The sequence below is a fragment of the Arachis hypogaea genome, chromosome 17 (assembly GCF_003086295.3).
Source record: "Arachis hypogaea cultivar Tifrunner chromosome 17, arahy.Tifrunner.gnm2.J5K5, whole genome shotgun sequence".
Taxonomy (NCBI): Eukaryota; Viridiplantae; Streptophyta; class Magnoliopsida; order Fabales; family Fabaceae; genus Arachis; species Arachis hypogaea.
Window position 1 is genome coordinate 38,535,652 of NC_092052.1, and position 72,089 is coordinate 38,607,740.

The 72,089-nt window shown below is 35.5% G+C and overlaps 1 long non-coding RNA gene and 1 other non-coding gene across 2 annotated transcripts; one reads left to right on the forward strand and one right to left on the reverse strand.

The window, feature by feature from the left end:
* Positions 1-32,987: 32,987 nt before the first annotated feature.
* LOC112765431 (uncharacterized) lies at positions 32,988-36,906 on the forward strand. The gene is made up of 4 exons (XR_003183775.3): positions 32,988-33,879; positions 33,953-34,063; positions 34,176-34,290; positions 36,706-36,906. It is a non-coding gene; the product is annotated as an uncharacterized lncRNA (long non-coding RNA).
* A 24,743-nt stretch (positions 36,907-61,649) lies between these two features.
* Positions 61,650-61,757, reverse strand: LOC112768563 (small nucleolar RNA R71). Its single transcript, XR_003185974.1, has one exon. It is a non-coding gene; the product is annotated as a small nucleolar RNA R71 (small nucleolar RNA).
* Positions 61,758-72,089: the final 10,332 nt, after the last annotated feature.

The window sequence follows — 72,089 nt, forward strand, 5'->3', positions numbered from 1 at the left end:
TTAGGAGCTCTGCTGATTCTTATGGATTAATAATATCACTATTCTATTTCAATCTATGCTTGATTCCATTCTAAGATGTATCTTCGTTCTTCATCTTAATGAATTGGGAGTGTAACTTGACCGTCATCCCTATTTCACATGGGTTCGTGCTAGTCCTTGATGGGATAGTACTGAACCACAAGCTTGATTATACATCTCTTAGACGGCTAATTCACGACCTCGTTGGGTACTTGGAGACATTAGTGCAGCCGAGGTACGGGGCAATTAAGGCCTTTGTAGTATAGGTTAGAACCAGGACGCAACATTCTCTGATTCGGAAGATCTGACCTTGTCTGTGGCGCTTTGAGTAGGATCACCAAGGGAATGGACTGCTGGAGCTTCAACCCTGTTCAGATTGGATGACCGCTGACCCAACGTTAATCATTTACAGCCTGCCATGGAATGAATCATCAGAAGTTGGAGTAGATGGTGAGAAAATTTGATCCAGAAGGAAGAAGCATCTCTAAAGCCTCAACCGTTTTATCATCATTGATTTCACATCTATCTAGTAACCTTTTATTTATTTATCTGTTTTATGCGTTTTTCACAATAACTATCATCTTTTCTAATCGCCTGAGTAAGATTTACAAGGTAACCATTGCTTGTTCAAACCAACAATCTCCGTGGGATCGACTGTCACTCACCTGAGGTATTACTTGGACGACTCGGTGGACTTGCCAGTCTATCTGTGTGAATATTGTGGAGTCAACTTGATGCATCAATGCCTCTCTCTCTCTCTCTCTCTCTAGCTCATTCTCACTCCTCCGTGAAGTCTTGTCTCTTATCCCATCTCCTTCTCAGCTAAGCGATGACGACGGCGACTCTGTAGTGGCAGTATGACGACGACATGGTGTGCTGGCGACGTGGGACAGCTCCCTCCTCTCTTCTCATCTTCCTCCCCGAGCTCTCTCCTCTCTTCGTTCATGGGGGTGTATGTGTTTGTGCATGAGCGTGTTGTGAGGGGAGGGGGTTTCGGCAGCTGATAAAGAGGAAAGGAAGGATGTGGGTGTGTAATGAAATTAAGGTTAGGAGATGGTACAATTAGGGTTTTGTTTTGGGAAAAAGGGGGCGAGGGCTAGTGTAGGTATTTTTAATAAAAATAGGGGTAATGTAATAATTGAAAAGCAATTCCAACAATAACTATCTATAAAAATATTATTTATTCATCAACTTATAAATTATTTTCAAATAAACAATCTAATTTAAAATGAGAGGTAATCAAATAGATTTTTCTTCATTTCATAAAATAGAGTTAAAAATCTAAATATTCAAATGATGATATCTAAAATTCTCATTATTTTTATCTCAATAAAACTTTAAATTTTGAATACGAAAATTGCCCAAATAATATCAAAATCTCTGAAAATATAATCTTGAGTAAATAAAATAAATCATAAATAACTTATTATTTAATTTTCAAAAAACCAAACTTTTACACTTTAAGCCTCTCCGTAGAGTTTTTAACCCCGAGTAACTAACTGCGATTAACTGCTGATAAACTCGATTCACAAGCGTTAACCAATCTTCTTTGTTTTCATTCCCCTTCTTCCCTTACTCTTCAGCCCTGGACCACGAAATTTCATCACCCTTTCACTACCATAATTTCATGTTTTACTCTAGCCTTTATTTAAGCAAACACATTAAGTCAAAATTTGACAAAGTTAGTGAAAATTCAGAGAGAAAGAGCCGAGTTTTAGAGAGAGAAAGAGTATATATTCAATTAAGTTCATCATTTTTCCAGCATATATTCAGAGTGTTCATCTATTGCTCTTGGCTAGTTCTTCAATAAGTCAAGCATTCCAAGCCAAAATTCTTATTCTTCCTTGTTTTTCTTGTTTCACCATACAAATTCCAGCAAAGATAACCATCATTTTTTACCCTTTTTTTTTGTTTTGAACCTGAAACTAATGGATTATGTTTTTCTCTTTCATGTCTAAAAAATTACTCTTGAAGGCATTAAGGGTGTACACCAAAAAGTACTCAAAATTTAAACTCAAAATAGGCGAAATTTCTCACTTTTCCAACATCATGATTCGGCCAAGAAGACTTAATTTTCATTAATTATCTGCTTGCTTTTGTTTAGGTAAATCTTAATGTTTAAAGTATTTAAGAACTAATTTGAGCAAGAGGTGATGGTTAGAATTAGTTAGATTATCTTCATGCTTGATTTTATATTCATGAGCAATTTTATGATGGTTTTTGTGCATAAAAAATTATTCTGGAAAATGTATGATGCACAACTATTTTTTGGCTTGATATATATATATATATATATATATATATATATATATATATATATATATATATTTTGTCAAAATCTTTATTGTATATTTTTGTACATATAAAATATATATATTCTAATATATTAATAAATAATATATTAATAAAATATAATATTAGAATTATTAAAATAGAAAATATTGCTTTTTATGAATATATATAATATTTTATATATTAAATTATGAATATATTTAAAAAAATTAAATGAAATAAATATATTAAATAGATAATATATATAATAATAATTAAAATTAGGAAAAATAAAAAAAATCAAATACAACTTCCAAAATCCTTATTTTATTTGAACTTATCTAGTTCAAAATCCTTCCAGTCTGAAAAAAAAAAGAGGAAATGAGACTTTCATACAATATCTTAATTGAATTCTATGTAATGATCAATAATTTCAGTTTTATTCTATTCTATATCTATATGGATATTAAACTCTATATATATATATATATATATATATATATATATATATATATGAAATATGAAATATGAAATATGAATTTTTGATGCCTATGTTTCTTGTATTTATGGGTAAAAAATTTGCGCACTTGAGATTTAAGTTTCGAGCCTTAAAAATCACTAAAATATAAAGAACAACATGGAAAAATGCCCCTGAAAATTGAGCCATTAAATAGTGTAAAAAGTATTGAATAAGAACGTAAAAAAGAGGCTAGAAATCAGGTTTTACTTCTATGGAATTAGTATGATGCAACACAAAGGATAATTCGGTCATTAAAAAAAAACAAAGGGCTAAAAATATAATTAAAATAAATTAGACTTAAACTTGTAATTTCAGTAGTCTTAAGGATAAAATTGTAATTATATAAAAGAGTCGGGCTCAAATTGTAGTTAAGATAAAGTTTTAGGCCTAAATAAAAACTTTAGTAAAGTTTAGGGTCAAAAGTGAAAATATAACAACTACTAAGATAGGCACAAGAAATTAGGGGTAAAATAGTCTTTTGTGTCATTAAGGGTAAAATTGATATTAGTTAAAAGTGTTAGGGATAAATTGGTAAATGAGAATTTCTAAAGTCAACTGAATAATTTTGACACTAAATAAGACTAAAAAATATTACTTAAAATACTTAGGAATATAATAGTAATCTTGGAATAAAGTAAGACATAAAAATGGTTAATTAACTTATTAGAGCGTTGGTGCACGGAATTGTGATCACACTTTTCACAACTCCGGTACAACTAACCAGCAAGTGCACTGGGTCGTCCAAGTAATACCTTACGTGAGTAAGGGTCGATCGCACAGAGATTGCCGGCTTGAAGTAAGCTATGGTTATCCTGTAAATCTTAGTCAGGAGATTCAAATGATATGAATGATTTTGTTTATGATAAGTAAATAACATGAAATGAATAATACTTGTGATTCAGTAATGAGGAACAGGTTGAGGTTCTGGAGATGCTCTGTCGTCTGAATCTCTGCTTTCCTACTGTCTTCTTCTCCAAACACGCATGGCTTCTTCTATGGCCGGCTGTATGTTGGTGGATCACCGTTGTCAATGGCTACCATCCTTCCTCTTAGTGAAAATGGTCCAGGCACGGCTTCTATATGGCTAATCATCTGTTGGATCTCTCGTCTCGGATGAAAAATACCAGGCACAGCTACCGCACGGCTAATCATCTGTCGGTTCTCACTCATGTCAGAATAAGACCTCTCTGTCCTTTTGCACACTGTCACTGCGCCCAACATTTGTGAGTTTGAAGCTCGTTTGTTCTAGCCTTCACCACGAAGGTTCTGATCTCATCGGTTTGAATGCTCTGTTGTCAGGAGATGCAAGTCAAACTCGTGGACTAGAAACCCAAGAGATACGCACTCAAGCTGTCGCCCAATGACTACGTTGAGCTCAGATAGAGCGAGAGTGGTTGTCAAGCATGCGTTCATAAATTTAAGAATGATGATGAGTGTCACGGATCGTCATATTCTTTATGTTGAAGTACAAGTGAGTATCTTAGAACAGAATCAAGCGTGATCGAATAGAAAACAATAGTAATTGCATTAATCCATTGAGACACAGCAGAGCTCCTCACCCCCACCTATGGAGTTTAGAGACTCATGCCGTAGAAGATACAATATGAGATGTAAAATGTCATAATCTCAAAATAAATCTCTAAAAGTAGTTTTTATACTAAACTAGTAACTTAGGTTTACAGAAAATGAGTAACTAAGTGCAGATAGTACAAAAATCCACTTCCGGGACCCACTTGGTGAGTGTTTGGGCTGAGCTTTGAAGCTTTCATGTGCATAGGCCATTTTTGGAGTTAAACGCCAGCTTGGGTGCCAGTTTGGGCGTTCAACTCCAGTTTTGGTGCCAGTTCCGGCGTTTTACGCCAGAAAAAGGTCTTTAGCTGGCGTTTAACGCCAGTTTGGGCCATCAAATCTCGGGCAAAGTATAGACTATTATACATTGCTGGAAATCCCAAGATGTTAGCTTTCCAGCCAATTGAGAACACGCTAATTAGACTTCTGTAGCTCCAAAAAAACGTATTTGAGTGTAGGGAGGTCAGAATCCAACAGCATCTGCAGTCCTTTCTCAGCCTCTGGATCAGATTTTTTGCTCAGGTTCCTCAATTTCAGCCAGAAAATACCTGAAATTACAGAAAAACCCACAAACTCATAGTAAAGTTCAGAAATGTGATTTTTGCATAAAAACTAATAAAAATATACTAAAAAGTAACTAAAACATACTAAAAGCTATATAAAAACAATGCCAAAAAGGGTATAAAATATCCGCTCATCACAACACCAAACTTAAATTGTTGCTTGTCCTCAAGCAACCAAAAACAAAATAGGATAAAAAGAAGATAATATACAATAAATTTCAAAATTATCAGTGAAGCTTAGTCTCAATTAGATGAGCTGGACTAGTAGCTTTTTGCTTCTGAATAGGTTTGGCATCTCACTCTCCATTGGAGTTCAGAATTGTTGGCCTCTTTAGGAACTCAAAAATTCAGACAATGTTATTGATTTTTCTAGTTAAGTTCTTTTTTATTCTTGAACACAGCTACTTTATGAGTCTTGGCCGTGACCCTTAGCATTTTGTTTTCCAGTATTACCACTGGATACATAAATGCCACGGATACATAACTGGGTGAACCTTTTCAGATTGTGACTCAGCTTTGCTAGAGTACCCAGTTAGAGGTGCCTAGAGTTCTTAAGCATACTCTTTTGCTTTGGATCACGACTTTTACCACTCAGTCTCAAGCTTTTCACTTGGACCTTCATGACAAAAGCACATGGTTAGGGACAGCTTGATTTAGCCGCTTAGGCCAGGATTTTATTCCTTTGGGCCCTTCTATCCATTAATGCTCAAAGCCTTGGATCCTTTTACCCTTGCCTTTTGGTTTAAAGGGTTATTGGCTTTTTGCTCTTGCCTTTTGGTTTAAAGAGCTATTGGCTTTTTCTGCTTGCTTTTTCTTTTTCTTTCTTTTTTTCGCAAGCTTTTGCTTTTTCACTGCTTTTTCTTACTTCAAGAATCAATTTTATGATTTTTCAGATCACCAATAACATGTCTCCTTTTTCATTATTCTTTCAAGAGCCAAATTTTCTTAATTCCAATTTCAAATATGCACTGTTTAAGCATACATTCAGAAAACAAAAAGTATTGCCACCACATCAAAATAATTAAACTATTTTCAAGATAAAATTCAAAAGTCATGTACTTCTATTTTCTTTTGCAAATAAAAGTATTTTTCATTTAAGAAAGGTGAGAGATTCATGGAATCATTCATAGCTTTAAGATATAGACTCTAAACACTAATGATCATGTATTAAAAACAAGACTTAGACAGAAAATAAACATAAAAACAGACAAATAACAATAAAAGCAAGGAAATTAAGGAGCGGGTCCACCTTAGTGACGGCGGCTACTTCTTCCTCTTGATGGTCCAATGGAGTGCTTGAGCTCCTCTAGTTTGCTCCATCCTCTTTCTTAGTGATGGGATTTGGTGATGAATTTCTCCATCTCCCAAGGTTCGGAGGCAGAAGCAATTGCCTTCCCTTTCCTCTTTCTAGAGGATTCTCCGACTTTGGGTGCCATAAGTGGTAATGGAAAGCAAAAAGCAGAACTTTTTCACACCAAACTTAAAAGTTTTTCACACCAATGTTAGACTTGATTTTCTTTATTTAATGCAATTTGAGGTATTTCAGATTTATGATTGCTTTCTTCTATTTATGATATAAATAATTTAGATTTTTTCCCTTTTGGCTTTGGTTGAGTAATTGGTGACACTTGATTTATCAAACTCCTTGTTGATTGAAAATTGGAATTTGCTGATTGATTTAGATCCCTCTAAAGCTAGTCTTTCCACAGGAGTTGACTAGGACTTGAGGAATCAAATTGATTAGTCCACTTGACTTTCCTTTATTTAGTAAGGGTTAACTAAGTAGGAGCAATAAACAATTCTCATCACAATTGATAAGGATAACTGGGATGGGATTTCCAGTTCTCATACCTTGCCAAGAGTTTTTCTAATTATAAATTTATTTTTCTTGTCATTAAATTACTTGTTCCTTATTTCAAGAAAAAACCCAAAACAAAGACACTTTTTCCATAACCAATAATAAATCATACTTCCCTGCAATTTTTTGAGAGACGAACCGAGGTTTAAATACTTTGGTTATAAATTTTATTGGGTTTTCTTTGGTGACAACCAAGTTTTTGTACGAAAGGATTTTCTGTTGGTTCAGAAACTATACTTACAAAGTGATTATTTTTATGAAATTCTTTACTAGCAGAAATCAGCTCGTCAAAATGGTGCCGTTGCCGGAGAGTTGCAAACGTGTGCCTTATTATTGGTTATTGTAAATATTTTCTTTTTCATTTCTTTGTTAGTGTTTCTAGTTTTAGGAGTTTATTTTCATTAATTTCTAGTTTTTATTTCTTTTGCTACTATGAATTCTCACCCCTCTGGTTTCAAGTTTGGTTCCAATGTTGTTGTAAGGAATGGAAGCTATAATGAGAACAGGCATCAAGGTTGGAAGAATCAAAGATGGGAGGAGCCACAAGGATTTGATCAACCCTCTTGGCAACAACCCCCTCCAATGCGCTATAACAAACAACCATTCTGTGATGCTTGCCAAGACAATAGTTATGGTGGACCCTTCCGTGACAACCAACCTCTACCAAATTACTATGGTCAAGAGCCATTCCAGGAAGCGTACCAAGATGATGAATATGGTGGACCCCCTTGTGGTTACCAACAAGCCCCACCATACGCTTATGAACCACCTCCCCAACATAACTTTGGACCACCACACTCACAAGCCCCCTTCCACCATTCACCTCCATATGACCCTAACCCTCATCCACCATACCGACCACCTTATGAGCCTTATGAACCATATAGAACCACCCAAATTTCAACCCAATTACTCCCAAGAACCACCACCTTCATATGCACCATATCCATATCCATCAATCCAAGAGCCTTATGGTCCTACTTATGATACCCAAGCAAAACAAGAATCAAAGGATCGTCTCAAAGAAACAACGGATCGACTTCATGCTACTCTTCATCAACTGGAGCGAGTGATAAACCAATTAGCTTCCCAACGTTTGAACACTCAAGGAACTCTCATGGATTCATGTGGAGAATCTACTGAAGAACGCATCATGAAGGAGAAGCTAGAAACTCCGGTGGACAGTGAGCAGCATGACCTTGTATTGGAACAATTGGAGGAAGCCGTAATCGTTAAAGAGGAAGAAGTGGTCGAAGACTTGGGAGATGCGGAACGTCCATGGGAACCTCAAGTCATAGAGCCCCCTTCTAAGGAGTTTGAATTTGGTGTTGATGAGGGTGTACAACCCCCAAGGCATATCATGGTTGAAGACTTTGAAGGGGATGATCAAGATATGGATTCAATCTTTGATGAATTCTTATCTACATTTGAATCCTCTCCCATTGGACTTGACATGGAGATTAAAGAAGAAGAAGCACAACCTCCCATGCCTTTGGTGAGCAATGAAGAGAAGATTGAATTGGAAGAAAGCTACCAAGAGGAAGCGGTTGAACTTGAAGAAGCTTGCAAGGAGGTGGAAGTTGTCAAGAAAGAACACAAGGGACTAGAGCTTGATATCACTTTGCCAAAGTTGCTGGAGACCTCTCCACCTAAGTCACCATCATCCTTCACAATATTCAAGTGGGTAAAATTTATATCTCTTAGCTTTTTCATTCCACTTGAATATGGTTTACTTGAGACAGATGGTCAACTTAGAGCTCTTTGTGGCATTAAGAGTAAGAGGAAGATGGTTAGTGGTAAGAGTTATCATGCGAGATTCAATATGATTGCACGCTCCAAGTTGAAGTGCAATGATTGGTGTAGAGCTCGATTGAATGGGTCTAGGAAGTCGTTTGGGTACCTTAGTGAGAATTCAGATTGCCTGCCACCCAGTTGGAACACTAATGATCAACAAGAAGACGGGTGCAAAAGCAAGGTTTGGGACCCCAGAATTCATTCCAACAATCAACACTTTTGGGGCCTTGTCACTTACTTTAGATTGCTTGACGGCTGTATGCGCCTAGTTTAGGATCCCGAAGGCCATTGGAATTACAAACATTGGTGGGATTCAAGGATCAATACAAGCACAAGCCACCATGACAAGGAGCTCACCAAATGTCCAACTTAAGGACTTTAACTAAAAGTGCTAGGTGGGAGACAACCCACTATGGTATGATTGTTTCTTTTTATTCCTAGTTTTATTTTATTTTTCACAAGTTTTTCATTCCTAATTTCTGCATATTCATCTGCATGCTGCATTTTGCATTCTGCATTTATTAAAAAAAAAAGAAGAGAAAAAACAAAGAGAATCGACGCGCACGCGTCGTTTGTGTGTGCGCAATTAAACAGAGAGTTATGCGAGAGACGCGCGGGAGGGGTGCGTGGCGCACAAGCCACCCACGCGTACGCGTACCGCACGCATACGCGTGGGTATGAAAATCGGCGTCAATGGCGTGCTGAACAGAGAGTTGTGATGGTCTGGGACTGGCACTGTGCTAGAGGCACAAAATCACCCACGCGTACGCGTCCCTGACGCGTGCGCGTCCTTTCGCTTCTAGACCACCCACGCGTACACGTGAGCGACGCTTACGCGTCACATGGTTAATGCAGTTTTCATGCCCACGCGTGCCCTGCACGCGCGTCACATCCCATTTTTCATTCCTGCCCTTTTTCTTCTCTCTTTTCTCTTTCTTTCCTCCTCCTTTCTCACTTTCTTCTTCTTCATCCCTTTAACTTCTCATCCTTATTCTCTTTCATTCTATTGTACCTAATTTATTTGCATACTCTCATGCACTGCATTTTACCTTTGTGCATATTTTTATTTTCTTTTCTATGTTTATTATTTTTCTATTGGTGTGAAATGTCCTTATTCCACTGTTGCATTTCTCTTGCTTTCTTTTGGTGCTTCGTGACTTGTTTCCATTGTTGGGTAATATTATTTATAGGTCAATACTAATTTTTTATGATACTTGTATTCTATTTGCATTGACATGCACCTATATTGTCTTTCATTACCCACACTCTCTCCCCTATTATTGCACTTTTTGCACTATTGATATGCCATTTGCTTCTATTGTTTTCTCACTTGCATGTTGTAGCTACCATGTAATTGAGACCCTCATTATTCAGCATAAACCCACCCATATTTTATTTGTTTTCTATCTTTGCTCCTGGGTTTTTTTTCCTATTCCTCTTCTTTCAGGGTGGCCACCGAAAAGGGAAAGGAGAAGTTTCTAAATGGGGCGAACAACAAGTCCATCTGCATAATCCACTAAAGAAAGAGCATCAGTTGGAGCAATCCACCCACTTGCGCATCTCAGCATGCACCGAGGACGGTGCAATCTTTAAGTGTGGGGAGGTCGATACCGATCTCCGTGGGTTAGTACCTTCCTGTCTCAACACCAATGTTTAAATTTTCTTTGTAGTTAGTTGTTGCATTTTCATGTTTGATTGCATGTTTGTTACATTTTGTGCATATTTTACCAACTACTTGGTTGAAGTAATATTTACTTTTTCAAGAAACTTTTTAGAGTATTACACTAATTTGAATAAATTTTTTTGTTGAACTTGTTTGAAGAAATCTTATTTTGGAACATGGTTTAGAGCTCAAACACACAAAATCAGTGAGATTTTGATCCTATTTGATTGGTTACATTTTATCAACCAATATATTTTATTTTTCGTATGTGTTGTTCTCTCTAAAATTGTGATCTTTGTCTTGCTTGATTCTATATTTCCATTATTTAATGTATGCATGCACTTATATGATTGAGGCCTTTGTTTCACTAAGCTTACATAACCATATGGCCTTACCCTTTCATTATCCTTTGCAAACCAATGTTAAGCCTATTTTACCCCTTTGTTCTTTACTTTAGCTCATCACTAACTCTAAGCGGAAAACAATAATGTCCTTAATTTGAATCCTTGATTAGCTTAGACTAGTAAAAGTGCTCATGAATTAAGTGTGGAAAAAGTGGGTTTAAAAACGTTTGGTTTGTGAATTGAGTATGTTAGACTTTGTGTGAAAATGTGAAAAATGTTGAGGACATGTTTATGCATTTAATATCTTAATCATATGCATTGAGAAAAATAAAAGAAGAAAAAAATAAAAAGAAAAAAAAACAAAACAAAAGAGAAAAAGAAAAAAAAACAAAAGAGAAAAAGAAAAGAAAAAAGAGCAAAAAAAAAAAAATAAAAAGGGGACAAAATGCCCCAAAGTAAATGGCGATAGCAATGCATATGAACTGTACTCAAAACTTGGAATGCATAAATATGTAGCAAACACAGTTAATGGGTAGTTAGGCTTTATATTATGATTACATGGATTGTCTTAAGTTAGGTGAGAAGTTTAGGTTAATTAAGGATTCAGATTTTAGTCCACTTAACCAAATACAATCCTACCTTGACCCTAACCCCATTACAACCCTTAAAAGACCTCTTGATTTGTGTATTTGTGCATCAAATTTCTGTTGATTGGTAGAAGAAGAGCAAGCCTTAGAAAGCAATATTAGTAGAGAATTGAGAGAATCGAATCTCAAACACCTGAGCGATTAGAGTGTATACACTTCCAGTGAGGGTTCGATGTTCGATTCCTTGTTCCTGGCTTTCATGAGCTATCTTCTTCTTGCAAGTCTATTTGTACTTCATTTTTATGATTTGAATTAGTAAATTTCAGTTCATCTTTGTTCTTGAAAGATTTATTTACTTTTCACCATGTAGGTAAAAGTATTTTGCATTTAGCTGCATTCATACAGATAGGTTGCATTTCATACATTCTTACCATTCCTTTTCACTCTTTTAGTTCTCTTGAGCTTAGCATGAGGACATGCTAATGTTTAAGTGTGGGAAGGTTGATAAATCCCATTTTTAGGGTTTATCCTATGCTTAATCTAGTGGATTTTATCCATTATTCTCACACTTATTCATACAATTCGCATGTTGTAAGTTTTTCTTCTTGATTTTCTGCTATGATTGAAAACATGCTTCTTTGGCCATATATTTGCTAATATTAATCCTCTCTTATTACCATTCGATACCGTGATATATGCGTTGAGTGATTTCAGGGATTACAGGGCAGGAATGGCTTGGAGGATGGAAAGGAAGCATGCAAAAGTGGAAGGAATACAAGAAACTGAAGGAACTGCTAAAGCTGTCCAGCCTGACCTCTTGGTACTAAATCGACCATAACTTGAGTTACAAAGATCCAAATGAAGTGGTTCTAGTTGCGTTAGAAAGCTAACATCCGAAGCTTCGCAACCATATATAATTTTTTATAGTTTCCCTGAAGTTAGGTGACACGCACGCGTGGATCACGCGCACGCATGACCTGGCAAAAGTTCAATCCACGCGTACGCGTGGACGACGTGTATGCGTAACTTTGCCGCATGCTGGACGTATCAAAAATTGCTGGGGGCGATTTCTGGGCTGTTTCTAACCCAGTTTTTGGCCCAGAAAATATAGATTAAAGGCTATAAAGTGGGGGAATCCATTCATTCATTAATATAACAGAACATTCATTCACACAATTTTAGATTTAGATGTAGTTTTTAGAGAGAGAGGCTCTCTCCTCTCTTTTAGGTTTTAGGATTTAGGATTTCTCTTAGATTAGGTTTACTTCTTCTCCATTCCAGGTTCAATGTTCCTTTAATTTAATTTCTCTTGTACTTTTATTTATTCTATTACTTTAGTTTGTTTATTTTCCCAAATGGATTTATGAATTCCAATGTCAGACTTGATTTTCTTTATTTAATGCAATTTGAGGTATTTCAGATTTATGATTACTTTCTTCTATTTATGATATAAATAATTTAGATTTTTCCCCTTTTGGCTTTGTTTGAGTAATTGGTTACACTTGAGTTATCAAACTCCTTGTTGATTGAAAATTGGAACTTGCTGATTGATTTGGATCCCTCTAAAGCTAGTCTTTCCACAGGAGTTGACTAGGACTTGAGGAATCAAATTGATTAGTCCACTTGACTTTTCTTTATTTAGTAAGGGTTAACTAAGTGGGAGCAATAAACAATTCTCATCATAATTGATAAGGATAACTGGGATGGGATTTCCAATTCTCATACCTTGCCAAGAGTTTTTCTAATTATTAATTTATTTTTCTTGTCATTAAATTACTTGTTCCTTATTTCAAGAAAAAACCCAAAACAAAGACACTTTTTCCATAACCAATAATAAATCATACTTTTCTGTAATTCCTTGAGAGATGACCCAAGGTTTAAATACTTCGGTTATAAATTTGATTGGGTTTGCTTTAGTGACAACCAAGTTTTTGTACGAAAGGATTTTCTGTTGGTTCAGAAACTATACTTACAACGTGATTATTTTTATGAAATTCTTTACTAGCAGAAATCAGCTCGTCATCCACCTCTATTCCCTTGTTTAAAATTTTGTGCCCAAGGACAATTCCTTCAGTCACCATAAAGTGACATTTCTCCCAGTTTAAAACCAGGTTAGTCTCTTGGCATCTTTTCAGAACAAGTGCTAGATGGTCAAGACAGGAGCTGAATGAGTCTCCAATACTGAGAAGTCATCCATGAAGACTTCCAGAAATTTCTCTACCATATCAAAGAAGATAGAAAGCATGCACCTCTGAAAGGTTGTAGGTGCATTGCACAGACCAAATGGTATCCTTCTGTAGGCAAATACTCCAGATGGACATGTGAATGCTGTTTTCTCTTGGTCCTGAAGATCTACTGCAATTTGGTTGTAAACTGAATAGCCATCCAAAAAGCAGTAGTATTCATGACCTGTTAGTCTCTCTAGCATCTGGTCTATGAATGGTAAAGGAAAATTATCCTTTCTGGTGGCTGTATTGAGCCTTCTGTAGTCAATACACATACGCCACCCTGTAACTGTTCTTGTAGGAACCAGTTCATTCTTTTCATTATGAACCACTGTCATGCCTCCCTTCTTGGGGACAACTTGGACAGGGCTCACCTAGGGACTATCAGAAATAGGATAAATAATCACAGCCTCTAGTAATAACCTCTTTCTGCACCACCTCCTTCATGGCTGGATTCAGCCGCCTCTGTGGTTGAACCACTGGCTTAGCATCATCCTCCAATAGAATATTGTGCATGCATCTGGCTGTGCTAATGCCCTTAAGATCACTTATGGACCACCCAAGAGCTGTCTTGTGTGTCCTTAGCACCTGAATTAGTGTTTTCTCTCCCTGTGGCTCTAAAGCAGAGCTTATGATTACCGGAAAAGTGTCATCTTCTCCCAGAAATGCATATTTCAGGGATGGTGGTAGTGGTTTGAGCTCGGGTTTAGGAGGCTTCTCCTTTTCCGGAGGAGTTTTCAGAGGTTCTTTTGTTTTCTCTGGTTCCTCCATATCAGGCTGAATATCTTTAAAAATGTCCTCTAGCTCTGATTCGAAACTCTCAGTCATATTGACCTCTTCTACCAGGGAGTCAATAATATCAACGCTCATGCAGTCTTTTGATGTGTCTGCATGCTGCATAGCTTTGACAGCATTCAACTTAAACTCATCCTCATTGACTCTCAGAGTTACCTCCCCTTTTTGGACGTTAATGAGGGTTTGTCCAGTTGCTAGGAAAGGTCTTCCTAGAATGAGAGTTGCACTCTTGTGCTCCTCCATTTCTAGCACTACAAAGTCAGTAGAAAAGGCAAATGGCCCAACCTTGACAATCATGTCCTTAATTGTGCCTGATGGAATTTTAATGGAGCCATCAGCAAGTTGGAGACATATTCAGGTTGGATTGACTTCTTCAGTCAAACCAAGCTTTCTGACAGTGGATGCAGGTATCAGGTTGATACTTACCCCAAGATCACATAAAGTTGTCTTAGTACAAGCATCCTCTAATGTGCATGGTATCATAAAGCTTTCGGGATCTTTAAGCTTTTCTGGTAAGCTTTTTAAAATGATTGCACTGCATTCTTCAGTGAGAAAAACTTTTTTAGTCTCCCTCCAATCCTTCTTATGACTTAAGATCTCTTTTATGAACTTAGCATAAGAGAGTATTTGCTCAAGTTCTTCTGCAAACGGAATCTTTATTTCAAGAGTCCTGAGATAGTCTGCAAAGTGGGCAAATTGTTTATCCTGTTTCGCTTGGCGGAGTTTTTGAGGATAAGGCATCTTGGCTTTATATTCTTCAACCTTAGTTGCTGCAGGTTTATTCCCTACAGAAGTGGTTGGAGATGCTTGCTTAAAGGGGCTGTTATCAGCACTTGCAGGTGTCTGATCCCTTATTGGCGTTTGAACGCCAGAATTGGGTGCTTTTTGGGCGTTCAACGCCAAATTGTCACCCTTTTCTGGCATTTGAATGCCAGAATTGGCCATCCACTGGGCGTTCAACGCCAACTTCTGACCCTTTTCTGGCGTTTGAATGCCAGAATCATTCCTCTCTGGGCTCTTACTGTCCTCAGAGGGATTTTGGGCAGTGGTTTGGTCATCCTCTGTCAGATGTTCCTTTCTTGGCTTCCTGCTGCTTTGAATTGAGACATTTAATGTCTTTCCACTCCTTAAATGAATAGCTTGGCATTCTTCTATTATCTGTTTAGATAACTGATGTCTTGTCTGATTCAATTATTTTTCCATATTCTGGTTAGCATCTTTGGTTTCTTGTAGCATCTCTTTAAATTCTGCGAACTGTTTTTTTATAGAAAATAGTTGCTGATTGAGTTCAGCAATTTGTTCTGGAGGACTAAGTTCAGTGGATGCTGCCTCAGCCTCTTCTTTCATGGAGGTCTCACCACTTGAGTACAGGTGCTGATTTCTGGCAACTGTATCAATGAGCTCTTGAGCCTCTTTAATTGTCTTTCTCATATGTATAGATCCACCAGCTGAGTGGTCTAGAGACATCTGGGCCTTTTCTGTAAGCTCATAGTAAATGATGTCTAACTGCACCCATTCTGAAAATATTTCAGATGGGCATTTTCTTAGCATCTCTTTATACCTCTCCTAGGCATTATAAAGAGATTCATTATCCCCTTGTTTAAAGCCTTGGATGTCCAGCCTTAGCTGTGTCATCCTTTTTGGAGGGAAATATTGATTCAGAAATTTGTTTGATAACTGTTTCCATGTTCTTATGCTTGCTATGGGTTGGTTATTTAACCACCTCTTAGCTTGATCTTTTACAGCAAATGGAAACAGTAATAATCTGTAGACATCCTGATCTACTTCTTTATCACGTACTGTGTCAGCAATTTGTAAGAATTGTGCCAAAAACTCAGTAGGTTCTTCCTGTGGAAGACCAAAATACTGACAATTTTGCTGCACTGTGATAATGAGCTGAGGGTTCAGCTCAAAGTTGCTGGCTCTGATAGGGGGTATACAGATACTACTCCCATATGAAGTAGTAATGGGGTTAGCATATGATCCCAGAGTCCTTCTGGACTGTTCATTTCCACTTAGGTCCATGATAGAGAAAGGGAGATGATGTGGATTGTAAATAAAAATTTTATTCCCTTTTTTTTTTTGAAATTAAAAAAATTAAAATAAAGTAAAAAAAAATTGATGCAAGTTTCGAAAATTAAGATAAGAAAAAGAAATAAAAGAAATTAGAAAACTAAATTAATTAGTTAATTAAAAAGATTTGAAAATTTTTTGTGTGGATTTTCGAAAAAAATGAGGAGAGAGAAAGTGGTTAGGAAGTTTTGAAAAAGATTTAAAAAGTTAAATTTTTTAAATTGAAATTTTGACTTGACTAACAAGAAACTACCAAATTTTAAAAATTTTGACTAAGTCAATCTAAGGAATTCAAAAATGATGAGTAAATAAAGGAAAAGATATTTTTTGAATTTAATGAGGAAAGAGAAAAACAATAAAATGACACCAAACTTAGAATTTGTAGATCAAAACAAAGAAAACAAACAAGAAAACTTTGAATGTCAAGATGAACACCAAGAATACTTTGAAGATCAAGATGAACACCAAGAACAAATTTTGAAAATTTTTAAGGAAATAAGGATACAAAAAAATACCAAACTTAAAAATTTTTATACTTTGGACACTAATAATTCGAAAATGTATAAGATAAACAACAAAAGACACCAAACAAGAAAATTTAAAGATCAAATAAGGAAAATTATCAAGAACAATTTGAAGATCAAGAAAGAACTAAGAACATGTAATTAAAAATATGAAGAAAAATAAAAACATGCAATTCGAAAAATTGAAGAAAAATAAAAACATGCAATTGATACCAAACTTAAAACATGACACTAAACTCAAATAGAAGACTCAATTATTAGTTTATTAGTTTTTTATCTATTTATTAAAAATTTTCGAAAAAAATCTAGAAAAAGAAAACAAGAATTTTAAAATTTTAACAAAAACAATAATAAAAGACTCAAATTTAGTGACTCTAAATCAAAAAAGATAAATTTTTCCTAATCTAAGCAACAAGATGAACCTTCAGTTGTCCAAACTTGAACAATCCCCGGCAACGGTGCCAAAAACTTGGTGCACGGAATTGTGATCACACTTTTCACAACTCCGGTACAACTAACCAGCAAGTGCACTGGGTCATCCAAGTAATACCTTACGTGAGTAAGGGTCGATCCCACGGAGATTGCCAGCTTGAAGCAAGCTATGGTTATCCTGTAAATCTTAGTCAGGAAATTCAAATGATATGAATGATTTTGTTTATGAGAAGTAAATAACATGAAATGAATAATACTTGTGATTCAATAATGAGGAACAAGTTGAGGTTCCGGAGATGCTCTGTCGTCTGAATCTCTGCTTTCCTACAGTCTTCTTCTCCAAATACGCATGGCTTCTTCTATGGTCGGCTGTATGTTGGTGGATCACTGTTGTCAATGGCTACCATCCTTCCTCTCAGTGAAAATGGTCCAGGCACGACTTCTGTACGGCTAATCATCTGTCGGATCTCTCGTCTCGGATGAAAAATATCAGGCATAGCTATCGCACGGCTAATCATCTGTCGGTTCTCACTCGTGTCGGAATAAGACCTCTTTGTCCTTTTGCACACTGTCACTGTGCCCAACATTTGTGAGTTTGAAGCTCGTTTATTCTAGCCTTCACCACGAAGCTCCTGATCTCATGGGTTTGAATGCTCTGTTGTCAGGAGATGCAAGTCAAACTCGTGAATTAGAAACCCAAGAGATACGCACTCAAGCTGTTGCCCAATGACTACGTTGAGCTCAGATAGAACGGGAGTGGTTGTCAAGCACACGTTCATAAATTTGAGAATGATGATGAGTGTCATGGATTATCATATTCTTTATATTGAAGTATGAATGAGTATCTTAGAACAGAATCAAGCGTGATTGAATAAAAAACAATAGTAATTGCATTAATCCATTGAGACACAGCAGAGCTCCTCACCCCCACCTATGGGGTTTAGAGACTCATGCTGTAGAAGATACAATACGAGATGTAAAATGTCATAATCTCAAAATGAATCTCTAAAAGTAATTTTTATACTAAACTAGTAATTTAGGTTTACAGAAAATGAGTAACTAAGTGCAGATAGTGCAGAAATCCATTTTCGGGGCCCACTTGGTGGGTGTTTGGGCTGAGCTTTGAAGCTTTCACGTGCATAGGCCATTTTTGGAGTTAAACGCCAGCTTGGGTGCCAGTTGGGCGTTCAACTCCAGTTTTGGTGCTAGTTTCGTCGTTTTACGCCAGAAAAGGGTCTCTGGCTGGCATTTAACGCCAGTTTAGGCCATCAAATCTGGGGCAAAGTATGGACTATTATACATTTCTGGAAATTCCAAGATGTTAGCTTTCCAGCCCAATTGAGAGCGCACCAATTGGACTTCTGTAGCTCCAGAAAAACGCGTTTGAGTGTAGGGAGGTCAGAATCCAACAGCATCTGCAGTCCTTTCTCAGCCTCTGAATTAGTTTTTTTGCTCAGGTCCCTCAATTTCAGCCAGAAAATACCTAAAATTACAGAAAAACTCACAAACTCATAGTAAAGTTCAGAAATGTGATTTTTGCATAAAAACTAATAAAAATATACTAAAAAGTAACTAAAACATACTAAAAGCTATATAAAATAATGCCAAAAAGGGTATAAAATATCCGCTCATCAAGCATAAAATTATCCTTTTGATAAAATATAAGAGTAAAGTGGTAAAGTAGCAACCCTAGGGGTAAAAGTGTCTCTATAAAACGTAAAAAAGATAACTAAGGAGAGATTTAATGGAAAAAGGACAAAATAAAATTTTATAAAAAGACTAAAGACAAAATAGTCCCTTAGTGAAAACAAGGGCACCATAATAATTATGTTAAAATATTGAGGAAAAAAGGGTCTCACACTGAGAAAAAACAAGGTATTATAAGAAAAAAGTGTTAAAGACTTTAATATTTCAGAATATACGCCATTTTAGACTGTATGCCTGGTAAGTGTAGCAGTTGCATCTCACTTACCTACTGCTTGATTGAAATTAATGGTGGGGACACCCATCAGAATGCATACTGTTTCTCCAACTATTAGCATACTATAGCGATAAGCTTTGTGAGAATTGTCGGTTGTCAAAATGTATGTGGCTTTGTCCATTAGTCACGTATGCTAAACATACGTAATTGGAAAAATCATATTCAGGATTAGTCCCGGGTAATGTTGGATTGCGGGTAGTCAACCGATGCATGAGCTCATGGCTTGCATAGGACCAGGCATGCATCATACTTGGCTGTTGTATTTCTCTGTGCTTGTGACTGCATACTTCTAATTATTTTTCTGCTATAGAATCATACTTGTTGTTTGTGTGACTTACCTACATAACTGCACGAATTTCTAGACTTAGGCTATGAAACCCTTATTTTTTCTGCTTAGTACCCAGTAATTGGGACAATATGTGAATTCACTGACAGAAAACAGCAAAGGAGACCAGTAACAGTGACCTCACAGGCATATCTTAGTGACTTTCTATATCAATGGATGAGTTCTTCTAGTTAACATCTATCAGTAGCTTAGTAGTATAGTGGTCTTTTACCTTCGCCTTGTATCAACTTTTAGAGGACTAGTATCTTTTGTGTGTATATATATACTCTCTATATATAAGTTATCGATGTATTCTTTAAACTATTTAGTGTATTAAACTGAGTCTACAAGCGTTTAGATGACACTCACATGCTTTCTATTTATATTTATATGTTGCATGTTTCGAATTGCCTAAGTCTATACCTTATATACCGGCTAACTCGCAATATCGATAAGTGATACAGGTTCATAATAATATGCTTAATATATCTAGTCTAGAGTCTCTAAGGTAAGCCAAATAATAATGCCTAGCTACTAGCATTCGTCATGACATGCTAGGAGTTAGGTAGTTACATTTATGAGTAAGGAAAATTACCCAACCATATCTAGAATAGTCATCCACTATAATCATGTCATAACTTTTACCTCCAAAACTTTGAGTTCCAGTAGGACTAAAGAGATTAATATGCAAAAGCTTTAAAGGACATCTTCCTTAGGGTTAAAAGAGGTTTTAGTTTGCTTACCCATTTGACATGTATCACAAGTGATGTCTTTGTCAAACTTGATATTGAAAAGACCCCTCACTAAATTCCGTTTAACTAGCTTAGAAGAAAAGTATTTTACATTTTGACTATTTAGTTCATCTAGAGTTAAACCATAAACATTATCATACCTTTTGGCTATGAATAAAATAGAATTATAAATTTCATCAATCACCTTGCATTCAATTTTTCTAAAGGTTACCATATAACCATTATCACATAATTGACTTATGATAATAGAGTTATGTGTTAATCCTTCAATAAGGAATACCTTGTCAATGCAATTTGAAAAATCCTTACCCATTTTTCCATTGGCTATGATATTTTCTTTACTGTTATCACTAAAAGTCACAAATTCATCATCATATTCACTTATCTTGATGAAGAATGTAGACTTTCTAGTCATGTGCCCTGAGCATAGGGGTGGTAAGCAGGATAGCCCGTCCCGCCCCACCCCACCCTGCCAAAAGCCTGCCATCTGAAGGGCTAGTCCGCTCTGTCTCGCCTATTGAGTTGGTCCCAAATTTTTACCCCGTCCCACCTAACAGTGGAATAAATCTCTTTTTTTTTAAAAAAAATTATTAAACCATTAAATATTAAAGAATATATAATTTTACAAATATTTCAATAAACTTATAACTTATAAAGACAAAAAAAATTATAATTTCTAAATTCACAAATATTAAAGTCTTTATAATTTAAATATCAAATAACATAATCAACTAAGTGTTTTGAAACAAAATAATGAAACTAACATTGTTCAAAGCAAAATAACCATTGTCCAAAATATATAATTAAATATTTTCAAAGTCTCTAATCAATCAAACATAGTATAAATTATAACTTAAAGTAAAATGAACAAACATTTCAAATACAAGCACAAAAAGTAACATTCTAAATTTAATTATCATCTTAAAGGCAAAATCCCACCGAGCAAGCCCGCCCACCCTGCTAAAACCTACCAAAATCCGTAGATTAGACGGTGTGCATTAGACAGACTTTTGTATTATAACGGTCTCAAATTTTTAGCCCGACCCGCTTTTTTAGAGCTGGCTCGGCAGGTTTTGGCCCTTTTGCCACCTCTACTTGAGCATCCGCTATTAAAATATCACATGTCTTTGCTCTTTTTGGATGCAAAGCAAACTTACAAAGCTTTCAAGGAGTTTTAGGTATTCAAACTAACTTGAATTATTTTATATTAATTCTTTTTAGTTGTCCACGAGCATTATAATTACAAACAATATTATAAACATGAGTACCTACTAAAATTTTGTGAATAAAGCATTCAGGTAAAAAATGTCCAATTCTATTGCAATTGGAGCAAATGTTGTTTCTTGTTGAAAATTTTGAATAGTAAGGAGGATTGTTGTTTTTAAAAGGAGTGGCCATGTGATTTTTATTAAAAATAGGTTTGGCCCTTTTGGTTTTGAAAGAGAAGGTTTCAAATGATTCTTCAAATTGATTTTCTCTAATGCACAAAACCAAGACCAGAATTTATAGAAAGAGATCTTTGATTAATAAGAACTTTGTCCAGAATTTTAAAACCTTAAGTAAATTTTGCTAAATTAATGTTTAAATTCTTGATCCTCTTTTAAAGTTTTTCATTTTTAGCAAGAACATTACTTGATGTAGTAGCCGAATGCCTCAATTTTAAATCCTCTATTTCAGTTTTGAAAGCTCATTTTCTTGTTTTAAAACACAAGAGGATTCGACCATGTTTAATTGCTTTTTGAGCTTGACATTTTCCAATTTCAAAGCTTCATTTTATTTTTTACATTTGTTGTATTTATCAAGAAGCTTTGCATAATTTTCAGTTAAATCATCAATAATAATATATAATTGTTCAACAGAAAGTATAATAAAATTTACCTCATTATATTCAATTTGATTAGCCATGAGACAAATCTAAGTTTCATGGTCAGAATCTTCATCATCGATGTCATTTTCAAGATCCTCCTATGATATCATAAGAACCTTCTTCTTCTCTCTTTTGTTGCTGTCATTCTTCTTCTTTTGCGGATAGTCTTATCTGTAATGGCCTGATTTTCTGCAATGATGATAGATAACCTTGCTTTGATCCCTTTTGGAGACCCTTGAAAAAGATCATTTTCCCTTTTCACTTTGTCTCGTCATTCTCCTAATTTTTCTAGCAAAGAATACGAGCTCATCATTAGAGAGATCATCTTCTGATTTGTCATTCTTAGAGGATATCTTTGATCTCTACTCCCTTTTCTTTGTCTCCTTGTGAGTTGTTTCATATGCTAATAGTTTTTTTTTCTTCTCGTAGGAGATTTTTTTTTCAGATTGTTCTCTTTAGCAATTACTATGCTCTTGGTTTCCCATCCTTTGGTGAGACTTCTAAGAATCTTTCTCACAATTTCTCTTTTAATGTGTTTCTTCCCATAGCATCAATGTTATTAATGATAAGAGAAAATATTTCAAATATCTCGTCTTTGCCCGCATCTTCTTTCATGAGAAACATCTCATACCCCTTCATAAGCATGTCAACTCGAGTTTTTAGAACTTGTTCAGTTCCTTCATGAGTGAGCAACAGCTTGTCCCATATCTCTTTTACAGTTTTGTACCTTCAGACCTTCTGAATTCTTTAAAGCTAATCAGATTGATAGCTTTAGTATTTAGCTCTATTTTCTTCTTATCTTTATCATTTCATTCAATATCCTCTTTTGAAATAATATTTCCTTGCTCATTAACTTTGTTAGGAATGTCTGGTCCAATGAAAATAATTTTTCAAATGTTGTAATCAATAGATTGCACAAATATCTTCATCCTTTCTTTTCAATAGACATAGTTGCTACAATTGAAGTATGGTAGTCTATTATTGGATTGTCCTTCCATTAGAATGTATGCAACCATATTGTTTTCTATGGATCTTTAACTCCAAGCTGTGAAGCTTGCCTATTGAGCCTAAACTCTAATAATAATTCAAGGTTTCCAAGTGAGTTGAGAAGGGGGGTGAATCAATGAACTATTTTTAATGCAATAATACTTAATAAAACAAATTGTATAGTACACTGAAATTAGGAGATTATTTTTGTTTTTGTCTTATCCAGCAAAACTAGAACAAAATGAAAATGGAAGTTGCAGAATTTAGGAAAAAAGAAGATTAACACCACGATATATCCTGGTTCGGCCACGAAGTGAAATGTGACCTACGTCCAGTCTCCACCACAACAATGGTAGACATTCCACTATAATCATTAAGGATTACAAATATTAATTCCAAGAGACTCACACTGTTGTAAACCACCTAAGCTATCTCGATCTTAGTAAATCACCTAAGTGCTAATCCAACCTAGTTAAGAAAAACCAAGTGCACTCTAACCCAGCATACTTTCAAAAATCAAAACACTCAAACAAAGATTAAATAGTTTTTGCATGCACTACTCTCTTTGCATTTTGTATCTCCCTAAGTAAGCTTGAATCTAGAGAAAAGAGAAGTAAGAACACACTCAAAAACAAGGAGTCAACGACTATTTGTATGATCAGCAATATGAACGAATTGGTTGCCTTCTTTCCTAGATGATTCAGCAATATATAAAGCTTAATATCCCTTCTTCAATGTTAGAATAATTTTTTTTCATCAACTAGTCGTTGCACACATCAATGCTCTTGGCCATTAGCTCTGAATGAGAATCCTTTCCTTGTTTAGCTTGATTATAATATGCAATAGCTATCCATTCACTCGTGAATTTGATTTTTGGAGCGTATCACTTGTTTGTCATGATAGTTGCAGCATCTTTCTAAAATAAGCTTGATATCATCTTAATGATATTCTCATTAATATTACTGCTTTGCACAATTCTAACTAACTTGATTGGTTATCCTTGATTGATTCCTACATTACTCAATATAATGGTTAGTTATAATAAGAAATAACCAATTATGTTTATCATTACAAGGTAGCAAATCAAATCTTGACTCAACATCCCTTTTCGACATTGTCCGTAATTTGAGTGACAATTTGGCATTACCATTGTCACATTGATAATTATAACAGCCAGCCAACATAGCAAATGAATGTTAGTGATCCAATGTGTTCTCTAACCCATTTTCAACCTTAAATCTATTGAATCCTCCAAATCTTTCTCCACACTCCACCCCGCCATTGAGACCTTTTACAAGGGCTAGCTCCTCTCTTTCCACCTCTCCCTTCGCATCTTTGTGGTCCGTACTCTCCTCCTTTCTTCTTGCTCATCCTCCTCCTCTGTTGTTGCCCACAACTGCACTAGTAGCATGACCAACACCTGCTCCTCCAACGACCTCGCCCTCTTCCCTGACTGCGACTCCTCTCACCTTGCTCGATGACAACGAGTTCAAACGGCTTTATAACCCTTCGAAAGAGTAGCCTCACTTCCAAATCAAGAAGAGACGCTTTACCTTCTCAAGATTCTCCTCTGTTTTACACAAAGACAACACCGCCACCTGTTGGATTATTAAGTGTTCATAACATACAGTGAAAGTAATAAAGTAATCATATTGATTTATTTTGTATTTAAGATTTTATTCAAATAACATATATCAGATACAAATACTTGAGTATGCTAGTAAAAATAATTTTTTCCTTCGATGATACGAAGGCATTATGTGTATCAATATTGAGATCAATCTTTGATGTCAATTCCTTGACCAATGGACTTCTAATCTAAATGAGAAACCTCTTTGCAACCCTTTGCACACGATAAAATTCTTCTCTAAAAATTAAACTCACATATATTTGTGTATATAGAGGTAAAGGAATAAAATTCCTATTTTTCTTTTACTCTTGTCGTACATATATATAATATGAGATTTGTTATTTCAAATTTAAATTGTATCTTGTGATTTCAAACTTGAATTTTTCAAATTTCACAAATCATATCACAATTCAATTTGAAACAAAATTAGTTAGGATCTCATCCAAACTTAGAATTCAAATTTAGAAATAGAATAACTAATTATTCTCAATTCTCATATAGTTTTCTCAATTATCATATTATTATATTATATTCTTAGTACTAATAAAGAATATAATTAATAATATTATCTTTGAATTAATATAATTATCTATTTGATCAAATCAAAATAATACTTAAATAATTCTTTAGCAAAGATTAAAACACTCGTTAGTCTGTAATTTCAAGGGTTTAATTGTCAAACTCTAATTTGTTATCATCGTTATAATGAACTGTGAATGATCTAAAATACTTATTTCTTCGTTCATTCAATTTCTTTGGACAAGATTTTATTTATTCCAATTATTATAATCATAGAGCTAAAATTTTTTACCGAGAGTTGACAGATTCTTTATTGACTAATCATTAATTCTACAAGTATTTAAATCATATCCAATATCTAATCAGCTAGCACCATTGGAAATTATAGGTGTCTGTAATCAAAGTATAATAATACATTGTTAATTATTATATAGTCACAGGTCAAAGAAAATTCTATTACCATATTCATCTTGAGAATATTCTATTAAAAAATATGCAATAATTATAACAAGTAGAAATTTTTAGAGTGAGTCAGTTTAATAATCATATCTCTATTAATATATGTAAAATTTAATAAATAACATCTATTAATCTTTATTCATCATAAAAACTATATATATATATATATATATATACACGCGAATTATTAATGTCCTTATTAACAATTTTATTGCCAAGAACAGTTTAGATTAAATTACAAATAATTTATTTTTTAATATTATAATTATTATCATAATAATAAATTTTTAAATTTAATTAAAAAATTATTATATTAATACTTTATTGAATAATACATACATAGTAAAAAAATTATTATATTAATACTGCACGGGAGTCAATGACTAAGAATGGCGAAAGTTTAACTCGACCAATCTCATGATGACATGTGATAAGGAAAATTTTTCCATTAAGTGGATTAATGTTGCATAATTAGTTTAGCAATAACTGAGTAGTAAATTATTGTGAGGATATTTGGCGATTTTTTGGCCAAAATTTTATTTCTGTTACATAAGCCTTATTCTAAGCGGGCCAAAAATATGAAATGAAAAAAAATGGTTGGGTGTTCAAAAACAATGTAAAACAAATGAATATGATTTTTGGAAATGCAATGTAAACTAAAATGAATAATAGACAAAAGTATATATAAATTTTCATACAGTGGATAGATATATATTTTAATTTTTTAATGAGTTATCTGTACATACTAATATCAAGTTTTGTTGTTATTTTTATTCTTTTGCCGCCTAAATAACTTTTTTGGCAATAGTAACTGCCAAGTGGCTCTTGTACATGATGTGACATGACCTTTTTGATGACACAGTAAAAACTAAATGATAAATTATTAAATTTATTAAATTTTAATAATAATAAAAAAAATTTACAAGTGATTTAGAATATTTATTCTCTTTCTTCTTTTTCCAAAATTTACTTCGAACATAGTCCTATCAGTTACTTCTGAGTTATATCCCTTGATCCACATCTACTTTTTAGAGAAGGAAGAAAAAGAATGAAGATTCTTAATTCTAAATCACTAGAAAAAAAATTTTATTCAAATTTAACAAATTCAGTAATTTATCATTTAGTTTTAATGTGTCATTGTTAAAAGGGTCACATCACATAATACACAGAGTCACTTGGCACTATCGCTGCAAAAGTTACTCAGATGACAAAAAGGTAGAAATGACAATGGTGCTTGATATTGGTGTATACAGATAACTCATTTAAAAATTAGAATATACATCTATCTACCGTGTAAAAATTCATGTGTACTTTTGTCCATTCTTCCAAATTAAAATAAACAGGATATTATGAAAAAAATATTTATTTTAAAAATTAATTAGAAGTGTATGTCATTGCTTTTAGTATTAAATCGTATTTGTAATGGCAATTATATAGCTTACAAGTTAATGGATATTTTTTTTATTAAATAAATATATAATTAATTAATCATCGTTATGAATGTATTTAAGTTATTTTTATTTTTATTATAATTTTATATTTTTTAGAAACTATAATTTATATTTTTTAAAAACTTGCTTAAAAATTATTTTAATATAATAAATAAATAAATAATATTTTCATATTATTATAACTAAAGATAGAGTTTGTTTTAGTGCTATTGAGTTATTAATTTTTTTTATTTTTATTGTGTTTGATAAATTTTTAATAATAAAAATAAAATACTAAAAAAAATCTTTTTTACTTAAAAGTTATATTTTTAATATAATAAATAAATAAAAATATATTTTTATATTATTGTACCTAAACATAATTAATAAATAAAAAATTATTTTTGTATGAGATATTTAAATATCAGAATACTTTCATTTCTTAAAAATCTAAAAAAAAAAACTTAATTTTTTTAAATTCAACTAAACAAATCCTTAGTCTTACTGAAATTGAATCCAATTAACATTACAAGGTCAATTCATTCTATTTCAAATTAATCCTTAAAGAAATAATTTAATATCTTTAAATTTCGTATTTAAAGGGATCTTTCAATCTTATAATAAATCAAATGAGCAAAGTACTCATTAAAAAAACATAACATAAACCATAAAGGACTTAAACAAATTTATTCTTAAATGAAGATTTACTAAAAAGGTATATTCGCATTTTTACAGATTTTTCACGAATAATTCTTTTCGAAACGGAAATATTTATCTTTTTTAAAAGTAATGAATGAAATTTCATTAATTTCATATTATGCAACGGTATCTAATAAATGAAATTACATTTTTAAAAAATATATTCATTCATTTTTTTGGAATATCCTACCATTTTTTTATTTCATGTTTTTTATTTGTCTTAATAGCATATATAAAGGAAAATAATTAACCACATTAGTTATTTTTGAAATTAGAGTTAGTAACTTCTAGAGTTCATGTATAAATAAGACTCTTCAATAATTATCATCGTTGAGTTTTTTTGATAAAGGAACAGAAAAGGGCTTTAGAATTAACGTAGAGGGTGATGCTTGAGTAGCAGCAGCAGTAGCAAATAATAGATTATTGTTAATAATTTCTGGCTCCATGAATTTTGGGCACTATCTGATACCATGTGAGAAATAAAGTCTATCCAAAATAAAGAACAATGAAAAAAAAAAAAAAAGAAAATGAATGTTAACTATTACTATCTCTCTTCTACAGTAAATTAAAGAGTCTTATTTATACATAAATTCTAGAAGCTACTAACTCTAATTTCAAAAGTAACTAATGTAGTTAATTATTTCCTTTATATATGCTATTATGTCTAGACTAATAACACACCCATATATCAGAAAAAGAATTTTGGGCAAAAAAAATTAAAAATCCTCAAATATCCTTATGATAATCTATTTCTTAGTTACTACAGTTACCTAGTTACCTAGTTATACGATATTATTTTTTTTCAATGGAAAAATTTCTCTTGCCATGTGTCATTACGAAATTGATGGGTCAAATTTTGATCACTCTTAACTATTAAACTCTGTATCATCACAAAATTTACTTACATATAATAACAATAACAAATTATTTAACAAGTATTAAATTGTGATCATATTATTTTCTCTTAACAATTTTTTATTTGTATAAAAACCAATCATAATAAATTAAATCTTGAATATACTATTATCTCAATACCATTCCCACAATCAACAATAACTTGTGTGAGATTGAACATCACCACCATGCAGCTACTTCTGCTTCTTCCACCATGAAACGAATGAGCACCACTGCCAAAGATTCCATAAGAAATTACGAGAGTTGAAACCTATTTTGACCCCTGAAATTTTTGACTGGCCTCAATTTTGACCCTCAAATTTATAGTTACGCAATTAACACCCTCAAATATTAGATTATGTCCCACGTTTGTCCCTGTAGCTATCTCTGTTAACGAAAATTCGATGTGGCATATTAAGTTGACAGAGTGTGTATCCACGTGACACCCAACTTATCAGAATGGATGTGTGATGAGTGAATGACATGGCAAAAGTTGAATGAACTCAATTTCTCCAACAAAGTCTCAAACATATTGGGAAAAGATGGCTACAAATTGAGTTCATTCAACTTTTGCCATATGATTCATTCATCACACATCCATTCTAGCAAATTGGGTGCCATGTGGATATACACTCTGTCAACTTAACGTGCCACATCAGATCTCCGTTAACGGAGATAGCTACAAGGGCAAGCATGGGGCACAATCCAATATTTGAGGGTGTTAATTGGGTAACTATAAATTTGGAGGTCGAAATTGAGGCCGGTCGAAAATTTCAGGGGCCAAAATGAGTTTCAACTCGAAATTACGAAGATGAAGCCTCTTTACAAGAAGCTTTCGCTAAAGCAAGAGAGAACCAGGGAGGCGTTGGTGGAGGGCGATGGTGCGAGTGCAACAGGGTCATTTTCTCGCACGGTGTTATCTCTGTGAATGGAAATAATAGAGAGGGTGATTGCTACGGGAAGAGAGGGATGATATCCCTTCATTCACTACAAGAAAAATGTTGAATACCGTCGGATTTAGCGTCGGAAGTTAGCGGCAGTTTTACCAGCGGATTTGGCAATAAATTCGTCGGATAAAAAAGTTACCGTTGGATTCGGTTTTTCAATAGTAAATTCGCCGGTAATAATTGGAGGGAAAAAAGAAAAATTTGTGCGATCATTACCGTTGGATTTAGGAGGAAAAATCCGACGATAAGGTATTTAAATGAAATGTGCCATTTTGGTCACAAGATGTGCGTTACTGGTGAATGTTTCTATCGGTAAATCCGCCGGTAAAATTGATCCTAAATTCGAATTTGCGAACTCTTCCCCTTAATTTCTACAACATTGCTTTTCTCTCCTTTCTCAATTTTTTTCCCCCCAGCCTCCACATCGCCACCATTCACTATCGTTTCGCCATTGACTGCTTCCCATGACTCCAACTGTCGTCGCCATCGAGGAGCGTCCACCTAGAGCTTGTTTCTGCCATGGAGGATCTTGTTTTTTCTCTATGAGTTTTTGCCTTCGTCATCTGTCACCGCCGTCACTACTTGTCTCTGTTAGCTACGATGCTACCCTTCCTCTTTCATTTAGGTATGTCTTCTTCCCTTTCTTTTTCTATTTTTCTTTTTGGACATTGTTAATATTTGGTAAACCCTAACCCTAATAATTAGAATAATTCCTCTAAGTGTTAAGTTAAATTAGGGTCTACATTTTATCTAATAGTGCTTATAAAATTTGTGATATTTAATTTTATTTTAGTTATTATAAAAAAAAGTGATGAAATTTACATTCATAAAAGCCAAAGAAAAGAAGATAAAGAAAACTAGTAAAACAATTGTAATATAACAAAAGTATACATATTATCCAAATGCATGTTGATTTCAAGTTGTCAAAGTTTTGATGGAATAATGCTTTGTCTATTATTAAAATACATGTTAGTTATCTGATGGAATTGTATTTAAAAATATTTTTAGCGAAAAAATATGATAATATACTTAAAAAATTGGAATTTTGTGGAAGTCTGCTCTCTTGATTCATAGAAAGCCATGAATATGTATTGGAAAAATATCTTTTAAAGTAACAATACTAGTAAAGTAGTAAAGTAATGTTTTAATCACCTTTAAATTTGTAAGATTTATTATTTGTGAGTCCTATTATCTTAATTTAAGAGTAATTAATGATGTACTTTTTTTTTAAAGTGACAATATAACTTTAAAGGAGTCAGATCTATATGTATTACATTAATATTTTGTATTACTTTTAAGTTAAATTTTAGCATCATGTGTTTTTCAATGTTTAATATATTTAATATATAATTCGGTTGCTACATTTTATTAACTCTAAATTATGAATGCATGTTTAAATGTAAAATTGGTGGTTCTTTTTCTTATGTATAAGCATAATGTTGAATCTTGAATAATTGAATATCTTTCGAGAATATTAAATTTTTACTTTATTTATTATGTTATCGTATTAGAGTAATTTTATCAAGTTGTGCATGCTTCAAATGCTCAAGTAATGATGTTCTGATCTTGAGGGCATATAAAAGAATGGACAATTTTTATCTTAGATAACAATGATGTTCTGTCTTTGTTTTAAATGAGACTTCAAGTTTTACTTTGTACATAGATGAATATTGAATAGCCGTCACAAACTCATAATTCACATTCAAGGGCACTTCAATTTTTTTCCTTTGGCAATGAGAGAGGCGTAGCAAAGGCAGGTGTTACAGTTGTCGGTGATACTGAGTGGTATGAGTTACATCTTTGGCAATAGGTATAGAACTATATGATTACTACTCTTGGAGTCAAGTTAAATGGAGAAAATCAAGGATTGTTTGTTAAATATTCATATTCGGTCTTTTGTTGTGGTTTTATTTTTTTTATTCTATTAATAAAATATATGTTAGTTGTTTGAAATTGTATTTATTATTGTAAATATATTTAATCCATATTCCATATATGTATAACTCTTATAATTGTAGATAGAATTATAGATAGTTATGATTTTTGCTGATTGTATTTGAAGTATGTTAGACTTATACAAATATAAGTGAGTATATGTATAGAATAAAATTAAATTGAAAAATTTTCAAAAATTAAATTGAAGGTTTGGTGTAAGACTCTAAATTTTAAAAAATTAATAATAAATTATTTATGATCTATTATATTTATTTAAAATTATATTTTTAGAAATTTTTATATATAAGTTGAGTAAATTTTTATTTATTATTTAAAATTCTTATCATTAAAAAATAGTGAATATTTTATATGTCTTAATTTTAAATATTTAAATTTTTAACTTTATCTTATAAATAAAAGAGAATTAATTTACTTATATCTAATTTTTATTAAATTGATATTTAACTGAAAATAATTTAAATTAAAAAATATTTTAAAGATAGATCTTTTATATTTAATTTAATTTTTAATTATTATTCTACTTTTTTTAATTTTTTATAAAATTACACTAATACTCCTATTTTTAATAAAAATACATAAACTAACCCACACCACTCCAAAATCCTAACACACTTACACTCACTCTCTCACTCTCCTCACTCACGGTCACACACGCACACACCCACTAAACACACAAACCTAACACAACAGTAGCTTAGAAAGAAGAAAGAAGGAAGAAAAGTAAGAAGAAATGGGAAAAAGGGAGGGGGCCGCGAAGAAGAAGGAGAGGAGGAGAGGGGGAGTTGACCACACCACCGCCCAGCTTGCTATTGCCGCTGGTCCACCTTGGAGCCACCGTTGAAGCAGAACCGCAAGGAGTGAGGGTGTAAGACCCAGAACTTTGAAAAGTCTTATTATGATCAAGTCTCAAATCATATAGTTATTTATAACCTTAATTTCAGAGATTATTTTATTAAGGATAATTAAGGCAAGTTTTGATTTATTGAACTTGAGACAGGTTATGATTTATTATCCAATTTGATAATTATTGGATTATTTTCTATAATTATATTATAAAGTTGGTAGTTGTGAAATAATAAGGATTTTTATATGATTCGGATTAAATAATTAATATTTTAAATATTAATACTGTTACTTTGGAAAATAAAGGGTTTAATTATATTATTTCTAATTATTTTGATTTGGGCATTTTATGGAAAATAATTTATAAAATTGATGAGCAAATAGTATTTTTATACACTAATTTTGTTGGGTTAAAATTTGTTCCTAATTACTATATTACCCCTACTTTTATTTGAAATTACAAAAGTAACCCTAACCCTAAGTTTCAAAAATGAAACCCTAATCCTATACCCAGCAGCCGCCACCTTTCTTTTTCCCCTCAGCAGCTGCAACCTCTCTTTCCCAAGCAGACACACACACACACAGCTTCCCCCACAACCCAGCAGCTGCGCAGCCCTATCCTAGCCACAACACAGTTTTCTATCTCTCTTTCCATGAATGGAAAGCAATAGAAGCAGAAAGGGAGAGATGGAGCAGAGTTGCGATCCAGGGAGGGGATGAGCCGCGCGGTCGTCGGTCATCTCGGCGCCGTGCTCAGATCGCGTCCAGTCCTCGTCGCCGCCGACCCGTGACGCTGCCTCCAGAATCGCGCGAAGGACAGAGGGAGGAGAGAGAGAGATCGAGGCGAGCCTTGAGGAAGTGAGCTGGGCGAAAATGGAGAAGGAGAACGGCGTCGTCCCTTGCCGTGATCAAAGCTTGCTGCCGCCGCGTTGCTCGGGACTTTCGCACCGCCACTGTCGCTGGGAAGACCGCCGCCGCTGTCCGAGAGGCCACCTCTGCTGCGAATCAGGACTGAGGTGAGAAAGAGAGGACTGCGAAGGTGGGAAGTCGCTCTGCCCAATCTCCGCCTGTGCTGCCAGACCCGCCGCGGTCAGCTGTCACAGGGTCGCCGTCAAGCCGTGTCGGAGGAGGAGCGCCGCCGCTGTGCCTCCATCGTCACTGAGGACGCCGGTTGTCGCTGCCGCCATCAGAAAAGGGCTCAGGTCGCCGCCGGTGTCGCTGCCGGATAAGGGAGCTGCATCTCTGTGATTCTGACTGCTGGGGATGGTCATGTGACTTCCGGGATCTCTGCCGGAGCTCCGGACTGAGCCTCTGTCGCTTGAGACCCTGCTGCTGTCGCCAGAAAAGGTTGTCGGTAAGGGTTTTAATTGTGGTTTCTGTCCTTTTTTAATTCCGGGAATACTATAGTCGCTACGTGTTGGTTTCAGATGTCGTGATCAGAATTTGTCGCCGCTGCCGCTTGAGGTGGCTGCCGGGCTGTTGCCGAGCCGGCCCGGGGAACGCCGCTGTTTCGGTTCAGCCGTCCTTTCTTAGTTTCGGTAAGTATTTATGTTTCGGAAAGCCACGCGTTAGTATTCTGTGGTGTTCGGTTAAGGAATATGAGTTTTGACAACGTGGGGTTGAGTCCTGATTATTATATGTTGTGAATAGTGTTGCGATGGTTATTGCGAAAGTGGCTGGGAGCTGAGGTTTTGGTTGCCGTCAGTTCGGGTTGAGGCGGAAATGGACTTGATGAGGCGTTTGGATTATGGAATTGCGTTTTGAGGTAGGGGCGCTTTCCAAAAACTATGCTTTATGTGTTGGAATTATTACATATGGATACTGTTGTGAGAAAATGTGTATTTGGTGATTGTATCGGCCTTATGTATAATTTGATTATATCGAATGATTATGAATGTTTGTTTGGCTGAATTGTTGTGCGGCTTTGTGAAATGTAATCCTTGGAAGTTGATTCTTTAAAGATTTGAAATGAGTTTAATCCGTTGAGGATTGGTTTGAATTGAGTCAATTATTTGGATGATGTGAAAGATAGAACACTTTTGAATTCAGCCTGGTTTACTTTAATTGACTTGGTTTCGGACAAATGATTTATTGCTGAATCGATTCTTTAAAGCTTTGGAAATGAGTTAAATCGATTGATATTGAGTTGATTTTGAAATAGTATCCTTGAGATACGCCACTGAGGCGATTGTTGGATTTAGCTTGATTTGAATTGATTTCTGATTTTGTGTTGTTGAAAAGGAATGAGGAACGGTTTAGTTGGGACCCGAACCGGGTGGCAAAAGTCCAAGTTTTAGGGGAGGTGCTGCCGAAATTTTTATAAAATCTTAGTCTTGTTTGAAAGGTTATTTAAAAGGTTTGGATTTGAGAAATTGTATTATTTGATTTATTAAGAGGATATTTATGCTTTCCAGCTTAATTTATTTGATGAACCTTATACGTTGAGTTCGACTTATTTAGAACTGAACTATTTTTACCGTTTGAATCACTGAAGAAAATAATGATGCTCTAATATTGATTTCAATATAAAAAGGAGCTTTTAGTTATTTTTAAAGGAACCTAGACTTTTGATTGAGTAATCAAGTTTGAGACATTTTGGAAGAGTTGGAAAAATGGGTTCCAAAAAGAAATCTGAAAGCGGTTTGATTTAAATGAACCGGTTCCATTTCAAATGAGTTGATTTTTGGACCGGGTTGGAACTTGTGATTTTGTATGGTTCGGTTTCATAATAAATTCAATTTTATTTACTTGAACCGAGAATCTATGATTTTAAGAGTTTCAATGAATTTTAAGGAATTGATGTAAGTTGACCTTCCCCTAAAGACTTGGGACTCTGCCGAAAAACTTTTGTTATGAAATTCCACCGCTGGGTGGGTGATTTTGGATACTTTGAAATAAATCCTTAACTTGCCATGGTTTTGGAAGTTTCGGAAAGAGAATGCCGAGAGTGGCTTTGTTTTAAAGAGGGAACTCACTTTGAGTAAAAGTGGCTTGTGAGCCTGAGATGATTTGAGAAATGAGATCTTTAAAGCCAAGGCTGAAAAGAGTTGAAATTTGATTTCAAAGTGAAATGACTTGAGAAAAGTGATTTATGGCTTAAATGCCTGTTTTATGAATTTGATGATGTTGAGTGTGGAAGTGCTGTTTTGTTATGGGCCGGAATGGCTATGTATGATTATGAATATTGGCTGGTTTTGGATTGAACCGTGAGCCGGAATGGCTGTGTATGATATTGATTTATGGCTGATTGCCGAATGAGTTATGGGCCGTATGGCTGACTATGAATTATGAATTTAAGCCGGATGGCTGAGATGGATGTTGATCCATGGTTGGGACTGAATGAATATATGCTTGAAATGCCTGGGCAGTAGCAAGGGTTGTGGTTTGTCCCACTTGCTCCAGGTCAGAGATTGTGACGCCTGGGTAGTAGCGGTAGTAGTGGTGATTCCACTCGCTCCAGGTTGAGCTGTTAAACACCCGCCTGGGTAGTAGCCGCAGTAGTGGTTGTTCCACTGGCTCTGGGTTGAGCGGGTAGTAGCAATGGGGTTGTAGCTCAAACCTACTTGCTCCGCGAGGGGTGTTTCTGTCCATGGTTAGCTACCAGGACGTGTCGGGTTGGCTATATAACCGACAGATGATATCATCAGCCACTAGGGACAGGCATGCATCATATGCATCTATGTGACATTGTTTGGGTGTGCATATTGTACTTGGTTTGCCTTTGTGATTAACTGCTAATTGTTCTACTTGCTGTAACTGTTTGTTTGTGCTTGAACTTCCTGTCTGTGTTTGCAATTGGGACTCTGTTGGATTGTGGTGATTTGGTTGATGGTTGGATTGTTTGGGCCTAGGGCCGTGGTTGGATTGAGATGGACCGATGGTTGGTTTCAGTTTTGTGTTTCTGATTTGGAAAAAAATATGAAAGGCTATTTTGGTTTAGCATAGATAAACCTTTTTGAAAGGCTTTTGGTGTTTTTGAGAATTGAACGGTTCCTCTTTCAGAAAAGATTTCCGACTTTACCTTATTGAAAACTGTTGTTTTTGAAAAGAGGCATAAGACAGTTATTAATCACTGGTGCGGTTATCTTCATGTATCCTATTACAGTAATTCCCAAAAACCCTCTACTGAGAACCCTTTCGAGGATGATGTTCTCACCCCCCTACATTTTTCCCCTTTCAGGATATGGGCGCAGAAGTTACGAAGAGCTTATTTAATTGTTGTTGTGATGCTCTGTATTGTTTTAGTTATGGTTTATTGTACCCTCGCCTTTATCTTGATATAATCTGTAAGAGGGATAAGAATTGTATTGGTTAATGCTTGTAAAGTTAATTATATATATTTATGTATATATATGGATGTACTCTTTATGAGTTGTTGTAAGTTGTATGGTATTTATGGATGTACGTTATCGAACGAAAGTATTTTTGGGAGCGGTATTGCGATTTAAAGTTTTAAACAGGCTCATATTTTAGTATTAAATAATATAAAAGTCGTCGTAATATCCGAACTATCAGAGTCGCGCAGCCGGAAGTGTGAGCTTTGGTAGTTAGGGTGTTACAGAGGGAGACTGCGTCAATTCACCGCGAAGCCGCCACTGCCCTCGCATCTGTCGTCGTCTTCGCGAGGTTTATGTCGCCGTCGTCACCCTCACCGTGAAGCCGTCGCCGCCGCTGTTCTGTCAAGAGAGAAGGACGCGCGTGAGAGGAGACAGAACTGCGTAGAAGCTCAGCCGCGAGTGAGGAGATGCGCACCTGATCCTTCGCCGAACTGCGTCGCCATCCGTGAAGCTGTCTCCGTTGCCGCTGCCGGAGGTTGCCGTCGGAGCTGCTGCTCCACTTCCGTCATTCTTTTTTTCACAGTAAGTTGCTTACGCTCTGAAGCTCTTACTGTAATCGTTCTGGTTATCTATGATTAAGGATTTTGATATATGGAAGTTGTAGGATTAATTTTATAGGTTTGCATGTCAAAATTGAGGTTGTTGCTAAACCACCGGAGCTTCTGACAACTGTCAGAGCTGCTGCCGGATAAGTTCGGAGTGGCTACTGTGTCGTTCTTTTATTCCAGTAAGTGTCTCTAACTCGGAATCCTCGCCATTAGTTTTCCGTTATGTGTTTTAATGTTTCTGTGATATTAATGTTTTTAGGAATTAGAAACCGAGTTTGCATGTCGCGATTAAGGTTGTTTCTGCTATTGAGAAAACAAGTGGAGCTGAGGTTTCAGTTGTCGTTGACTTCAGGCTGAGAGAAAAGGTTTCCTTGACTCGTTTGGTTTTTGGGTTTCGCGTTATCGAGGTAGGGGCTTTTTAGAAAACTAAACTTTATAATTTAGAATTGTTATATATGGATATTGATGTGAGAAATGTACCTTTAGTGATTATATAAGTCTTATGTATTGTATGGTTGTCTTGGATGGATATGAATGTTTGTTTGACTGGATTATTGTTTGGTTTTGTTAAACAGACGATTCTTGAAGTGTTTCTTTAAAGTTTTGAAAATGAGTTTGAATTGGTTTTCTTGAAATACAAAAATAATATGCACTTTTGAAATCAGCTTGATTTTGAACTAATTTGGTTTTGAACCCGTTGGAGAGGGTTGCGGAATGGTTTGGTTGGGACCAGGAAGGGTGGCAAAGTCTAAGTTTTAAGGGAGATGCTGCCGAAATTCCTATAAAATTCGAGATTTTATTAAAATGTTATTTGGAAAATTATGAGTTTAAGACTTTTACTATTTTACTTGAATTATTTAAGAAAGTGATGAACTATGTTTTAAAATGAGTTATTGAAATGAGAATTATGATTTAGCCCTATTTCTTAAGAAAAATATTATATCTCTTTTGGGAGCAAGTCATTTCAAAGAAACTTATGTTTTAAGGATGTTTTAAATGTGAAAAAGGGTTTATGTTTTTGAATTTGACTTAAGAATTTCAATTGAAGGAGTTTCAGTGACTTTGAAAGAACTTGAACTTTGATTGACAAGTTTCATTTTACGTTTCAGAAAAAGTTTAAGGTATTCTTTAAATTATGAATTTGCAAAACTAAAACAATTTCTGAGCAGTTGGAAACGCTTCAGATTTAATCATGTAATTGGAGTTAGTTTTGGTTTAAGTAAAAGAGATGGTTTTTGAAAATTTGTTCGGAGTAATTGATTACACGACTTGGTTTGACTTAAATTCTATTTTTATTTATTCAAATCAAGAAGTTAAGGTTTTAGAGATTTTCAATGAATCTGAGGAAATGAGTTAGATTATTCTCCCCTAAAGTCTTGAGACTCTGCTGAGGAATTTTATTACCAAATCATGTTCTAGGATGAATGATTTTTGAATCTTTCAGAAGAGGTTTTTAATTTGCAATAGTTTCTGAGTAGTTTGGGAGTTTTGAAAGGATGTTGTGGAAAGTGGCTTGGTTTTGAAAAGGAAATTTACTTTTGAGAAAAGTGGCTTATGAGTTTGAAATAATTTGAGAAATGAAGATTTTAAAATTTAGACAGAGATGAATTTGATTTTGGTTTCAAAGTAAAGTGATTTGAGAAAAAGTGATATATGGTATGAATGATGATTTGACTTGATATGGATTGTTAAGGAAGTGCGAAAATGATGATTATGAATGAATATGAATGACAATGAGGCTTTTGCACTTCTTTTATCTGAGATACGAGTTTTGGGTAAAGTACCGGGACTTGTCACCACGTGTTCCAGGTTGAGACTTGATACTCTGTTGACCCTACATCGTAAGGGTGACCGAGCACGTATAAATTTCCGGAAAGGATAAACCCATTGAGCAAATTTTATATATAAGAAAAAGCTATGCATAGACTCTTAGGGATGCGTGACAGGGGACAGTTCAGGGTATAGCAGCCGGACTTATCAGGTTGGCTTGATAACCGACAGATGAGACTCATTAGTCATAGGGTAAGCATTCATCATATGCATCTATGTGACATTTTTGGGTGTGCATATTGTAATTGGTTTGTCTATGTGAATAATTATGTTTAACTGCTAATTACTCTACTTGATGTAACTGCTTGTTTGTGTTTGAACCTTCTTACTTGTGTTTGTGACTGAAAATGGTTGGATTGTGGTGATTTGGCTGTTGATTGATTTGTTTGGGCCTAGGGCTGTGATTGATTATATGATGGGCCGAGGGCCGTGAGTGGTTTTATGTTTTTGGTTTAGTAAAGTATGAAAAATCAAATTGGTTCAGCATAGACAATGAACCTATGCTTGGAACAGCTTGGTCATTCATATTATCTAGAAAAAACTTTTAATAATTGATACAAAGGAAAAGGTTTTGGATTTTTGAAAAATTAACGGATTTCTCTTTTAAAATGGATTTCAGATTTTTTAATATAAATCCTTAGTTTTGAAAAGATATATAAGACGGCTATTAATCACTGTACTTTAAAAACAGTTTTACTTTTACGTATCTTATTATAGCAATTCTCTAACCCTATAGTGAGAACCTGCGAGGACGATGTTCTCACTCCCCTACAGGTCTTTCCTTTTTCAGGATGTGGACGACAAAGTTCGGAAGAGCTTATTACTTTTCTGTTTACACAATATTTTTGTATTGTTTTATTATTTATGTTTTTCTCGCCTTTAACTTTGCAAGTTCTATAAGAGGGATATGATTTTGATACGAAATGCTTGTAAAGTATATATATATATATATATATATATATATATATATATATATATATATATATATATATATATATATATATATATATATTCTTTGTAAGTATTGTAATTTGTATTGTAAGAATGGATTTATGTTTTCAAGAAAATGGTCTTTGAAAAATATGGTCTCAGAGTTTAAACAGGCTCATATTTTAGTATAAGGTATTTTAAGAGTCGTCGTAATACCCGAGCTATCAGAGTGGCGCAGCCGAAAGCGTGATATTTTGATAGTTAGGGTGTTACATTATGGTATCAGAGCAGTTTTTTTTGTAGAGCCTGAGGAATGGACCGCCTATGCTTCAATTGCATACTCTGAGCGTTTTTCATGTAGTAGGTCTTGTTCGGATAACAAGAATTAGAGCTTTATGAACATGATGGTCTATTGATTAATGCCATTAATCTTGCATTGCATAAATCCTGGTATTAAGTTTGGCCGACTTAAAACTAGTGGATTATGTATATGGAAGCACTAATGGGTTATCATAGACGATATGCGAGTTATAGATAACATAAATTGCGGGTTTTGGGAACATTAGAAACTATTTCTCGAAGTTACTCAATTAGGTGTCTTGATTTTCTGCTGATATCATGTGATTTGTTCTCTCATAGTTTACTTTGGAGTCCTTAATTGCTATTTTCTTTTGAAAAGTAGTTTGATTGTTTCAACCCTGTTCCTCTGTACATATGCATTCTCGTTTGATTCTAATTGCATATGTCTGCCTAAAATCCTTGGTTTATCTGTTTTCTTTTGTTTAAACTGTTCTTCTTGATTCACGTATTTTTCAATATAACTTTGAACTTGTTATGATGCAGTGTGTCTTTTGAAGTTCTTTTTCCGAGTACCTTTTTAAAAAATTGTGATTCAGTTCTTCTTTTATGTAACTGCATTTACAACCATCTTTCAATTTTTTATAGAATCGCTTTTGATTCGATATACACTTTTCTATATAAAACTTTGAAAATTCCTTATACAGTTTAAAAATTATCTACTCCCAATACCTCGCCAGTTCTTTTACTGGTTTATGAAAATATACTTATTTTAAAAATACAACTTGATTTTCTAATAATCTTACTACAGTTCTTTTGCATATCTTTACTTGACTATGTACTTAGTTATTTTTCAAAAATTATTAAAAGAAAGGATTTTCGCTTTTATTCCTGTTGATCTCCGTTTGACAAACTTCACCTAAACTTTTTTTTTTATTGAATTTGGGTTAGCATAATACATTATTTATGCATTTGTTTTTCTTTTGAAGACGTTGGACTCATATCTTTCTTCTTATGAACGGAACAATTCCCTTCTTAAATTTTTCATTTCTATGAATGTCATATTTGATTCTATTTTTAATTACTCTTACTTTTGTGAACGTCATTATTAGTCTTAGTTTTCCTTCTCTTGTGAATCTCATACTCATCCGAGTCAGAGTGAATTTACTTCCATGTAATGCACAGTTTGTCCTCTTATTTTTTTTCTTTAGTCAAAGGTTCTTTCTTGAGAATTTTTCTAGTGATTGAGTTGTCTTTCCTTGCACGTTTTGTATTCCTTTGGGTCAATTGAAAACTTGTTTGATATTCCATACCTATTGAATTTTTGTTTGAATTCCCTTGATTTAAAGATCCTTTCTCATATGGGTTGATTTCCTTTTAAGTGCATCTTAATCCCTTGAATATTCTTGTGAGGTGGTAACTTCCAAGTATACTTTCGGAGTTTTCTTTTGAACCACTTTGAAAAAGTTTTGAATCCTCTTTGAAGAAATTTCAAATTAAATTTTTCTGTTGCTTGATTGTAATTGAAACCATTCCTTAGATTTCAATAAAGTTGTTTTAAATTTTTCATGCACTTCTTTATATGAAGCTCTAAAAATCTTATCATGCATACGCAGCTCTGGCGCGCGTATGCGAAGATGAAATTTTTTAGGCACTCGCGTACGCGGTAGTTGGCACTCGATGCGGACCAGACTTTCTCATTCGTATACTCGTGTACGCGTAGGTGGCATGCGTACGTGAGATGGGTATTTTAACGCCCATGCATACACGGAAGGGTGTTCGCGTACGTGGAATCCTATTTTGCTGAAAGTGTGTTTACAAAATTTTTATCTCGAATTTTCTTTTTTAAATAAAGTTTAACTTCTTCTATCCTTGCTATAACTTTTATACATGTTTATTTAAAATATGAACTTTTGAGAATTTTTTAACAAACCTTTGATTTCTTTTCGAGTTATATGCCTACTTTTAGTTAAGTTGTGCACCTAACTATCTTTCTAAATATTTGAGAAAATAATTTGCTTTTAGCCAAATTAGTGTTCATTTTGTTTTAAAACTCTACATAATCTATTTCAACATGAAATTGTATTAAAGTAATGCCACATTTAAAATTTTGTTATTCTTTTACAAAATTTTTATTGCGCACCTTTTCTTTGAAAATGGGAAATAGTTTTTTGAAAAAGTTTTTCATTCTTTATGGGCAGTGTATTCGAATGTATTCTTAGTCCTGTTGTTGAGTCTTGTAAGCTTTGTCTTCAGTTTTAGACATTCTTCTTCTGTAAACCTTGCTCTTCTTTGACTCGGCTTAATTTTGTTCAAACTACTGCACTGCTTTTCCTTTTATCGTTCCTATCGGACTTCTTTGATTCGGGGTCATTTTTGAGGCTGCCAAAGTGATTTTCTTTCCAGTTCTTGCGGATATTGTCTTTGTCGCTTGTCCTTTTCAAAGGTTTAGTACCCTTCTGAGTAAACTTAAGAATGTTTTAGTGTCACGTGCGACCTTTAGGTATAGTAATGCGATGCGTGGGTTCTTTAAGATGTGGTTTGTGGATATGAAAGGTGAAACGGTAAGTGTGCAACCTTAGGAGAAGTTGTGGAATTTTTGTTCCTTGCAAAAGAGTTTGCGGGTGTTAGGCTTGTGACCGGTTATGGGGTTGTAAGTGATTGATAGTGTTCGAAAGTTGAAGTTCTAAAGTTGGTACGATATCTGTGATCGAACGTTATATCCGTTGTCTTAATACCAGCCGCTTTGTAGCCTTTTTGCCACATTAACTACCACTTTGCTTTGTGAACGCCTATCTTGCAAAACTTGCACCCTGTTGTGTTTTCCAATTTTTGTAAAGTCTTGAAACCATATAACCTTTTTGCATCAAGCATTCTTGTATCTTCTGTCTTACACCATACTTTACCCTTATATTTAAATCTTATGGTTATCTAGTATTTGAACATTTGTATATATATGCTAAGATTTCTTACTTTTCTAAAAAGTATTTAAAAGTAGAGTACTAAGACTATGTATTATCTTATATATTACTTGAATTTTTGAGGGAAAAATTTTTATAAGTGGGATAGGAGGTAAGACCCTAAATTTTGAAAAGTTATTAATAAATTATTTATAATCTATTATATTTATTTAAGATTATATTTTTAGAGATTTTTATATATAAGTTGAGTAAATTCTTATTTATTATTTAGAATTCTTATAATTATTTAGATTTTTAACCTTATTTTATAAATAAAGGAGAATTAATTTATTTATCTCTAATTTTTATCAAATTAGTATTTAACTGAAAATAATTTACAGATTGGTAATTAAAAGGTATTTGGTGCGCGAAATTAGAACTCGCACAACTGAATTGGCAAGTGTACCAGGTCGTCTAAGTAATACCTCAGGTGAGTGAGGGTCGATCCCACGAGGATTATTGGATTGAGCAAGCTGTGATTATCTTGCAAATCTTAGTCAGGCAAATAGAAAAGGTAATTGTTGTTGTAGCCACATAAAATAAAACAATAAAGAAAACAATATTGAATTGGTGTAGAAACAATGATGGAGAATCAGTTAAGTGATTAAAGCCAGGGCTAGTGGTCATTAATCTTCTCTGATCCAGATCACACGCCGGTACTAATGGTCATCTAATCTGAACGAGGGTGAAGCTTGCGCAATTCAATCTCTGGTGATCCTACTCAAAACACCACAAACAAGGTCAGATCTTCCGGATCGGAGAATGATGCTCTGTATTCTAGCCTTAACGCCACAGAAATCTCAATTACCCATGACTAACGAGATTTCATGGCACGTATCCCAATTAGCCAGATACTCTCTTGGACCTGTGATGTACTCTCAAGCTATAGCTCAATACTATCCGGCTAAGGCTTCGCAAGAGCTCATGTAGAATAAGGGGTCATACTCTTGTTCCACCCCAGATTCATAAAGATGAAGAACGAAAATACAACATAGAATGGAATCAAACATGTATTAAAGCAGAAGAAGTAATAATATTAATTCATAGGAATGAGTAGAGCTCCTATCCTTAACACAAGAGGTTTAGCTGCTCATGCTTTATAAAGAAGGTGCAAAGTAATATGTCTGTGCTTCTCCCCTCCTAGGAGGCATGATCCTCAAGAGAAAGGAAGTCCCTTATTTATAGTTCTTAATTAAAAATTACAAAAAGAAAATAAAATAAGCTAAGAAGTGCTAAAATTCACTTTGGGGCCCACTTGGTGAGTGTTTGGGCTGATGTCTGGTGTTTAACTCAGGTTTTGGGCGTTCAACTTTGGTCCCTGCTCCCTGGCTGGCGTTGAACGCCAGTTTGGGCATTCAACTTGGTAGGCCAGTGCTTCTTGGGCGTTGAACTCCATAGAGGGAGTAAGTTGGGTGTTCAATGCCCGTTTTGGGCCGTGTTCCTGGAAGAGAAGTATAGAGCATAGACTATTATATATTGCTGGAAAGCTCTAGAAGTTAGCTTTTCAACGTCATTGAGAGTGCATCAATTGGACCTCTTTAACTCAAGATATGCTCATTGGAATGCACAGAGGTCAGGATTTGGCAGCATCTGCTATGCTTTCTTCGTCTCTAAACAAGGCTTTGCCAAAATTTTCCATTTTCACCCAAAAATCACCTAAAATCATAATAAAAACACAAAAATTCAAAGTAGCATCCAAAAGGTAAATTTTGCATTAAAACCTACTAAAACTTAATAAAATGTAACTGAAAACACTAAGAAAATGATACTAAAAAGGGTATAAAATATCCGCTCATCAGTATTTTAAAGATTGATATTTTATATTTAATTTGGTTTTTAATTATTATTCTATTTTTTAATTATTTTATAAAATTACACTACTACCCCTATTTTTAATAAAAATACCTAAACTAACCCACACCACCCCAAAACCCTAACACACTTACACTCACTCTCTCACCCCCCCTCACTCATGGTCACACACGCACACACCCACTAAACATACAAACCTAACACAACAGCAGCTTAAAAAGAAGAAAGAAGGAAGGGAAAAGGGGAGGGGGCTGCGGAGAAGAAGGAGAGGAGGGGAGAGGGAGCTGACTACGTCACCACCCAGTTTGCTGTCTGACGAGAGGATTTTTGCCAGTAAAGAATTTTATAAAAACAGTTGCGCTGTAGATATAGTCTCTAAACCAACAAAAATCCCTTCGTACAAACGTTTTGGTTGTCACAAGTAACAAATCGCTTTTTAAATTGATAACCAAGTATTTAAACCTCGGGTCGTCTTCTCAAGGAATTGCAGGGAGGTATGTTCTTATTATTGGTTATGAGTCTTGTAAATTAGGGGTTTTAGAAGTAAGGGGGAATATGTTATATGACAAGTAAAATAAAATAATAATAATAAAATCTCTTGGCAAGGTATAAGAATTGGAATTCCTATCCTAGTTATTCTTATCAGGTGTGAAGAGAATTGGGTTTTAATCTCACTTGGTCAGCCTTTAATAAACAAAGGAAGGTTAAGTGGACTGATTTGCTTGATTCTCAAATCCTAGTCAACTCCTGTGGAGAGACTAGTGTTAGAGCAATCCTAGATCAAGCAGAATCTGTCAATTTCAATCACTTGCTAAGTTTGATAACTCAAGTACTACCAATCACTTGACCAAAGCCAAAAGGGAGAAAAATATCTAGATTAAATTAAAAGCATTCATGTAAATAAAGCAAAGCAAAATTAAATCTGAAAATACCTCAAATTGCATTAACAAAAGAAATTAAATCTGGCATAGATGTTCATAAATTAAATTGAGAAAATAAATAAAAAGAACATTGAACCTGGGATCGAGAGTCACTCCTAAAACTAAGAGAAATCCTAATCCTAATCCTAAGAGAGAGGAGAGAACCTCTCTCTCTAAAAACTACATCTACTCCTAAAATTGTGAATGTGAAAGCTTCTTTTTTTGAATGGATGTATTCTCCCACTTTATAGCCTCTAATCTGTGTTTTCTGGGCCGCAAACTGGGTCAGAAACAGCCTAGAATTCGCTGGTTGCGAATTCAAACACGCTGATTTTTGTCACTGCGACGCGGCCAAATGAAGCACGCAGTCGCGTCACCTAGCGTCAGAGCAACTATGGCATATTAAATATCAAATTGAAGCCCCGGACGTTAGCTTTCCAATGCAACTAGAACCGCATCGTTTGGACCTCTGTAGCTAAAGTTATAGCCGTTTGAGTGCGAAGAGGTCAGGCTGGACAGCTTAGCAGTTTCTCCAACTTCTTGTATTCCTTCCACTTTTGCATGCTTCTTTTCCATCCTCCAAGCCATTCCTGCCCTATAATCTCTGAAAACACTTAACACACATATCAAGGCATCTAATGGTAATAAGAGAGGATTAATAATAAGCAAATATAAGATCAAAGAAGCATGTTTTCAATCATAGCATAAAATCAGGAAGGAAAACGTAAAACCATGCAAATAGTATGAATAAGTGGGTAAAGAGTTGATAAAATCCACTCAATTAAGCACAAGATAAACCATAAAATAGTGGTTTATCAACCTTCCCACACTTAAACACTAGCATGTCCTCATGCTAAGCTCAAGAGAAGCTAAAAAGATGAAGAGGAATGGTAGAATGTATGAAATGCAACCTATCTATATGAATGCAACTACATACAAAATGTTTCTACCTACTTGGTTAAAAATAAATAAATTTTCCAAGACAAATATAAATCAGATTCCACTAATTCAAATCATACAAAATAAGGTATAAGTAAACTTGTAAGAAGATAGCTCATGAAAGCAGGGAACATAGAATTTAGCACTGAACCCTTACTAGTAGTGTATATCACTCTAACTCTCAAGTGTCTAGGGTCAATCACTCTACTCTTCTCTAATTATGCTTTCTAAACTTTGTTCTTCATCTAACCAATCAACATTATTTAATGTACCAATGCAAACATCATGAGGTCTTTTCAAGGTTGTAATGGGGCTAAGGTAAAGGTAAGGATATATGTATGGCCAAGTGAGCTATAATATGAATCTTTAATTAACCTAAACTTTCACCTAACATACATATACTCTATATAATTCTAATTCATGCCTAGCTACCCAAGATTCCCACTTTTACATCACATACTCATGTATCAACTTTTTCTTTTTAATTTATCACATGTGCATTGATTTTTTCATTAACTCAACATTGGGGTAATTTTGTCCCCTTATTTATTTATTTATATTATATATTTTTTTTCTTTTTCTTGTTTTCTTTTCTTTTCTCTTTTTTTTTGAATCATAAAAGCAAACATAACTTATCAATGCACATGGATTTTTCATTATTTTTCTATTTTGGTTTTTCATGAGTAGGTTCCCAAATTTTTCATATTCAAATAAATTAAAAACATGATACATTCCCTTATCAACCCATGTTCCCACAATTTTCCCACACTTATTTGATACACAATCTCTATCTTAAGCTAACCAAAGATTCAATTGGGATAATTAATTTGTTTTCTGCTTAAGGCTAGTGATGTGGTAAAATATAGAACAAATGGGGATTAAAAAGGCTCAAAGTGGCTGACAAGGGTGATTTAAAGGGTAGGCTTATTTGGGATAAGTGAGCTAAAATCAAACAATGGCCTCAATCATGTGCAAGCATATAAATATACTAAATAATGGACATATAGAATGGAACAAAGCAAAGATTGCAATTATAGAGAAGAAAACACACAAGAATAAAATATTTATGGTTAAATAATGTAACCATATAAATAAGCTCAAAATCTCACAGGTTGTGTGTTCTTTGGCTCAAAAACCATGTTCCACATACAACTTCAAACAAGTTTAACAAAAAATTTGTTCAATTTAAATTAGTGAAAATTTTCAAAGATAGGGTCTTAAAAGAATTTTATTACTTTAACCAAGTAGTAACTAAATGCATAAAATTAAACAAATATGCAAATGCAATAACTAATTTAACAAAGAAAATTTAAACATTGGTGTTGAAACAAAAAGGTACTAACCCATAGAGATCGGTATCGACCTCCCCACACTTAAAGATTGCACCGTCCTCGGTGCATGCTAAGATGTGCAAGTGGGTGGCTTCAACTGATGCTTTTTTCTATAGATTGTGCAGATTGACTTGCCTGTCTCCCCATGTAAACGTCTTCCGGTTCTCTTCCGGGTGGCCATCCTAAAAGAAAAAGGGAAGAAGAGTAACCCAGAAATAAAGATAGGAAAATAAATACAGTATGTGTGGATTAATGCCAAATAATAAGGGTCTCAATTACATGGTAGCTACAACATGCAAGTGAGAAAACAATAGAAGCCATGGCATGCCAGTGGTACAAAATGTACAACAATGGGGAAGAGAGTGGGGAAGGAGAGATAATATAAATTCATGTCAATGCAAAAGTAATACAGATATAAAAGATTGGCATTGATTTAAATAATATTACTCAATCAGAATTAAACAAGTCATTAAGCACCAAGAAAATACCAGAAAAGATGTAACAGTTGAATAAGAACATTTGAACACCAATGGTAAATAATAAATTTAGAAAAATAAAAATATGTAATGAATGAAAGTATGCAAATAAATAAAATAAAATAAAAGATAAGAAGAATGAGAAGGGAAAGAAATAAAGTAAGAAAGAAAGAAGAAAGAAGAAAAGATAGAAGAAATTAGGATTAGAGAAGAAAAGATAAGAAAATTGGCACTAATCTGGATAGGTTGTGTGACGCTGGCGACGCGGTTGCGTGGGTGACGCGGTCGCGTGGTGCGCAATAAGGTCAGGCAACGCGGACGCGTGGGGCACGCGATCGCGTGACTTGATTTGTGCTAGTGGCGCGAGTGCAGCCTCGCGGTCGCACAACTCTCTATTCGAAACTTGGTATTGCCAAAATCCAGGGTGACACGGTCGCGTGGTCGACGCGATCGCGTGAGTGGCCATCATGGGGATATGACGCGGACGCGTGAGCCATGCGTCCGCGTGGTAAGGCATGTGCGATCAGCACTAGTCCAGCACCACTCTCGCACAACTTTCGGTCGTGCACCCTTTGTACGTCGATTTCCAGGTCACGCGGCCGCGTGAGTGACGCGGTCGCGTGGGAGCCATTTTTCCCACATGACGCGGACGCGTCAGCAACGCTGCCACGTCACGTGCGTGCTTCTCTTTTTTTTTTATGCATGAAAAATGCAGTGTTAATATGAATGTGATGCAAAACTCCAGGTTCAATATAATAAAATAAAATAAAACACGAAAACAAATAAAACTAACTAAAAATGAAAAAGGAATGATCATACCATGGTGGGTTGTCTCCCACCTAGCACTTTTAGTTAAAGTCCTTAAGTTGGACATTTGGTGATCTTCCTGTTATGGTGGCTTGTGCTTGAATTCATCCAAAAATCTCCACCAGTGTTTGTACTTCCAGTAACCTCCGGGGTCCCAAACTAGGCATGTAAAGCCCTTAAGAAGCTTCAAACAGATTCTTAGGCTCCCGGGGTGACAACTGTCAGAGCAGATTCTTGGATCCCAAATCTTGCTTTTACACCCGTCTTCTTGTTGATCATCATGATTCCGTCCGGGTAGCAAGCAATCAGAATTCTCACTAAAGCGGCCAACCAACTTCCTAGACCCATTCAGTTGAGCTTTACACCAACCTTTGCGTTTAAACTTAAAGCTTCCAACCATAATGAACCTTGCAGGACAGTTCTTACCACTGACCATCTTCCTCTTACTCTTAATACCACAAAGAGCTCTAAGTTGACCATCCGTCTCCAGTAACCCATATTCAAGTGGGATTAGAAAGCTAAGGGATATGAATTTTACCCACTTGAATGTTGTGAAGGATGATGGCAACTTAGGGGGAGGCATTTTTAATGAAATTGCAAGCTCCACTCCCTTGTGCTCTTCTCTGATAATTACCACCTCTTTGCAAGCTTCTTCAATTTCACCCTCTTCCTCTTGGTAGCTTTCTTCCAATTTAATCTCCTCTTCATTGCTTTCCAAAGGCATGGGAGGTTGTGCTTCTTCTTCTTGAATCTCCATCTCTTGATCAACCTCTTCCAAGTCTTCAACTGTGATATGCCTTGGAGGTTGTACACCCTCCTCAGCATCAATTTCAAACATCTTGAAAGGGGGTTCTATGAATGGACTTTCCCATGGAGGTTCTGCATCTCCTAAGTCTTCAACCACTTCTTCCTCTTCAATAATTACAGCTTCCTCCACTTGTTCTAGTACAAAGTCATGCTCCGTACTGTCCACTGGAGTTTCTAATATCTCCTTCATGCTACGTTCTTCATTAGATTGCCCACATGAAGCCATGGGAGCATTTTGAGTGTCCGAGCGTCGGGAACCTAATTGACTTATCGCTTGATTTAGTTGATATAGAGTTGCATGAAATCGATCCGCTGCTTCCTTGAGATGATCCCTTGATTCTTCCTTCACTAATTCTTCAACCACTCCTTCGACTTCAAGGGTTTTTACTACCTTCACCTTTAGGGCCTCCTCTAGCTCCTTATGAAGTATAGATTCACGAAGATGATCCCTTCTGTCTTGTTCCATGTCAATAGCATCATTGAGATCATGTTGCTCTTGGATTGATGGATGTGGGTGCTCTTCCATGGATGGTGGTGATGGGATGGAGAGATCATTCTGTGGTTGACAAGGAAGTGCACTAGAGCTTGAGGGTTAATTGTTGAAGGTATTTGGTGGTCCAATTTGGGCGAAGAGAGCTTGTATAGTAGAGTTTAGATCGGCAAGTGCTTTCTCCATGGAGGTTTGGGGTGGATAGGAGAGTTCATTTAGTTCATAGGGTGGTTGGTATGGTGGATACGGGTTAGGGTCATATGGAGGTGAATGGTTGTAGGTGGCTTGTGAGTATGGTGGTTCAAAGCTGTGTTAAGGAGAGGGTTTATAGGCATATGGTGGTGGTTGTTGATAGACCATTGGAGGTGGTTGTTGCCATGAGGGTTGATCAAATCCTTGTGGCTCCTCCCATCTTTGATTGTTCCAACCTTGATGCCTGTTCTCATTGTAATTTCTTCTTTCTGCAACATTATTGTAACCAGACTCATAGCCAAAGGGGTGAGAGTTCATAGTAGCAAATAAAAATTAAAAACAAAAATAAAAACAAATTGAAATTAAAAGGTTATTTAAATTTTGAATTTGAAAATTAAATTTTGAAATTTGAATTTTAAATTTTGAAATTTGAAAATTTTTAAATTTGAATTTTGAAAATAATTTAAATTTGAATTTTGAAATTTAATTTTTGAAATAAGATAAGATAAGATAAAAATTTTAAAATAAAAATCAATAACCTCTTAATTTACAAAAAAGTAAAAAAATAAAAATAAAAATAAAAACAGATCAAAAAGTAAATATTTACAATAACCAATAATAAGACACACGTTTGTAATTCCCCGGCAACGGCGCCATTTTGACGAGAGGATTTTTGCCAGTAAAGAATTTTATAAAAACAGTCGCGTTGTAGATATAGTCTCTAAACCAAAAAAAATCCCTTCGTACAAACGTTTTGGTTGTCACAAGTAACAAACCCCTTTTTAAATTGATAACCGAGTATTTAAACCATAGTTGTAAAAACCAGACCGGACCGGCCGATTCGACTGGAAAACCGGTGAACCGGACCTTGTACCGGTCCGGTTCGGTATATTGACCGCTTAAGGAAATGAACCGGTACGAACCGCTCAAACCGGCTAAAACCGGTCAAAACCGACACGGACCAGAACCGAACCGATCAACCTGCGTACCGATGACGTCAGCATGCGGGTTTGAAATTTGGAAAAATGCATTGCAGGGAGTAAGAGTCGAACTTGGAACTCCTGAATTACAGACCAAGTTGGCAACCCCTGCAATATCCCATTTCTTTAGTATTACTAATGCTTTTTATAATATATATTTTAATTCTTTATAACTAATACATATATATACATATACATGGAAATACTTAACTCAATATTTTTTAAATTAATTATTTTTTAATTGAAGTACAAATTAATTAATTTTAAAATAAAAAGTAATAATGAATATAAAAATAAAATAAAAATTATTTATTCTGAGAAAAAAATTAATTTATATAATTATTTAATTATACAAAAATATTTAGACCTTAAAATTATTCTTCGAATATAATTCATAGATTGTTATTCTTATTGTGTCTAATTAAGATACTATATAGTAGTATGAACTAATTATATATCTATTTTTGTATTAGTTATTTATAGAATTCGACTTAATTGTTTTTAAAATGTTAGTAAAAATATATTTTTTTCAAAATTTAATTTTAGGTTTTTGACTATTTTTATTTTTTATTTGCATAGTATCGAGTCAACCGGTTCAACCAGTGACCCACCGGTTGAACCAATGACCCAGTGACCCAGTGACTTGATCGGTTCGGTTCTGACAACTACGATTTAAACCTCGGGTCGTCTTCTCAAAGAATTGCAGGGAGGTATGTTCTTATTATTGGTTATGAGTCTTGTATATTAGGAGTTTTAGAAGTAAGGGGGGAATATGTTATATGACAAGTAAAATAAAATAATAATAATAAAATCTCTTGGTAAGGTATAAGAATTGGAATTTCTATCCTAGTTATCCTTATCAGGTGTGAAGAGAATTGGGTTTTAATCTCACTTGGTCAGCCTTTATTAAACAAAAGAAGGTTAAGTGGACTGATTTGCTTGATTCTCAAGTCCTAGTCAACTCCTGTGGAAAGACTAGTGTTAGAGCAATCCTAACTCAAGCAGAATCTGCCAATTTCAATCACTTGCTGAGTTTTATAACTCAAGTACTACCAATCACTTGACCAAAGCCAAAAGGGAGAAAAATATCTAGATTAAATTAAAAGCATTCATGTAAATAAAGCAAAGCAAAATTAAATCTGAAAATACCTCGAATTGCATTAACAAAAGAAATTAAATATGGCATAGATGTTCATAAATTAAATTGAGAAAATAAATAAAAAGAACATTGAACCTGGGATCGAGAGTCACTCCTAAAACTAAGAGAAATCATAATCCTAATCCTAAGAGAGAGGAGAGAACCTCTCTCTCTAAAAACTACATCTACTCCTAAAATTGTGAATGTGAAAGCTTCTTTTTTTGAATGGATGCATTCCCCCACTTTATAGCCTCTAATATGTGTTTTCTGGGCCGCAAACTAGGTCAGAAACAGCCCAGAATTCGCTGGTTGCGAATTCAAACACGCTGATTTTCGTCACTGCGACGCGGCCTCATGGAGCACGCAGTCGCGTCACCTAGCGTCAGGGCAACTATGGCATATTATATATCAAATCGAAGCCCCGGACGTTATCTTTCCAACGCAACTAGAACCGCGTCGTTTGGACTTCTATAGCTAAAGTTATAGCCATTTGAGTGCGAAGAGGTCAGGCTGGACAGCTTAGCAGTTTCTCCAACTTCTTGTATTCCTTCCACTTTTGCATGCTTCTTTTCCATCCTCCAAGCCATTCCTGCCCTATAATCTCTGAAAGCACTTAACACACATATCAAGGCATCTAATGGTAATAAGAGAGGATTAATAATAAGCAAATATAATATCAAAGAAGCATGTTTTCAATCATAGCACAAAATCAGGAAGGAAAACGTAAAACCATGCAAATAGTATGAATAAGTGGGTAAAGAGTTGATAAAATCCACTCAATTAAGCATAAGATAAACCATAAAATAGTGGTTTATCACTGTCGCCGCCGGTCCACCTTGGAGCTACCGTCGAAGTAGAACCGCGAGGAGTGAGGGAGACTGCGTTAGTTCACCGCGAAGCCACCACTGCCATCGCTTCTATCGTCGTCTTCGCGAGGTTCATGTCGCCATCGTCGCCCTTGCCGTGAAATCCCTCGCTGTCACTGTTCTGTCAAGAGAGAAGGACGCACGTGAGGAGACAGAATCGCATAGGAGCTCAGCCGCAAGTGAGGAGACGCGCGCCTGACCCATCGCCGAACCGCGTCGCCGTCTGTAAAGTTGTCTCCGTCGCCGCTACCGGCGGTTGCCGTTGGAGCTGCTGCTCCACTTTCTTCATTCTTTTTTTCACTGTAAGTTGCTCGCGCTCTGAAGCTCTTATTGTAATCATTCTGGTTATATGTGATTAAGAATTTGATGTATGGGTGTTGTAAGATTAATTTTATGGGTTTGCATGTCGAAATTGAGGTTGTTGCTGATCCACTGGAGCTTCTGGCCACTGTCAGAGCTGCTGTCGAATAAGTTCGGAGTGGCTACTGCGTAATTCTTTTTTTCCAGTAAGTGTCTTTATCTCGGAATCCTCACCATTAGTTTTCCGTTATGTGTTTTAAGATTTACACGATATTAATGCCTTTAGGAATCAGAAACCGAGTTTGCATGTTGCGATTAAGGCTGTTTCTGCTATTGAGAAAGCAACCGGAGCTGAGATTTCGGCTACCGTTGACTTTGGCCTGAGAGAAAAGGTTTTCTTGATGCATTTGGTTTTTGAGTTTCAGTTTGTCGAGGTAGGGACTTTTCAGAAAACTAAACTTTATGATTTAGAATTGTTATATATGAATATTGATGTGAGAAATGTACCTTTAGTGATTATATAAGTCTTATCTATTGTTTGGCTGTCTTCGATGGATATGTGATGCGTGAGCATCTTTTCTATCTTTTCCTAGTGAATTTGCATGTAATTTGTTGAGTTTAATTAAGAATTAATTATATTTTAGCCACTATGGATGCTATTTTGAGTTTTTGTGCAATTTTATTTATTTTAGGTAGCATTCGGATGGATTTGATGAAGTTTCTGCAGAGAAAGAGAAGAAACCATGGAGATGACCAGCGAATACCGACGCGGACGCATGGCTCACGCGACCGCGCGGAATGGAGGGAATCGCAATGATGCGATCGCGTGCCTGACGCGAATGCGTGGACTGGAATCTGCACAAATGACGCGAACGCGTTGACGACGCGGACGCGTCACATGAGCGATCTGCAGAATGGACAAATCAAGTGGTCCCCACCCATCAGTTAAAGACTTGTTAATTAATTCAAATTTAAATTCAAATTTTAATTCTAGGAAAAGATATTATTTTAATTTTAAATTTAGAAATTAGATTTTAAATTTATTAGGATTAGTTATAAAAGGGATCCCAATAGGGTGGTTCCAAGACAACATTCCACAACATTATTCCATACAATTTACATTCCATATTCCATGAGCAACTAATCCTCCACTGTTAAGGTTAGGAGCTCTGTCTATTGTATGGATTGATACTATTATTTTTCTATTTTAATTTATGTTTTGATTTATTTTTCAATAATTGTTTTCGTTCTTTATTTTATGAATTTGGGTGGAACGGAAATATGACCCATGTTCTAATTGAGTTCTTGTATAACTTGGAAAAGCTCTTTACTTGAACAATAGCTTGAAAACATATTATCCTGAATTTCTAATTGTTTGTATTTAACGGGATACGTGACATATAATCCCCTTATTTTTGGATAATTAGGATTCTTGTGGCATATAAACTGGATTTTGATCATCATCCTCTAATTGGAATTAAGTGACTAAGGAATTGGCAGTTGATGAATTTTAGAGGAGACTAGGAAGGTCTAAGGAATTAGGGTCTAGTCACAAATAGTTTGCCATGAATTAAATCTTGCATGATTAAAATAGTTAATAAGAAAAGTCAATCCAGAAAATAGATAACTCTGAAGCCTTAACTGTTTCTCCATATTTTATTCCCAAATTAATCATTTCCCTGTCTTCTATTTAATGCTCTTTAAATATTCAACACTCTTTTCTGTTCGTCTAACTAATCCTATCAAACGCTATTGTTGCTTAATCCATCAATCCTCGTGGGATCGACCCTTACTTACGTAAGGTATTACTTGGTACGACCCTGTGCACTTGCCGGTTAATTTGTGGTTAGAAATTCCGCACCAAGTTTTTGGCGCCGTTGCCGGGGATTGACTGTAATTAACAACTATTAGTTGTTTGATTGCTTAGATTAAGCGTTTTGATTTTAATTAGTTTTATTTTGTTATTATTAATTTTTATTTTTTATTTCTGTTTAATTCCCGTAAAAAAAATTTTTTTTTCCTTTCTTTGTTCTTTCGTTAGCTTCCTTCTCCCCTGTTTTCGTTTTCTTTCTCTTTTTTTTTATTATTTAAAAAAAAAAGTTTTCCCTGTTTTCTTTCGTTTTCCCCCCTCCTATTTTGTTTGTTTTTTTAGTCCGTTGTTATTTTTTATTTTTATTTTATTGCATTTTTATTTTATTTTCATTTTTTTTTCATTTTTTTTCTTCCATAAATTTTTTTAATATATTCTATTAGTTTTGTTTTATTTTTGTCTTTAATTTAATTAAAAAAATATATTTAATAAACAAATAGCAATAATATTTTTTTTATTTTTTGAAATTAAGTTTGGTGTTACCCAGTTGATTTTATTTTAATTTTTCTGTTTATTTTTTTTTTAATTTTTGAATTTTTTTATTTCAGTTATTATTTTTGAAAATTTTTTTAGTATTTTTATTTTTTTATTTTACACAGGTTATCTCACAGAGACTTCTCTACACTCTGACGTAGAGAGTCCCATCTTTTCTTGTCTTCTGGTTGTTTATGCGCAGGAACAGAGACAAAGAACATCTCTTAGACTTTGATCCTGAACCTGAAAGAACTTTCAGGCGATGTTTACAACAAGCAAGACTTTGCAAGGCTGCAGAATCCACTATGGCAAATAATAATGCTAATGCCAATGTGGTAAATCCGAATGGGGATGATCAACAGAGGAGAGTGCTTGGCTCTTATTCTGCCCCTACTGCGGATCTTTATGGAAAAAGTATTGTGGTGCCTCCTATAACTGCAAACAACTTTGAGTTGAAGCCACAACTGGTCACCCTGGTGCAGCAAAACTGCCAGTATCATGGACTTCCTCATGAAGATTCAAATCAGTTCATATCTGATTTTTTGTAGATATACGATACTGTGAAGACAAATGGAGTGAACCCAGAGGTGTACAAACTCATGCTTTTCCCATTTGCTCTGAGGGATAAAGCAAAGCTATGGCTAGATTCCCAACCAAAGGAGAGTCTGAATACGTGGGAAAAGGTAGTTACAGAGTTTCTCACTAAATTCTTCCCACCAAAGAAGCTGACTAAGCTTAGTGATGAGCGGATAATTTATACGCTTTTTGGCATTATTTTTAGTATGTTTTTAGTAGGATCTAGTTACTTTTAGGGATATTTTTATTAGTTTTTATGTTAAATTCACATTTCTAGACTTTACTATGAGTTTGTGTGTTTTTCTGTGATTTCAGGTATTTTCTGGCTGAAATTGAGGGACTTGAGCAAAAATCAGATTCAGAGGTTGAAGAAGGACTGCTGATGCTGTTGGATTCTGACCTTCCTGCACTCAAAGTGGATTTTCTGGAGCTACAAAACTCAAAATGGCGCGCTTCCAATTACGTTGAAAAGTAGACATCCAGGGCTTTCCAGCAATATATAATACTCTATACTTTGACCGAGTTTCGATGACGCAAAAGGGCGTTGAACGCCAGTTTTACGCTGTAGTCTGGAGTTAAACGCCAGAAACACGTCACGAACCAGAGTTGAACGCCAAAAACACGTTACAACTTGGCGTTCAACTCCAGAAGAAGCCTCTGCACGTGTAAACTTCAAGCTCAGCCCAAGCACACTTCAAGTGGGCCCCAGAAGTGGATTTATGCATCAATTACTTACTTTTGTAAACCCTAATAGCTAGTTTAGTATAAATAGGACTTTTTACTATTGTATTTACATCTTATGATCTGATGATCGGATGATCTTTAGTTTCATCTATTGATCACGTTTGGGGGCTGGCCATTCGGCCATGCCTGGACCTTAATCACTTATGTATTTTCAACGGTAGAGTTTTTGCACTCCATAGATTAAGGTGTGAAGCTCTGCTGTTCCTCATGATTTAATGTAAAGTACTACTGTTTTATATTCAATTCAACTTATTTGCTTCTAAGATATCCATTCGCACCCAAGAACATGATGAATGTGATGATTATGTGACGCTCATCATCATTCTCACTTATGAACGCGTGCCTGACAAACACTTCCGTTCTACATGCAAACAAGCTAGAATGAGTATCTCTTAGATATCTAATACAGGGGACCGAGTCCGAGATATTAGAATCTTCGTGGTATAAGTTAGAACCCATGGATGGCCATTCCTGAGATCCGGAAAGTCTAAACCTTGTCTGTGGTATTCCGAGTAGGATCTGGGAAGGGATGGCTGTGACGAACTTCAAACTCGCGAATGCTGGGCGTAGTGACAGACGTAAAAGGAGGGTGAAGCCTATTCAGTATGATCGAGAACCTCCAGATGATTAGCCGTGCCGTGACAGAACATTTGGAACTTTTTCACAGAGAGGATGGGATGTAGCCATTGACAACGGTGATGCCCTATATAAAGCTTGCCATGGAAAGGAGTAGGACTGGTTGGATGAAGACAGCAGGAAAGCAGAGGATCAGAGGAACAAAAGCATCTCTATACGCTTATCTGAAATTCTCACCAATGATTTACATAAGTATTTCTATCTTTATTTTCTGTTTATTTATTATTATTATTCGAAAACTCCATAATCATTTGATATCTGCCTGACTAAGATTTACAAAGTGACCATAGCTTGCTTCAAGCCGACAATCTCCGTGGGATCGACCCTTACTCACGTAAGGTTTTATTACTTGGACGACCCAGTGCACTTGCTGGTTAGTTGTATCGAAGTTGTGACAAATTATAAATTAAGATTAGAGCACCAAGTTTTTGTAGCCATTACCAAGGATCACAATTTCGTGCACCAAGTTTTTGGCGCCGTTGCCGGGGATTGTTCAAGTTTGGACAACTGACGGTTCATCCTGTTGCTCAGATTAGGTAATTTTCTTCTTATTTTATTTTCAAAAAGTTTTCAAAAAAATTTTTCAAAAATATTTCCTTCTTTTTCGTTTTTCCCATTTAATATTCGAAAAAAAAAGAAAAAAATAAAATATTTTCAAAAAATAAAATATATTTTTCTTCAGAATTTTTAAGAATGAATTCTAGTGTTTTATGATGATTTGTTGAATCCTGGCTGGCTGTAAAGCCATGTCTAAATTCCTTTGGACTGAGGATTCAACTAATCACTTCAATGCATGTAATAGCATACTAAAGCTTAGCTGGCTATTAAGCCATGTCTAACCCTCAGATTGGAGCTTTAGACTAAGAGTGCAAGATTCCTGGAATTCATATTAAAAATTTTGGAATCTTTATTTTTCTTTTTCACATTAATTTTCGAAAAAATAAAAAAATTATAAAATCATAAAAATAAAAAATATTTTGTGTTTTTTGTTTGAGTCTTGAGTCAATTTTTAAGTTTGGTGTCAATTGCATTTTTTCTAAAAAATTTATGCATTTTTTGAAAATTTATGCATTCATAGTGTTCTTCATGATCTTCAAGTTGTTCTTGGCCGGTCTTCTTGTTTGATCTTCATATTTTCTTGTTTTGTGTCTTTTCTTGTTTTTTATATACATTCTTGCATTCATAATGTCTATACATGAAAAATATCTAAGTTTGGTGTCTTGCATGTTTTCTTTTCTTGAAAATTTTTCAAAAATATGTTCTTGATGTTCATCTTGACATTCAAAGTGTTCTTGGTGTTCATCTTGACATTCATAGTGTTCTTGCATGCATTTATTGTTTTGATCTAAAAATTCTCATGCATTGAGTCAATTTTGTGTTTTTCTCTTTCTTCATTAAAAATTCAAAAATCAGAAAAATATCTTTCCCTTTCTCACTCATAAATTTTCGAAAATTTGAGTTGACTTTTTCAAAACTTTTTAAAATTTAGTTGTTTCTTATGAGTCAAATTAAATTTTCAATTTGAAAATCTTATCTTTTTCAAAATCATTTTCAAAAATCAAATCTTTTTCATTTTTCTTATTTTTCGAAAATTTTAAAAATATTTTTCAAAAAAAAAATCTTTTTCTTAATTTTATCTCATAATTTTTGAAAATATCATCAACAATTAATGTTTTGATTCAAAAATTTCAAGTTTGTTACTTACTTGTTAAGAAAGATTCAAACTTTAAGTTCTAGAATTATATCTTGTGATTTCTTATGAACCAAGTCATTAATTGTGATTTTAAAAAATCAAATCTTTTTCAAAATTAATTTCAATCATATCTTTTCAAAAATATCTTTTTATCTTATCTTTTTCAAATATCTTTTCTAACTTCTTATCTTCTTATCTTTTAAAATTTGATTTTCAAAATTTGTTTCAACTAACTAATTAACTTTTTGTTTAATTCTTATCTCTTTCAAAACTACATAACTAACTATCCCTCTCTAATTTTCGAAAATACCTCCCTCTTTTTCAAAAATTCTTTTTAATTAATTAATTGTTTCAATTTTTAATTTTAATTTTAATTTTATCTTAATTTTCGAAAATCATTAACTCTTTTTCAAAATTTATTTTTCAAAATTCTCTCTCTCCCATCTCCTTCTATTTATTTATTCATTTACTAACACTTCTCTTCATCTCAAATCACTGCTCTTATCCTCACCCTTATGTTTGGATTATCCATTCTTCTTCACTCTTATTCCCTTTCTTCTTCTACTAACAACAAGGGAACCTCTATATTGTGGTAAAAAGGATCCCTATTATTATTTTCTATTTTCTTCTTTTTTATATGAGCAGGAGCAAGGACAAGAACATTCTTGTTGAAGCAGATCCTGAACCTGAAAGGACTCTGAAAAGGAAACTAAGAGAAGCTAAAATACAACAATCCAGAGACAACCTTACAGGAATTTTCGAACAGGAAGAGGAGATGGCAGCCAAAAATAATAATAATGCAAGGAGGATGCTTGGTGACTTTACTGCACCTAATTCCAATTTACATGGAAGAAGCATCTCCATCCCTACCATTGGAGCAAACAATTTTGAGCTTAAATCTCAATTAGTTTCTCTGATGCAACAAAACTGCAAGTTTCATGGACTTCCATCTGAAGATCCCTTTCAGTTCTTAACTGAATTCTTGCAGATCTGTGATACTGTTAAGACTAATGGAGTAGATCCTGAAGTCTACAGGCTCATGCTTTTCCCTTTTGCTGTGAGAGACAGAGCTAGAATATGGTTGGACTCTCAACCTAAGGATAGCATGAACTCTTGGGATAAGCTGGTCAAGGCTTTCTTAGCCAAGTTCTTTCCTCCTCAAAAGCTTAGTAAGCTTAGAGTGGATGTTCAAACCTTCAGACAGAAAGAAGGTGAATCCCTCTAAGAAGCTTGGGAGAGATACAAGGAACTAACCAAAAAGTGTCCTTTTGACATGCTTTCAGAATGGACCATCCTGGATATATTCTATGATGGTCTGTCTGAATTAGCTAAGATGTCACTAGATACTTCTTCAGGTGGATCCATTCACCTAAAGAAAACGCCTGCAGAAGCTCAAGAACTCATTGACATGGTTGCTAATAACCAGTTCATGTACACTTCTGAGAGGAATCCTGTGAGTGATGGGACGCCTCAGAAGAAGGGAGTTCTTGAAATTGATACTCTGAATGCCATATTGGCTCAGAATAAAATATTGACTCAGCAAGTCAATATAATTTCTCAGAGTCTGAATGGAATGCAAGCTGCATCCAATAGTACTCAAGAGGCATCTTCTGAAGAAGAAGCTTATGATCCTGAGAATCCTGCAATAGCAGAGGTGAATTACATGGGTGAACCCTATGGAAACACTTATAATCCCTCATGGAGAAATCACCCAAATCTCTCATGGAAGGATCAACAAAAGGCTCAACAAGGCTTTAATAATGGTGGAAGAAATAGGTTTAGCAATAGCAAGCCTTTTCCATCATCCACTCAGCAACAGACAGAGAACTCTGAACAAAATACCTCTAATTTAGCAAACTTAGTCTCTGATCTATCTAAGGCCACTCTGAGTTTCATGAATGAAACAAGGTCCTCCATTAAAAATTTGGAGGCACAAGTGGGCCAGCTGAGTAAGAAGATCACTGAAACTCCTCCTAGTGCTCTCCCAAGCAATACAAAAGAAAATCCAAAAGGAGAGTACAAGGCCATTGATATAACCATCATAGCCGAACCCAAGGAGGAAGGGGAGGACGTGAATCCCAAGGAGAAAGACCTCCTGGGACGTCCAGTGATCAATAAAGAGTTTCCCTCTGAGGAACCAAAAGAATCTGAGACTCATCTAGAGACCATAGAAATTCCATTGAACCTCCTTATGCCATTCATGAGCTCTGAAGAGTACTCTTCTTCTGAAGAGAATGAAGATGTTACTGAAGAGCAAGTTGCCAAGTTCCTTGGTGCAATCATGAAGCTGAATGCCAATTTATTTGGTAAAGATACTTGGGGAGATGAACCTCCCCTGTTCACCAATGAACTAAATGCATTGGATCAACTGAGATTGCCTCAGAAGAAACAGGATCCTGGAAAGTTCTTAATACCTTGTACCATAGGCACCATAACCTTTGAGAGGGCTCTATGTGACCTTAGGTCAGGAATAAACCTCATGCGACTCTCTGTAATGGAGAAACTGGGAATCTTTGAGGTGCAAGCTGCCAGAATCTCATTAGAGATGGCAGACAACTCAAGAAAAGAGGCTTATGGACAAGTAGAGGACGTGTTAGTAAAGGTTGAAGGCCTTTACATCCCTGCTGATTTCATAATCCTGGATACTGGGAAGGATGAGGATGAATCCATCATTCTTGGAAGATCCTTCCTAGCCACAGCAAGAGCTGTGATTGATGTAGACAAAGGTGAACTAGTCCTTCAATTGAATAAGGACTTCCTTGTGTTTAAAACTCAAAGTAATCCTTCTGTAAACATGGAAATGAGGCACAGTAAGCTTCTCTCAGTACAGAGTCAACTAAAGCCCCCACAGTCAAACTCTAAGTTTGGTGTTGGGAGGCCTCAGCTGATGTGTGGAAAACGATCCAACACAAAACTCACCGGCAAGTGTACCGGGTCGCATCAAGTAATAATAACTCATGTGAGTGAGGTTGATCCCACAGGGATTGAAGGATTGAGCAATTTTAGTTTAGTGGGTGATTTAGTCAAGTGAACAAGAGTTGATTTGAGTGATTTGTAATTGACAGAAGCTAAATTACATGAATTTTAAAGGGAGAGAGGTAATTGACAAGAATTTAAAGTGCAGAAAAATTAAAAGAGCTGAATCTTAAAGTGCAAGTAATATAAATTGCAGAAACTTAGATTGCAAGAAATGTAAATGACTGAAACTTAAAGTGCAAGAAATGTAGATTGCTTGAATTATAAAGGGAATTGGGAATTGGATTTGCAGAAATTAAACAAGAAAAAGTAAATTGCAACAAGCAGGGAAGTCAAAGATGAATTTAATTGCAGTAGATCTCAAACAGAAAATGTAAATTGGCTTGAAGAAATGTTCAACAGAAGAATTAAAAGGAAGTTTTAGATCTCAGGGGTCAAGAGACTAGAAAACCAAGTCTAGATCTCACTACCTTCCTTGATCCAATTCAGAAATCAATTGCAACAAATTAAAGATCAAAATAGTAAGAAAACTCAAATTCAAATCTCAATTCTCCAATAGTGCAGTGAAAGAAACAAAAAGAGATCTCAAGGTGAGATTGAGACAGAATTTCCTCAATTCTCAACACCTAAGACTCAAGTAAGATTTGCGGTAAAGAAAACAAGAAAATCAAAGAGGAAGAGAATTCAATTCTCCTCCCAGATCCAAGTTACAGTAAGTAAAATCCTCCAAGAGGTGTAAATTCAAAAGTAAAAGTTCATTTCCTTTTCTAAATCAAACTAACTTCTATTTATACACTTTCTTCTAATGATCTTCAAGCCTTGAATTGGGCCTTGGCCTTGATGGAATTGGGTTGGTAGTAGCCTCTGTTGATTGCTCTTGGTGTTGGGAAGAAATCCACTTGTGAACCGGACCATGAACCATTCACGTTTGAGTTAACGTTTGAGGCAAACGTTGACTCAAACGTCTTTATGAAACCCATTATGCAGATCGGCCACTTGCTGTCATCCACGTTTGAGCCAACGTTTGAGGTCAAACGTGAGCTCAAATGTGGCTTCTCCCATGCTACTCCTTTGGCCAACGTTTGGCCTAACGTTTGAGGCAAACGTTGGCGCAAACGTGGCTCACTCAATGCATCAAACAGAGGTGCTCTTCTTTGCTTTTATGGCGCCAACGTTTGACCTCAAGTTTGAGGCAAATGTTGGCGCAAACGTTGCCAAGCTCCAGGGGTGTTCATCCTTATTCTTGTGGCGCCAACGTTTGACCTCAAGTTTGAGGCAAACGTTGGCGCAAACTTGGTGTGCCTCCAGGATGAAAATGCAATCTTCCTCACGTTTGAGTTCAAGTTTGAGGCAAACTTTAGCTCAAACGTGAGTCCTTTTTCCTTGCCCCTTGCTATCCTCTTTTCTTCAACCTTCTTCCAAGCTTTATTCCACCTATCATCAACCAATAATTGCATCAAAGCTATGCTCTAATCATGAGAGTTATTCTTCTTCTTGTCATATAAGCAATTATGGCATAAAACTCATGAAAATGCATCAATTCATCCATGGTTGATTGAATCTAAGGAAACATGAAATTTCAGCCAATTGGCTTACTTGTGGCCCAAGAAAGTGCATAAAACCAAATAAAAATAAAGAAAAAGACTAGTGAAACTAGGCTAAGATGACCTGTCATCACAACACCAAACTTAAAACTTGCTTGTCCCCAAGCAAGAAAAGAATTATTAAGAAGAAAGAATGAAAAGGAAGTAAATGTTCATGCTAGCGTTGTATTATTGGTAGCTCATGGGATTTTATGCTGATATGTAACTACTCACTTCTTATTGATATCTAGGCATAGAAAGTCTCCTTCAAGCATCACTTAACACACTGCTATGACCTCTCATTATTTATTTGTCCTTGATGTTTGTTTCTCTCTATTTTTCTTTTCGGTAACATTCAGCTCAGTGTTATGTGTGCAGCAATTCTTTTTCTTTTACTTTATTTGTGCTCAACACATTATTCACTATAAACACTTGGCTTATATTTCTCTTAGAACATTGATGCCCAGCACCTCTTTGGGTCACTAAATGTCTTGTAGCTAAGTTGCTTTTGATAGTGGATTTTCAGTTGATAATCCCAGGTTAGTTAACCCAAGTTACCAAGTGTTGATGCACTCCAAAGAACTTAATAATCCAAGCAGATCCTAGTACAAAGACACCACAGGCATATATTCTAAGGTTCAAGCTATTGGTGTTTAGCTTTCTTCTATTTTTCTCTTTTGTTTTTTTTTTTTTTGCTGCCACTTTTGGCTTTTCTCATTCTACTTATTTTTTTTTCTTTTCAACCAAGGACTTTTTATTTTTGAGATTCATAGACAGTGAGCTAGTTTACACTTAGAAAGAAGACAATCTATTCCTGTTATTTACTATAAGTGAGCTACCACACAATCACACATACATACCACCACTTACTATTATTGTACTTCCAGCTAACAAAGAACTATCTTACTTCATATTCCAAACATTTCTTTTATTGAATTAAAGATGCGGGGGACAAAGCATACATTTAGTTAAGTGAAAGTAAACACACAGGCACACACTTAGACTAGCTTACTTATTGCAAAAAGTGATTCTACTTGTACTAGATGAACACTTTAGCAAGACATAAATCAAAGCATTTCTCAACAGCAAGAGTTAAGTATAGATACAACCTATTGGTTTGCAGTTCTTTTGTCCTTCCTTCTGTTGTGCCTCTTTTGAGTTATGATGCATAATGTCTTCAAATGGTGGTTAGTTCCCTGCACAATTCTCAAAAGTTGCTTGCTTCTCAAGCCCTTAGGTGACTGGTTAGTATGCATGAATTGAGTGTGGCTTTTGGATTTAATTTGGTGTGGGAACACCAAACTTAATTTCTTGCCACTGTCTCTAATGCAACAGGTTGTCCACTTATGAATTCTTTTGGCCTTGCTAAAGGTTATGGAACCAAAACTAAAAAGCAATTAAATGGTTGAATAATTTGTCTGATTGCTTGGAGCTAGCATTATGCAAGAGGTGAGAGTATGCTTTTAAATGAGATTTTGGTGGAACACCAAACTTAGAATCCTTCATTCTCCCTTAAATTATTTTGGTGTGCAACACCAAACTTAGCTCCTTGCAATACATACCAATTATTCAACCCCCCTTTTTTTTATTGAAATGGATATGAAAAGGAAACTACCTCAGGTTGGGTTGCCTCCCAACAAGCGCTCTTTTATTGTCACTAGCTTGACATTATCTGTGTTTGTTCAGTTCAGATACTGAACTTCCTTTTCCTTGTCCCATTGTCCTCCTAGATAAGGCTTTGCTCTATGCCCATTTGCTGTGAAGTGGCTCTGTGTAGCTTCATCTAGCAGCTCAAGACTTCCATAAGGAAAAACTTTTGTTACTAGATACGGACCTGTCCATTTGGACTTGAGCTTGCCAGGGAAGATCTTGAGCCTTGAGTTATACAGGAGCACTTGCTGTCCTGGCTTGAACTCTTTCTTTGAGATCTTCTTGTCATGCCACCTCTTAGCTCTCTCCTTGTATATCTTAGCATTCTCATAAGCTTCTAGTCTAAACTCATCCAACTCATTTAGTTGTAGCAGCCTCTTTTCTCCTGCTGCTTGAGAATCAAGGTTGAGGAGTTTAGTGGCCCAAAAAGCTTTATGTTCAAGCTCCACAGGGAGGTGACAAGATTTTCCATATAATAGCTGAAATGGGGACCTTCCAATGGGAGTTTTGACCTTCTAACTTTCTAGCCCAATCTTTCCTTGTGCTTCCCACTGTTTTTTCTAAAATTCTCTTCAACTCTCGATTTGCTAATTCAGCCTGGCCATTAGTCTGAGGATGGTATGGTGTGGCTACTTTATGGATTACTCCATACTTGTGGAGGAGTTTCTCCATTTGTTTATTGCAGAAGTGACCACCACCATCACTGACAAGACCCTTGGGTACTCCATATCTAGTGAAGATATGCTTCTTAAGGAATTGAAGGACAATTTGTGCATCACAAGTGGTTGTGGCTATGGCTTCCACCCATTTTGAGACATACTCTACTGCCACCAAGATGTATCTGAAAGAATAAGAAGGGGGAAAAGATCCCATGAAATCAATGCCCCATAGGTCAAATAGCTCAACTTCCAAGATGAAATTTTGAGGCATCTCATTCCTTTTTGTCAATCCCCCGGCTCTTTGGCATTCATTGCATTGGTGAATAAACTCTCTGGTATCTTTGAAGATAGTTGGCCAATAGAAACCGCTTTGTAATACCTTTGCAGCTGTTCTCTCTGGTCCAAAGTGTCCACCATAGGCTGAGCCATGACAATGCCACAGTATATCTCTTATTTCACTCTCAGGGACGCATCTCCTAATCACTCCATCAGAACATCTTTTGAACAGGAAAGGTTCATCCCACAAGAACTTCCTTGCTTCATTGATTAGCTTCTTTACTTATTGCTTAGAGAATTCTTGAGGTATCTTTCTCCCCACCTTGTAGTTTGCTATGTCAGCAAACCAAGGTGCTTGTTGGATCTACAACAGATGTTCGTCTGAAAAGCTTTCATTTACAGGCTGTGAGACTTCTTGAATTGTTTCTTTTGGTAGCCTCGATAAGTGATCAACAACTTGGTTTTCAGTGCCCTTCCTGTCCTTTATTTCAATATCAAACTCTTGTAGGAGTAATATCCACCTGATAAGTCTTGGTTTAGCATCCTGTTTTGACATTAAATACTTAAGGGCAGCATGGTCAGTATAAACTACAATTTTGGAACCTATCAAGTATGATCTAAATTTGTCAAATGCATAAACTACAGCCAACAACTCCTTTTCTGTTGTGGTGTAATTTTTTTGAGCCTCATTCAAAACCTTACTTGCATAATATATGACATGATGCAAGTTTTCCTTCTTTTGCCCAAGTACAGCACCAATTGCTATGTCACTCGCATCACACATAAGTTCAAAAAGTAGTTTCCAATTCGGGGGTGTGATTATTGGTGCTGTTGTGAGTCTGTTTTTTAAAGTTTCAAAGGCATACTGGCAAGTTTCATCAAAGACAAAAGGATTATCCATCATCAGCAGATTACTTAAGGGTTTTGCTATTTTAGAAAAATCCTTGATAAACCTTCTATAAAATCCTGCATGCCCCAAGAAACTTCTAACAGATTTCACATTAGTTGGTGAAGGGAGTTTTTCTATGATCTCCACTTTTGCCTTGTCGACCTCTATCCCTTTTCTTGAAACTTTGTGACCAAGAACAATCCCTTCAGGTACCATGAAATGGCACTTCTCCCAGTTCAAAACCAAATTAGTTTCTTAGCACCGTTTCAAGACAAGAGTTAGATGTTTCAGGCAAGCGTTGAAATTGTCACCAAAAACAGAAAAGTCATCCATGAATACCTCTAAAAACTTTTCGACCATATCAGAGAAAATGGAGAGCATACACCTTTGAAATGTGGCTGGGGCGTTGCATAGCCCAAAGGGCATCCTCCTGTATGCAAAAACTCCAAATGGACATGTGAAGGGAGTCTTCTCTTGGTCCTTGGGATCCACCACGATTTGATTGTACCCGGAATACCCATCCAAGAAGCAATAATAGGCATGGCCGGCCAATCTTTCCAGCATCTGATCAATGAATGGAAGAGGAAAATGATCTTTTCTTGTGGCATCATTCAATCTTCGATAGTCTATGCACATCCTCCACCCTGTCACTGTTCTAGTAGGGATTAACTCATTTTTCTCATTGGTGATGACCGTCATTCCTCCTTTCTTTGGTACAACGTGAACCGGGCTTACCCATGAGCTATTAGATATTGGGAAGATTATCCCTGCATTCCACAACTTCATTACTTCCTTCTGGACAACTTCCTTCATTGTGGGATTTAGCCTTCTCTGAGGTTGAACTACTGGCTTGGAATTGTCCTCCAAGAAAATCTTATGCATACACACTGCTGGGCTGATGCCTTTCAGGTCGTCAATGGTCCATCCTAAAGCATCTTTGTGAGCCTTGAGTACATCAAGTAGTTCTCCTTCTTCTTTTTTTGTCAGGGATGAATTTATGATCACTGGAAAGCTCTCTGATGTGCCAAGAAATGCATATTTGAGATGGGTGGGTAATGGCTTCAATTCTTGTTTTTGCACTTTTTCCTTCTTATTTGGCTTCCCCTCTTTGCTATTGGAAATCTCGGCTATTTGCTCTTCTGTTGTCTCTTGGTTACCTTCCTCTTCCTGCTCATGATGATTGATATCTAACATTTCTTCCACCAGGCTCTCTATCATATCCACTCTCAAGTGATCCTCTAGCTCAGGAGGGTGCTGCATGGACTTGAAAACATTTAAGACCATTTGCTCATTGTGTACTCTGAAGATCATCTCTCCCTTTTCTACATCAATAATAGCTCTTGCTGTTGCTAGAAATGGTCTTCCTAGGATGATTGAATTATTTCCTTCCTCTTCAGTGTCCAGGATTACAAAGTCCGCGGGGAAGATAAAATCCCCAACCTTCACTAACAGATTTTCCACAATTCCGTTAGGTGTCTTGATTGATCTATCTTCCATGACTAGCGACATCCTGGTGGGTTTGAGTTCTTCTATAGCTAGCTTCCTCATCATGGATAAAGGCATTAAGTTGATACTAGCTCCAAGATCACAAAGAGCCTTGTCTAATGTCATTTTGCCTATGGTGCAAGAAACTACAAAACTCCCTGGATCTTTAAGCTTTGGTGGGATTCCCTTTTGAAGTACAGTGCTGCATTCTTCGGTGAGCAACATGGTCTCCTTCTCCAGCCAACTTCTTTTCTTGTTGATAAGCTCCTTCAAAAACTTGGCATACAGAGGCATTTGCTCCAATGCTTCAGCCATTGGAATGTTTATCTCCAGTTTCTTGAAAGTCTCAAGGAACTTATGGAAGTGTTGGTTCTTAGTCTCTTTGCTGAACCTTTGAGGATAGGGCAATGGAGGTGTAAAGTTCTTCTCCACTTGCTGTTATCCTGGAACCAGCTCTCCCTTTTGCAAAGTGGTTGGTTGGTCTTCTTTCCTTCTTGGCTTCTCAGTGCTCTTATTTGGCATCACATCTTGATCATTGGCTTCCTCTGCGTGTGTTGGCTTTTCCTCCTCTATTGGCCTCTTGCCACTCTCCACTTGCTTCCTTGTAATATCATTGTTACTCATCAATATTCTCCCACTTCTTAACTGTATCGCCTTGCACTCTTCCTTAGGATTTTGAATTGTGTCACTTGGTAGTGAACTTGATGGTCTCTCTGTTGCAAGGTGTTTAGAGAGCTGACCAATTTGCCTCTCCATATTCTTTATGGAGGCTTCTTGGTTCTTGGCTGTCATTTCTTGGTGTTTCCACATTTTGTCTATCAAGGTTTCCAGGTTAGTGATTCTTTGAGATTCTGGTGATGTTTGCGGTTGGTTGTGAGGTGTGGATGGTGGATGGTAGGCATTTTGGTTGGTGGGTTGGTTATTGGATGGATAATGGTTGGAGTTAGAGTAGTTGTTTTGGGGTTTTCTGTAAGGGTTTTGGTTAGTTTGCTGCTGATTGTAGTTTTGGTTGTTTCTTGAAGTGTTTTGATTTGAGTTCCTCTGCCATGGTTGTTGGTTCTGGTTGTGATTGTCTCCCCATCTGAGGTTGGGGTGGTTCTTCCATGAAGGGTTGTAAGTATCACCATAGACTTCATTTGGCCCAGAATTTTGGTTGTGCATGTACTGGACTTGTTCTTGCTGTTGCTCCTCTTAAGTTTCTTCATTTTGCCCCCATGTGGTTGATGGTTGCCTTGTGTTAACTGCTGTAACTTGGAGGCTATCAATCCTCTTGGCCATTTGCTCAAATTGTTGTTAAATTTACTGTTGCATCATTTTGTTTTGAGCTAGGATTGAGTCCACTCCTTCCAACTCCATCACTCCTTTCCTTTGTGATGGTTGGCGTTGCCTTTGGTGAGCAAAGAAATACTGGTTGTTGGCCACCATATCAATGAGATTTTGGGCTTCCTTTGCCGTTTTCATTAGTTGTAAAGAGCCTCCTGCTGAATAATCCAAAGCCTCTTGAGATTTTAGTGTCAAGCCTTCATAGAAATTCTGTAATTTGTCCCACTCACTGAACATTCCCGGTGGACACTTCTTGATTAGAGCTTTGTATCATTCCCACGCTTCATACAAGGGTTCAGCATCCATTTGAGTGAATGTTTGCACTTCAGTCTTCAATCTAATAACTCTTTGAGGTGGGTAAAACTTGGCAAGGAACTTGGTTACTAGATCATCCCAATTGTTGATGCTGTCTCTTGGGAAAGATTCCAACCATTGAGTGGCTTTGTCTTTGAGAGAAAATGAAAATAGCAGTAGCTTGTAACTGTCAGGGTGCACACCATTGGTTTTGACAGTGTCACAAATCCTTAAGAAGGTGGACAAGTGTTGGTTAGGGTCTTCAAGTGGTCCTCCTCCATAAGAACAATTGTTTTGAGCCAAGGTGATGAGTTGTGGCTTTAGTTCAAAGTTATTTGCATTAACATTTGGGGTGAGAATGCTACTCCCACACTGTCTAGGATCTGCACATGTGTAGGAGGCCAAAACTCTTCTCTGTGGTGGATTATTGTTGTTATTGGCTGCTCCTTCTGCTCCATTTGGTGGATTTGTCAAGT